At 44.9% G+C, this 69,126-nt stretch overlaps 1 protein-coding gene and 1 long non-coding RNA gene across 4 annotated transcripts; one reads left to right on the plus strand and one right to left on the minus strand.

Annotated features, from left to right (window-relative positions):
• Window positions 1-8,665: 8,665 nt before the first annotated feature.
• Window positions 8,666-44,440, minus strand: PTP4A2 (protein tyrosine phosphatase 4A2). Of its 2 annotated transcripts, XM_084816043.1 has the most exons (7): window positions 44,265-44,440; window positions 40,416-40,521; window positions 22,899-23,572; window positions 19,382-19,474; window positions 13,096-13,226; window positions 11,945-12,019; window positions 8,666-8,945 (listed from the first exon to the last, which is right to left on the minus strand). In XM_084816043.1, exons 3-7 carry the CDS (start codon window positions 22,992-22,994, stop codon window positions 8,837-8,839), a joined length of 504 nt encoding a protein of 167 aa, XP_084672169.1. In that variant the 5' UTR covers window positions 22,995-23,572; window positions 40,416-40,521; window positions 44,265-44,440; the 3' UTR covers window positions 8,666-8,836. The 2 variants fall into 2 exon arrangements, with proteins under 2 accessions (XP_084672169.1, XP_084672168.1); XM_084816042.1 differs by lacking the exon at window positions 40,416-40,521.
• A 249-nt stretch (window positions 44,441-44,689) lies between these two features.
• On the plus strand, window positions 44,690-60,329 carry LOC146338178 (uncharacterized). 2 transcript variants are annotated; one of them, XR_014785176.1, is made up of 3 exons: window positions 44,690-49,154; window positions 55,464-56,957; window positions 60,206-60,329. It is a non-coding gene; the product is annotated as an uncharacterized LOC146338178 (long non-coding RNA). The 2 variants fall into 2 exon arrangements; XR_014785177.1 differs by lacking the exon at window positions 60,206-60,329 and having other exon boundaries at window positions 55,464-55,720; window positions 56,507-59,654.
• The last annotated feature ends 8,797 nt before the right edge of the window (window positions 60,330-69,126 follow it).

The following is a 69,126-nucleotide window of genomic DNA, read 5'->3' on the forward strand; positions in this document are numbered from 1 at the left end:
CAGCACCGGAGTGATGTGATCATGCTGGCGGCTGCCTTTAATCAGGTGAGCCGCTGCGTTCTGCACCAGCTGCAGCTTCCGATCCATCTTCAAGGGTAACCCCACGTAGAGCACATTACAGTAGTCTAGACAAGAGGCGACGAGGGCATGTACTACTGATGGGAGCTGATGGTCAGGAAAGTAGGGGCGCAGCCACCGTATCAGATGGAGTTGGTACAACGCTGTCCAGCTCACGGCTGACAACTGAGCCTCCATGGACAGCTGGTAGTCTAAAATGACCCCCAGGCTGCGGACCTGGTCTTTCAAGGGTAGCCGTACCCCATTCAACACTAGGTCAACATCCCCCAACCTACTCTTGTCTCCCACCAAAAGTACCTCGGTCTTGTCTGGGTTGAGCTTATTCCTCCCCATCCAGCCACTCACCGTCTCCAGACATAGAATCATAGAATAGTAGGGTTGGAAGGGGCCTACAAGGCCATCGAGTCCAACCCCCTGCGCAATGCAGGAATGCAAGTCAGAGCATCCCTGACAGATGGCTGTCCAGCCTTGTCTTGAACGCCTCCAGTGTGGGAGAGCCCACCACCTCCTTAGGGAATTGGTTCCATTGTCATATTGCTCTAACCGTCAGGAAGTTTCTCCTGATGTTCAGCTGGAATCTGGCTTCCTGTAACTTGAGCCCATTATTCCGTGTCCTGCACTCTGGGATGATCAAGAAGAGATCCTGACCTTCTCTGTGACAACCTTTCAAGTACCTGAAGAGTGCTATCATATCTCCCCTCAGTCTTCTCTTCTCAAGGCTAAACATGCCCAGTTCTTTCAGTCTCTCTTCATAAGGCTTTGTTTCCAGTCCCCTGATCATCTTTGTTGCCCTCCTCTGAACCCTCTCCGGTTTGTATGCATTCTTCTTAAAGTGTGGTGCCCAGAACTGGACACAGTACTCCAGATGAGGCCTAACCAGTGCTGAATATTTAGACAGGGATTCCACGGCCAACCCTGGTGAAGACTTGAACGAGAGGTAGAGCTGCATGTCATCTGCATATTGATGACACCGCACCCCAAACCTCCTGATGATAGCCCCCAGCGGCTTCACATAGATGTTAAATAGCATTGGGGAGAGGATGGAACCCTGTGGCACCCTGCACGTGAGCGGCCACGGGTCCAACACCTCCTCTCCCAGTGCTACTCTCTGGGACCTGCTGGAGAGGAAGGACTGGAACCACTGTAATACGATGTCTCCAATGTCCATCCTCTCCAGGCGGTCCAAGAGGATACCATGGTCAACGGTATCGAAAGCCGCTGAGAGGTCGAGGAGAACAAGGAAGGAGCATTCACCCCTATCCAGAGCCCTCCTCATATCATCTATCAAGGCGACCAAGGCCGTTTCTGTCCCATGCCCAGGCCTGAAGCCAGATTGAAATGGATCTAGATAATTGGCTTCTTCCAAGTCCAAGTGTGCCTTCAACTGCATCGCCACCACCCGCTCAATGATCTGGCCAAAAAATGGCAGATTTGAGACTAGGTGAAAGTTGTTCAAAACTTGGGGATCCAAGGAGGGCTTCTTTAAGAGTGGTCTTATCACTGCCTCCCTGAGGGCTGATGGCATCACTCCCTCCTCAAGGGAGGCATTCACCACCGCCCTGATCCCCTCACCTAATCTCTCTCTGCAGCTTATAATGAGCCAAGATGGGCAAGGATCAAGTATGAAGGTGGTCAGCTTTACAGATGAAAGCACTTTGTCCACTTCATCAGAAGGAGGAAGCTGGAATCGATCCCACAAAACTGGTTTGCCACAGGCTGCCTTTCGCTTGCTAACTGTATCCATGGTGCACGGAATAACACTCCTGATCCAATCAATTTTATCCACAAAGTGCCTGCCAAGGCCTCACAGGAGGCCTTAGAATGCTCCAGCAGTTCTGGAGCAACTGAACCAACCAGGCTCTGGCCACTTGGAACAGCCTCCTGGGACAGCACTCTGCGGACACGATAAAGACAGCATAGTATTCCTTTTTTGCTGCCTTCATCACCACGTGATAGGCTGAAGATACAGCTCTAGCCCGTGTCCGATCATCTTTGGAGTGAGACTTCTTCCACCGGCGCTCTAGCCATCTCACCTCCTGTTTCAGGGCTTGTAACTGGATTGCACCATGGTGCAGTTAAGGGGAGAGGGCATTTCGGAGCCACCCAATCTAATGCCCCAGTGATTGCAGCATTCCAGCCACCCACCAGGGTCTCGACCGAGTGGCCATTTGCGTGCTCTAGAGAATCCCCAAGTGCGTTCAGGAATCCATTCAGATCCATAAGATGCCTGGGGCGGACCATTGTAATGCGTCCTCCACCCCTGCGGAGCAGTTGTGGAACCGAGATAGTCCAACATCACCAGATAGTGATCTGACCATTACAAGGGGGTGGTGGATATACCCCCGACTTCCAGATCACTCCCCACTTCTCCAGAAACAAACACAAGGTCTAGTGCATGACCGGCTACATGGGTGGGCCCAGTTAGAATAAGGTACAGCTCCCAGGAAGGCATGGTCTCCATGAAGTCCCAAGGTGAGGATGGCCTCTGAATGTACATTGAAGTCCCCCAACACCAATTAGTTAGGGGACTGCACGTGCACATCAGAGACCACCTCAAGCACCTCGGCCAGGGACTCAGTTGTGCAGCAGGGTGGACGGTACACAAGCAGAATCCCCAGACTGCCCTTCAGGTTCAACCTCCAGTACATGCACTCAGCAACCTTGGTCTCCCAGAGAGGGGGTTTGCTGAAGACCAAGGACTCCAGGTACAGCCACTCCCCCTCCCCGATCCCCAGCCCTCGGCTGCTGTGCATATGAAAATCCAGCTGGGCACACGGCCGCCGGAGCTGGAACAGCGGCCTCAGCCAACCAGGTCTCCGTAATACATGCCAGGTCTGTACCCTCATCCATGATCATGTCATGGATGAGGGATGTTTTCTAGGTAACAGACCTGGCATTGCAGAGCAGCAAACAAAGGTCAGAAGATGGAGTCATGCCTCCTCCAGCCATCCTTTGGCCCTGGACAGGCCCAGAACAGGGGACAGATATTACACATCTCTCCCTCATTCCCCTTACCTGGCATGGCCTGCCACTAGCGCTCCGCCAATACCTGCCGCCCAGCCTCGGTATGTTCTGGCCCCCAACATTCCCCCCACTGCCTCCGTCAGGTGGACACATGCCCCCTTGCTTCTGCCTATCTGGCAGGCTACCCACCCCTAAAAACACAACACCCCTGCCCAACAGTTAAATAAAAATCAAAACAAAACATCCCCTTTACCAATACCGGCTCTCCCAGGCCACCTCAGCCAGCCAGCTTATATGGTCCCTCCAGGAGGAACAGGTGGCGACAGCAGCAGCTGGCTCAGTACCTGGGGGCCTGGCAGGGAGTGGCAGTCTGCCAGGCAGAAGCCCACAGGAACAGCGGTGGTGGTGGCAGCAGCCGCAGCAAGCAGCAGGCACTCTTCCTGGATGGTGGCTCTCCTACAGGGACTGGCTCAGGTACATTTAAGTTCTAATTGAGTTTTCATAGGGAGTATTTTTGCATTCCATTGTCATTTAACTCCAGCTTCACTTCCCTGCCCCTTTACAGCCATACCTGACAACTGATGCACACTGATACAACTCCCCCCAGCTCCAGCCAGCATGGCCAGTAGTCAAGGCTTGTGGTGGTCCAAAACACTTGGAGGGCACTGGGTTTGTTCCTTATGCCATAATAAAATGTTAGTATTTAAGGTGACACTCTGTTTTTGCTGCAAGAGTGACATGACCATCCCTCTGGAAAAACTGAAAACACTGCCATTAGTTTACTGAGAAAGCTTCCAATGTTTGATTTCATGTTTGTATATTATGGAGTGCATTTTTCCCTTTTCTCATTTTAATTTTGGTATATCATCCAACATTTCACAGGATTTAGTGATCCTCTTGGCAGATGATCGAATGGGTGGGCTTATGGGAAGAGGGAGTAAAAGGGGGATTTGAGGTGGAGTGTGGGTGAAGGAGGAATGTGAAGCTATTATGGCTTGTCTTGAAACTTTAGTGTTTATGGCACTTGTGTACGATCATGCTTCATATACCGAAGTGTGTTTTTTTTTTTTTTTTAAGGTACTCATATATTGAGGGCACAACTGGAAACAGACAGTAGCTATGCAGATTCGCTGCTCCTTTGTAACATTACAAGAGGAACTGGTGGATTTTGAAAAGGCTGTTCTAAATGAATATTAGCCCTTACCTTCTATGCTGATGAGCTGCTACACACAGGCAGGCTCCAGCAATGGAGTATGCCTGCAAATACTTCCTTGTTGATCCTTACAGGAGATTGAATACCAAATTGCTTCAGAGTTTCCTGCTTATTGATTGGTAGTATTCTGAGCAGAAAAAAAAAAAGCAATTGGGTACTTCCTCCACCTAAAGATAAGGTTGTATAAGTCAACCTCTATGGAGTATGGAAGGAAGAGTTCTGAAAAGCCACTTACAGAGTTCAGCTGCCAGCTGTTTTCAGACAGCAGGTGATATTTATCCACTTCAATATTTACCTAGGGAGGTGGTGGGCTCCCCCACACTGGGGGCATTCAAGGCAAGGCTCGACGGCCATCTGTCAGGGATGCTCTGACTTGGATTCCTGCATTGAGCAGGGGGTTGGACTCGATGGCCTTGTAGGCCCCTTCGAACCCTACTATTCTATGACTATTCTATGATTTGAATGACTGTGGCTTGCTTAAACTATTAAATTAGTAGGAGTAAGCCAGGACCAAACTAGCTTGTTCTCACTAACTGTAGTTTAAAACACAGTTCTGAGTTTGAACATCTTGAGACTGTGGTTTGTTTAGAAGTGGATACTTCCAATCTTTTCTAGTATGCAAACAAGAGAGAGAGTATGAGCCTAAGGGTCATTGCACATCATTCACATAGTGGGACATAAGGATTTCCTGTTCCATCTGAGTTGGGCCCAGGAGTCACCAGGCCAACAGATGCCCAAGTTTTCTAATAGAAATGTAGAGAGAGCTAGCCAAGGATTCCTTGTAAACATAATGGCTACAGTTCACTATACCTTTGAAAAATTATGATTCTACAGTCCAATGGACAGCAGACCTAATCACATTTGTACACTGCATAGAGCTCAGTAAAGCATACATTAGGTTCTCATATCTGGATAAGCCTCATAAATAGATTAGACTGACAGCTTTACCTAGGCCACCTTATCACATTGGCTCTGTCTCACTAAGCTCCTAGTACAAGGGACCTTTGGTCCCCTTTTCCTACCAGTTCCTGCATTGGATCTAAGCTTGGCAGCAGAAAAAAAACTAAACTCGCGTTGATCAAGCTGACTTGATTCTGGTTTGCCAGATACCTCAAGGCAGGATGGAGCAGAATATGAGTACCTCTTATGGGATCAATTTTTGTTGATGTTTGACACAGCTGTTGTCCAAAGAGAGTGCTTTATCCACTGGAAATAAAACTAATAATTAAGAATGTCTATTAGTCCAGTAAAGATAGTGAAAAATACATGCAGACTTTAAAAAAATTACCAAAAAAATTCCCCTTGAGAATGATCAGACCAGCATGAGGAGGAGCTTTGTAAAAGTTGCAGTGCCCGCCTCAATGCAAAGTGGTTTTTCTTTTTCATCCTCAGACTGGCTTTATTACAGGGCACATAGAGGCAACCAATCCAGGCACTGCAGGCCATGCTCCTGTGGAACCTTGAAAGGCCCAATGTGGTTGCTTAGACCTCTTCCCAGGCTCAGAGAAGGGGAGGGGGCATGCGTCAACCAAACAAGAAGTGACCTCTTCCCACTTCCTGCTGGATCAGAGCCTGGGAACTTTTGAAGGTCTCACCCAGTGCAATCTTATGTTTGTCTGTTCAGAAGAGAGTTTTATTTTATGGGTTCAATTGTGAACTGCCCAGAGAGCCTTGGCTATTGGGCAGTACAAAAATGTAAAAAATAAAACCATGTACAATTTGGATGTATTTTTTCTGAAGCAGCTACCACAACCTTCTGGTCCTTTTACAGGACAGTCTTCATATTCTTGCCCTGACAAAGTGGTTGTAATAAATTCAGAAAACCATAGAAGAGACTTTATACAGTAAGAACTTTATTGCACTATGTTCCAAGTGCTGAACCAGAAAGTGTGCCCGTTGAGCCCCACTCACAAGGAAGCTCTAGCATTTCTACTCTATGACAGAATGTGCATCACTGTGCACTTAACCTTCTCTGTTCTGTTAAGGTTGCAATACAAGCAAATATACTATAATACAGCAGAATGAAATTAATCCGTTGGGGAGGGGTCAAAAGAAAAATCCAGTTTGGGCTGGTCTTTGTTTGGCTACAGTATCTTACATTGTAGCTATTGTTTCTGGCAAAAATACCCTTACATCTTTGTAGAAATTAAACTAGTTACAAAAACAATTTGTGCCTTAATGTGAGCTTTGCGGGGGGGGGGGGGGGACACGAGTCTGATATTTCCAGCATTTTTTAACCTAGAATCTTATTTCCAGATAGGCATCCACTACCTAACATGCAAGTCATATTGTGTTGAACACTTGCATGTTTAACTACAATGCCAAAATCCCACATATACATTCCATATTTAGAGGGAAGGTGGCATTGTAGCAGCTAACACTTTTACAGACTTAAATCTGTTAAGGCTGCAACCCTACACAGACTTTCCTATGTGCAAGTCCCATTGAACTCAATAGGGCTTATGTCTGAGTAGATATGCATAGGATTGTGCTGCAAGGAAGGGCCTTATGTCTGAGGGGCTATAGGTTACTCAGGATTTCCTCACTCCAACTTTGGAAGGGGGACTCAGGAGATCTCACCCCCTCATAGTTGGTACAGAAAGAACTGTGCTGGCTGCCTTCCCAAGTTTGGAAAAGCAACCTCAGACAGGGGGAAAAGGGGGTGTTTGGGTGGGTAGGGAGGTAAGGAGTCTGGAGAGGCCAGGAGGCAAGCTATCCTGAGGCCTCTCCAGGCTCCTTCCCTCCCTCTCCAAACTGCTGTTGCTAGATGGGCAAAGAAATCATTCTAGCAAAAAATGCAGGGCAGGAGGACAAGGAGACAAGGATTGCCTCTGCCAATCTTCCTGCCCTGCACTGGAGGATCGGAAGCCTCCAAGTTTGGGGGCTTCTGATCATTGAGGGCACAATTGATAGGATCGTGCCCTCAAGTCACTCGACTCGATTCACTGGCACAGTACCATCGCAACGGGCTTTAAGTCTGTATGAAAGCTTTAAAGACTACAATCTGCTTTCTAAACTCAGAATGTTTAATGGGACTGTGTTAGGTGATTTTATAGAACCCAATAAGGTACCCTGTTCAGGAGTGCTGCAAGGCTTTGTCTATACCTACTGAAAGAACTGCTGGGAATGATTTACCAAAGCCTTTGACACTCTACAAGAAACTAAAAGGCAAGCTAACCCTAGACAGTGAATTCAAAATCTTTAGTAGCCAAACACATTTTTAAAATGCAAAGCTAGGTTGGAAAAAAGGACATAGCTTCTGTTGGCACCGCAACCGTGGATACAGCTTAGCTGAAGCAGTTTTGTAGAAAAGTCACCTAAAAGCTAGCTAACCCACAAGCAATGCCCTCCTATCCTTCCTAACCAAAATTCAGCAAATATCCCCATACATTACACCCTTAAGAAACATGCATATGAGGCATTGGCAGTGTGTAACCAGCAAGTTTCCCTTAAGAACCTGGTGAAAAGTCAAAAACAAGGCAATCAGTGGTTAAGGTGAGCTCTTCATAAGGCTCTGGAAAAAATGCCTACAGGTACTGAAGACCAAAGGGCACCAAAGCCCTATTGGAACTAGACTTCATTCAAGTTTATTCCTTTCAGAGAGGCAAGGATCAGAGAGGAAGCACACAGCCTTTCCATCCAGCCATTATGACAGGAGTTATTTTCATTACCTTAGTCAAACGTGTGTGCCTAGTCTCTTCCTACACTGAGTTTTTCTGCCCAAATTGCAGGAAGTTAACTCAATCCAAATTCTTTAGAGAAATGTATCTGTAGGAAAATGGTGGGCAACATTTCAGCACTGAGGACCATATCAAATAACTGCTGTCACATGATTTAGGCATCTGCACAACAAGGGCCAAAACATCACTCTTTGAAATGTATCATGGTCCTCAAAATTGTGGAGGGAGTCACAAAGTAACTCCACCCTTGTTTCAGATGACTAAATGCTTACACATAAATTGAATGATGCTTGAAGATGCCACCCAATTAAGAATAGGGCCCAAGATGTTATGTTTACCAAGAACACTCTCCCTGACATGAACATCCTGTCTACTGCGAACTGGACATACATATATACCACTATTTCAAAGAGCACCCAATTGGGACTTAAGGGTGTTGCCCACTCACCGCTACAAACACTCACTTCAATTCTGTCTGCCAGCTTTTAGCAAAAGAGAATAACTATTACAGGACTAAAAGAAATTTCTCGGCCAGGACCTAACTGAGGGGCCTGGTCCCACTCCAAGATTATAATTTTTGCACAGCCCAATACTCTGGTTTTCCTTGAAACATAGAATTGATTTTATTAATTTTTTTTTCCAAAAAGTTAAAAATACAGAAGGTTCAAGGAACTCCTGTCTCTTGGCAGGCGATCAGACTGCAACATGAGAAGACAATCCTTCACTGAAATGTTTTGTTTTAATTTTATTTTTTTATCACAATCATCATTAGGACAAAGGCTGAGGAGCACCGACTCCACTATGGTAAGGATGTTGTTCAATTCCAGAATTACATTTCCAGGTTCCACAAGTCCAGAAAGACAGCCATGATAGCATCAAGACTTCACAGAGGGTGCCCTGCTTACTGCACAATGCAGTGGCCATTGGCATCTCTGAAGCGTAATCGCATCTTCGGTCGGTATTTCTCAAGGTAGAGCAGCTGTTTGGAGTTGAATGCTCCCCTCCTCTTCCTGCAGAAACACAGCCAAAGCATTAGGTCTCCTACAAAAATACTGAGGAAACATCTACAATAAACTAGCTACCCCAGGCATGTGCAACAGACACCTACTCTCCTATCTAGCTCTACCACTCTACACCAAAGACAGCAGAACTCAAGACAAGCAAGTCTGAAGCACGCATGCACAGGCAATTGGATCTATGGGTTAAAATTAGGGTTCCAAGCATTTATTTAACTGGTAGATCAACTAAAGCTTTACTTGACGAGGACAGAGTTAGCTTACCTTGGTGGCATGGGAACCACACTCGCACCACTCCTTCCTGCATTGCTGGGGTGGCATGAAGTTCCCCTAACCACAAAGGAAAAGCCCATAGTGCAACTCCTCCCCATGCTAGTGTTAGCCTTTGGAAAACTGGGTTAAATGCTAGTATGTGGAGGCACAGGTCCACAACATGCTCGCCACTCAGGAGCGTGTTTTTTCTTCTGATGAGATTTCCCAGACCTTGTTCTGAGACCTTGGATGCCTTTCCACAGCTCAGCACTTACAAGGTCGAACTCCCACCCCCCATGACAAGCTTGGAGCTGAGAGGGAGGAGGGTGGGGACTTTCCCTTGCATGGTACTGGGCCTCCAAAGCTCAGCATATCATGAGCAAGACCTTGCTCCTTCCTGCTTGGTGGAAGGTTGCTGGCAACCACAAGTTTTGCCTAGCTGCCAAGGCTACCCCAAATTTGTGTTCCCCATTGGGGAAAAGTTGCAGCATGGGCTCCTCACATGGCCCAGGCTTCTCATGTTACCCGGAGGTATGACGAAAAGTGGTTCTCCTGTGGCTCCCATACTGCCTAGGTATCTGAAAACCCAGTTCACATAGTAGTAGCCTAACTCTAATATGCAGGGGCAAGGGGGGAAGTACCACTGCTCATTTTTGGAAGCTATTTTTCCTTCTGGTGTATTACTATAATAAGGACCAAAAAACATTAAAGCAACTTTCCCTTTAATAATGAGTGCTTGTGAAATTGTAAGTTCTCTTCCTTCAAATCTCAAAGGTGCACCTACACTGAGGTTTTCATAATATGCAAATTTAATAAAACAAGTATTCAGTAAAAGGATATGTGATTAGCAAAAGTATTTAATCTATTGATAGCCCCAGATACAGTAAAGGCTTTTCTTCCTCATTTAATGGATTGCACCAAAACTGCAATCCATTCAAAATCAGCACCTTTCCTGTCTCCATGAAACAAATGCCTGGAATGTTTGGGTGGCTCCTTTTAAGGGTCAACAACACAATAGGGTAGAGCTGGACACAGATGGGTTTGCTTCAGAACAGATTTAAGGTTTGCCTTATGATAAATTACATTTTCATCCCAGAATTCAGGGCGGCAAATATGGTCCCTGCACCCCTATTTTATCCTCACCACCATTTTGTAACACAGGTTAGGCCAAGAGGTATAAACTAGCCCAATATGACCCAGTGAGAGCTTTATGGCTGAGCAGGCATCAGAATCTTGATCCTCCCCTCCTGGCTCTTGGCTTTTTCCTTTCCCATTATACTCCCAGGCAATTGGAAAATCTAAGCGACATGAAATTTGGTTCAAGCTTCACCATTCATTAAAGCTTTGCTCTATTTGACTGTCACTCACCTGCTGATTTTCCAGTGTAGTGAAAAGGCAAATATACTAAACAGCTCTTTGACATGGTGCAGGGCTTGAGCCTTCTCATTGAAAAATAGGTTCAGAGGTTGAACCCCCCATGGGGGGTTGTGGCCCTTTCCTGGGAAGGTTGTTCCCAAATGCACATGGTTAATCTCTTACCAGAGTCTAGGTCTCAGTGTATTCAGCCAGCGGAGTGGAGAGAGCACTAGAATTGGACTGCAGATACACAGATTCGAAACATTCCTCACTCATGAAACTCACTACAGCTTTGGGCTAGTCACTTACATTGGTCATATTCAGACATAACAAACCATGGTTGAGACAAGAACACACCAAGGTCAACCACCGGGCCCATGCAGTCCCCTTCCCCCCATTCTTTGTGCACAAGGGGAGGATATTTAAAGCTCCCATGGTTAGTTAAACCACAACCATGGTTTGTTATTTTGATTTGTCAACTAGCTGTGGTTTGCACAAACCTGTTACCCTTATCTGGACAAAAAAGGGAAACTGTAGTTCATGCAAAAGCATAATCTGTAGCTTTAAATCTCCTCCTCTTGCATGCAGAAGGGAAGAGGGGGAGTGTATGAGCCCAAGGTTTAGCATTATTTCTGATATGGCCTCTCAGACCAGCCAACCCAACAGTGTAGTTATAGAATAAAATGGGGGGTGGAGAACCCATATATGCCACTCTGAGCTCCTTCCAGGAAGGGTGGGTAAATGTGTAAGTAGTAAATAAATACTGCACAGATAAGTCTGACTCTGCTCTAAGGTGACTCTCCACCAGACTACACAGCATGTAGCTTCTAAGAAAATATTAAAAGAAAAGCAGGTTGTGTCTACTTCCTCTGCTAAAAACAGAAGGATGCTGGCTCCATTAGGAAAAGACAGCTGTTTGCTCAACCATTCTGAATTCCTTTGGAAAGGCTGCCTCCTACCAACTGAGCCAGGAACAGCAAAGCAGTGCCTAAGATCAGCAGGGGAAAGCAACACTGCCAGGCAAGACAGGCTACATTTACTTCAGACTCCAGAGGAATTGGTCAGCTTCCCACTGAAGCGCAAAAAAAAAAAAAAAAAGCACCCCACCAAGTCAAGTTCTCTACCTAGAGCTTGCTTATTAAGGGGGTGTCATATCCTAGTGGCTTGTCACAAGCTGGGCTCTTTTCTTCTACTCATCACCTAAAAGGAAGGTAAGGGCCTTGGACCTTAAACAGCTGCACCCATTACAAATTCAGCAATGCTATGAGGAAACAGCAGCCTCTAACCAGCCTTGTGGAAAGCAGAGGATTGCTCAACACAAAGAATGCCATAGAGAAAGAGTGGAGGAGAGGCAACACAGTGGGGGACTAACCCCCTTCACTTACTGCCTTATAAACTGCACCGCGTCCTCATACTTCATTCCACATTCAATGAGTGCGAGAGCAACCAGAACTGGGGCTCTAGGAGAAAAAGAAAATTCAATACAGATTTAAACAAGGTCCAGCAAACCCTTCAAAAATAGATCCAAATCAGCGCAGCCATGGGCCCAAGAGTGCTTCTGTCTTCCAGCTACAGAACAACATTTGCTTGCTTGGTCTAATGCTGTCATCCCTGTATGCAGCACCAAATCAAGAGCTTGGTGGGTGCCTGATACAGAACAGCAGCACTGTAGTTTGCATATTTTGCTGAAAGATAGATCACAGATAAATGAGACTGGAAAGGGAATGCCTCTTTTAGAATGGTACCTAGCACCTCCAGGTTTGGAGGCTGTTGAAGAGATTTTTAAAAAGTTTCCCAATTAATCAGGGGCACTTTTTAAGTCAAAGGTTTTTTGATTAACTGATTTATCAACTAAACGTTAACAGCCCTGACTGTGAGCAGCACGAAGAGGCTCAGGACAACAGCTGCTGGCACCCCAATCACAACCAATCCATTTCCTTATGATGGAGAGAGGCAATGGCCAGTAGAGTTTTGAGTCATCCAAAGCCACAAGGTTCATGGCATCAATGCAAATCAGAGTTCCCACTTCATGTATAATAAACATGCATTGAAAGAAAAGTGAATATCTACCCTTTTACTGCTTTGCAGCTGCCCTTACTGGAAGCAGACAGGTTGCTTATAGGGGTACCTAAACTAAGCAAAGTGATTTTTCAGCATGTGGATTAATTGAGTCCCCTTGAGGATTACCACAGGGCCTGTTCTTTATCACACTGACATGGCCTTCATTGCAATGCTGTATAACATAAGAAGAGATTGGTGTTTGATACAGAATAAACTGGATAGAATAATAAAGACTTTTCATGACTGATCTTGAGTTATAAAAACAATCCCAATCAAATCAGGAGTCTTGGTGAGCAATTTCTGGGAAGAAGGGTGGCGGTGTATGAAACTGATGCATCAGCTTCCTAGCAGACAAATGTGCATTGATACACAGCTGGCACTGTTATGCTACAGACCTAAAGTCACAGCTTCAACTGGAAGAAACTGGACCACAACCCAGAAATCATCTCCTAAACTAAGAAAGCAGGAGGTTTACCTGCCCAGTCCTGCAACACAGTGTACAGCGACACAGCAGCCAGGTTCTTCACGGAATTTGGTTTTCAACAGGTTGAGCCAGTCCTCCACGATCTCACTTGGGGGGGGTGCTCCATCATCAAATGGCCAGTCCTTTGTAAAAGGGGAGAGAATGTTATTTCTGCTCAGTGCTCAAAGAGAGGTAACATGTCAGCACACGTCTTTTCAGACAGACCTATAGATATAATTGAATCTGGCCTAACCATCCCGCTTCCCTTTTCTCTCCCACTTTGGTCACTGCTTCCACTAAAAAATTCTACCTGAAAATCACAGGTAATTTCTTATTACAACAGTTGGGGGGGGGGGGTGCAGAGAGAGGAGAAATGCATGGGTTCCTGCTCCAAGGAGCGTACTGTCTAGAATGTCAACAGAGAGGTAGGGGAAAGGTAAACATGAACAAATGTTGTTAAATGTACTTAGGATTTGCTTCAAGCCAGGGAAGAGGACTGAGGTGGTAGGCCAACATTTAATGCAAAAGGGGGAGGGGATTTCCCCTTCCCCCATGTTGACAGACTTAAATCTCCCCATCTCTGCACTGTTGATAGCAATAGAAAAAAAAACTTGTATTGTGCTGCCTGAGGTCTCTTTTAGGAAAAAAGTTTCTGATCACAGTTCCTAGCACTAATAGAGGGGGTGGGGGGATTGTCAGGATCACAGCTGGGAAGGGTACAGTAAAACCTCCCCTTATTCTATGTTCCTAATGAAAGCTCCCCCCACTCCCATGTCCATCACATCTTTTAAAATTCCCCAATATGCTCTCTAGTGACACATTAAGCATCACATCTAGTTTGACTCATAGAGAGGAGATTTTGGAGTGGGCAAAAGGTCGCTGAGCTGAAGAAGCCAAGGTCATAGGCAAGGCTATGATGGAAAACAGGGCAGAAAGACAATAACGTGTCTTCTGTTGAGCAGCCTGAAGGAAGATCTATTGAGGGCTGAAAGGGAAAAGCACATGCCTCGTCTGCTGAGAATGTTCCTGCACAACAGAACACCATGTTATCAACATGAAACTGTCAGCTGCTGATCACAGTTCCTGGAACAGACCTCAAGCACCACAATAAAACTACCAGTGCTCAGACTGCAGAGCCTTGGGTTTTTCACAGGTAAACAGCCATATAAGGCTGGCACTGCAGCAGCTTATCAGGCCAGATGCCAGCACCAGGGGGGACTTCCAAACCTCAGATGAGGGGAAGTACAAGAGCCTATGTTCAACAGTAGAGCCACTGCAATGACGTTTCCACTGACATAAGTTCAGTTAAGTTTCACCTGATCCAGCAAAACATGGAGCGCTGTGCTTTTTTAAAAAAACAAAAAAAACAAGCCAACTGAAGCAGAAGAAATGTCATATCTCATAAGATAAACCCTTCAGATTAACAAACTTTGAAAGAGCCCAAGGGATAGAAGCTGTGCTCATTTCTACTAGCAATAATTTGTATGGCATGTTAAATTTGCTTTCTGTTTCCTTATTTGCTTTCACAACAAACCCATGAAACTGGTTGCTATTCTTATTTTACATATGAGGAAACCAAGGCTGAGCCAGAAAGGTTTGCTCTGAGCCACACAATGAGCTGGGCTTCCAGATCAAAGTCCAGCTCTTTCAATTAAATAATTTGGTTGTACTCTGCTCTCAGCTTGCAGTCACTCAGAACCCACCAACTACAATTTACACACATTTTGGACCAACCTGGAACCCACAGCAAATGAGAGGAAAGATATGTGTTTTTCCCAGACCCAGCTACTTCCCCACACTCCATAATGAACCCAAACATTTTTAGAAAATAACTCTCATTTCTCCTGCAGATTATCTTAAACCATGTCTGCTATGGTTTAGCAGACACAACCCATTTTTGAAAGCAGACACACAAACCTGTAAACTTTCAGCAGCTGACATGGATTAACACCGATACCATCTATCCCTGCCCCCTTGCCTTTTCCTTCATTTAGGGAGCAATCCTATGTTCCCTAGACAACGCATGATTTTTTGGTTTCTGGGCTCCAAGGTTGGAACCGTGGCTCCAACCTCGGAGCCCAGAATCCACACTCTCTGCCCCCTTGTAGCTGGCACAGTTCCCTCTACACCAGCTATGTCTCTGTGCTTGGAAATGGAGTGTGGGGAAAAGGGGGAGGTCCTGGGGGTGGGAAGGAGAGGAGAGCATGGAAGTTGCGTTATGCGGCCTCCCCCCGCCCCAGCTCCTGTTGCCTGTCTGGCTAAAAATCCAGGGCAGCTAGAACATGGAGGCAAGGATCACCTCCGTGCTCCAGCCGCCCTGCATTAGATAGCCTTTAGCCTCTGTGTTCAGAGCCTGACAACTATCTCCAAAGGACTGCACCCTTAATCTCTTTATTGCATATGCTTATTTACCAATACTACCAGCTCAAGTAGGCTATGTCTAATTCTGGTGCCCTTTTTTACCATCTGCCAAAGAAGGATGAGTGACTGTCATGTATGCATGTCCACCCCCATCATCCCAAACATTCCTACAAGAAAAGGACAAGCTATTATTTTGAAATGTTTTTAATTACATTTGTATCCTGCTGAAGGACATGTGTGTACATGGTTCTCCTCACCATTTTATCCTCACAACCACCCTGTAAGGTAGATTAGGCCGAGGGATAATGCAAATCCAGTGAGATTTATGACTGAGGGGGATTTGAATTGGGTCTCCCCAGTCTACTGTTGTGCTTTTCTAGGACTCAACAGATTTGTTCTCACCTTAAAATTCAACTACAAAAGGGCAAAACTAGGTTATAGGTAGAAGGTAGCCTCTGCCCTGCTCATATCATCAGGACTTTGCAACAAATAGTGAGCTTTAGATAGTGGCAATGTAAATTTATCAGCCAGATAGTCATTCAATTTCATTTCTGAATGTGACAAAATACCTGGAGTCTCTTTCAGAAGAAAAAACAGCAAAGGGGGAGTGGGGGGGGGAGAAGACGAGAGGAGAGAATGTGGAAGTGATATGTTAAATCAAGCTCTCTCAAAACAGTGCAACAGACTGGGAGAAAAGAACCGGGGGGGGGGGGATCAGTCTTACTTCTCTTTTGTTTAATTTTGTCCTTTTCTTCTAACAGGTGCAGAGCCAGAGGATAGTTGAGAAAACTCCTTATCCTGTGGAAGCTAGTTTACAGACTGAACTACCATGAGCAGCAAGCCTCCTGTCATACTAGGAAGAGCAAGCATATATTGCAGGAGTTGCTGCTTTGGATTCACTGAGCAGTCACTGACATGAGAAAACCCAGAGAGAAAGCAGAGGAAAAACAAGGACTAATCTGCAGTCACAAGGTGTCATTATTAACCTCAAGGTGAGAGTAGTCAGAGTACCACATAAACTCAGATTGCCCAGACCACCACCCCATCATACTGTGGCAGTGATCAGATGCTGGGCAACACACTGAACACATCTAACCTATGAATTAGTCACATGTCAGTTCATTGCTCAAATAGTCTGCCCATCATCTGACTAAAAATGTGCATGGGGAGAGAAGTGGAACTGTGTTGTTAACAGCTGCCAATGATGCTACCCTCATGGGCAAGAGGCTTGCCACAGCAGACCTAAAACCCACCAATGGTCCCTTTACTGCAGTGCTAAGCAAACATGATAACTAAGCATCAACATGCTCTGAGGACATGTTCAAATGAGCAGTTGCTTCAACTTAAAAGCCTTAAAAAGCTTTAATTCCAGTAATGATCTTACCAAGAGGTAAGTTAGTGAGAAGTTATCAGTTCCCTCTTCCACATACTCTTAAACTGGTTGTTCATGTAAATCAGCTTTCCCTAACCTAGTGCCCACCAGATGTGTTCGACTACAACTGCCAGCATACCCCAACCAGCCATCTGGAGGGCACAAGGCTGCAGAAGGCTGATGTAAATAACGCCAAAGGAGCCCAATCCATGCCTTCCTAGGATTATCCAAAGTGAACTTCCTCATCTCTCAAGAAGAAAGTGGAGAGGGAGGAGCGGAGATGGAAGACAGCAAATGTAGATCACTGGCTCTGTCTGCCACCTCCCCCAACCCCTTCATCATACTAAGCTACAGTTTTGGAACACCCAATCACCTGCTGGAGCTAGAGGGCAGAGACTGCAGCAGGAACAGATGAGGCATCTCCTTAAGTTTCACCGCCAGCCAAGGCAGTTGCACCAAGTGCATTTGTTAACTGCGCATTTAACAAACATACTTGGTGCACGGAACATTGCCAGTGATCAGGTGTAAGGCTGCCAGACGCTAATCGTGTTGATGTGTCAAAACAGAACACTTTAATCCTTTGTGGGATCAAGGCCACTGGGAACTGTGCATTATTCTAAGGCTGCTGTTAATGTACTGAGATAATAAAAGCAGAAAGGGGAATTTTAAATGTGAAAAGGCTGAAAGTGATCATTTGATTGCCTTTTTGGAGGATCTTTTTGCATTATTGGTAGGGAGAGAATCTGATAATGTATTGCTTGATTCTACTTATCAAATTAATTCAGCTAAATTTTCATAAACAAAAATTAGATAGTGATATTTTAATTTTACTCCGGAGGATGAGATGGCTAGATAGCATCACCGATGCAATGAATATGAACTTGAGCACACTCCGAGAGAGAGTGGAGGACAGGAAGGCCTGGCGTATTATGGTCCATGGGGTCACGAAGAGTCGGACACGACTTAACGACTGAACAACAAAGTTATCCACAGTTAGTCTTAAAAGCTGCTTGAAAGTAGATAGATGGTAAATGGACAAACATTTTGCTGAACGTTCAACTATCAGGATGAAACTTTGTTATTTATAGGAAATTTGGATTCAGATGAAGTACAAGCAGAGACATGGAACAATGTAATCAAGCACAGATGGTAGAGGGAGAAAAAACCTCCTCTCAAGCTAATGGTTGAAACAATGAAGATGAACAAAAATGTAAAACAGAATTTAGTACAACAAAGGAGAGAATTATTGCCTGTATGAGCTATAGGCCAATATATCCAGTTAAAGAGGATTTTTGTTTGACTGGTTTGATTATTTTCTTATTTCTTCTCTTTCGTTTTCTTTCCCCCCTCCCTTTTTAATTTTATAATAATTGGTTTATAATAAAGTTAGTTTTTTAAGTATTAATGATGAGGGTCTAAACAGAGTTAAGAGAAGAAGAGTTGCACAACTTTTAAAGGGTGAGATTATATACCTACAGGAAACCCATAGTAAGAAACAACATGAGCATTATTTTAAAGGACTGATAGCTGGGAAGGTATTTTTGTCTTGTGCAAAGGGAGTTTCACCATATATAAATATTCATCAATCCTGTTTGAAATATCAGATCAAGGAAGTGATACAGAAGACAGATATTTTTCATTAAACTAGAGGACCAGCTTTCCCTGGCAAGGGAAACCCAGAGATCAAAGAAGGGTTTCCTTGCTAGGGCTTCTCTCCAATTGCTGGGGAAGGGTCCCCACGGCCCTGCAGGCTGCACTAGGAACAGCCAAGGGCTTCATGAAGCCTGGGGGATATGCACCACTGATAAAAATCAACCTCTTAACTCACATTTGGGTATTATTGTTGGATACTCATTCTGTGTATTTTTTGTTTTTGTAGTTCATTTATTTATTGTGAAGTTCTGTTTATGTATGTATGCGATTTAAAAAAAAAGAAAAGAAAACCAGTGCAGAGGCTGTAAGAAAAAAAGAAACTGGAGAGAAATGAGATCTCATATAATCACTGATCAGAGTAGACCCACAACATTTTGATACCCGAAGCAGAAAATTCAAGTGACACCAAGACATACACATGAACGAACATGGGACACAGTGCACAGGAAGGCCTTCCTACACAGGTCTTATTGGAATTAACTTGGTTTCTGTTCTAGCCACAACATATAGTGCATCTCCACAATTTACCAATCACCTGGGGCAAGCAGTAATTGACCCTCGGCAACCATCTGAGTGAGAACCTGCACTTACCCCTCCCACCTCCATGATCACAGAGTGGATGGGTGTCCCTGAACAAATAACCAGCAAGGCTCACCTAGTTGATTCAACACTCAAACAATTCCATATCTAGAGAAATACACCACCAGCTGTATGGCTGAACACAGAGGATTACAAACTGCTCAGTGACCCAGAATCGAAGCCGGTGCTGCACAAGTACTGCACTGCTCCACAGCTGCAAGTCAGCTTCCAAGGTGCTTCTTAACGATATGGCAAGACAACCAGGTAGTTCAAAAAAGCACCCCCGTTCTGTGCTTAATTGAATTTCCCACTCAGAACTTGAAAAATACTCACTAGAACTTGGATTCCTTCTTTTTCAACTGGTGCTTTATCATAGGTAGCATCACAGACTCGCACCAAGGTTGTCACTCCATATTTCTTCAGCTCCTTTGAGAACAAACAATAAATATGTCAAATTGACTTCCCAGAGCAAGAGAAAAAAACCCTTTGCTTCCAGAGGCAATACAGGGCTTTATCAATAACTGGTGGTAGGTGGCAACCTAGGGCAGCCTTCCAAGAATTTGCATGTTTGTTGCAATAGTAACAAATGAGAGTTCTCCTTCCTCGAACTGCACTGGCACCTGTACTTCAACTGGCCAGGCACAGCAGAGCGTAAAGAGGGGTAAAGCGCTTTATACCGAAGAGGAGGATCTGCCAATGGAAGGGCGCACAATGGAGCGATGAGTGCAGATGAGCTCTACTCATTGATAGGTGTGGAGGGGACAAGCTTGATATTTGGGTTAGAGTACTCAAATGCTGACCGCCAGCTCTGAAAAAGCAGCCTTCCAGTACTGAACCATTCTGTCAAGAGGTAAAAGCAAAGCAAGAAGAAAAGAAGCAGAGTAGTTAAAAGATAAATTCACACCCACCCCATTTGTTTGTAAAATACAGATTTTGGGCACAACCACCAGGATCTGTTCTAGTACAAGCCACCAATAGGGATGGAGCACAAGCACATACGAGGCATGGGGCAGCTACTCATTGCCATGTCATTTTCATTAACCTGGCTGGTGGACATGCTGAACATGTTCTACAATGTTCTATTCTGAAATTGTTCCACCTAGGTGTAAGAGATGACCCAGGTCAACACAGAATTTGAAAACCCTTTGATTTGTATCTAATTCTAATCTGTTAGCACAAATTCTCCATGGCCTCCTATACCGCTATTTAACTTGCATTAGGCAGTTGTGTATTAGGGGCTGCACCGCACAAAAGGATTACCAAATTTGGAGGAAAGGCAGTACTTGACAAAACACAAGGATGGGATAAAGGATGATGAACTAGTAACATGGCAAACTGACGAGTCACAAATGCTTCCTTTTGGTCCATGGTTAAGAACTATCATGCAGGTCCCAGGTAAGAGGTGAAAACTCAAATTACCACAAGTTCCAATGAGAGCCACGCTGCCCACACAGTATCCAAGACTAGAATGCAGAAACTCAAGACAGGTAGAACAATATAAAATCATCTAAGACAAGGGTACAGTATGTTTAGTAGCACTCTTGTCCTTAAAGTGAAGGCAAGGTAATCAAAACAAGAAGGGAGAGGACAGGCTCCACTAGCTTTTCCTCCTGGGTGTGCAGGCTCTAATGGTCTGCAAAAATTGTTAAAGTAAGCCCCAGCAAAAATAACTGTCTTGCTTGCATTCAATTAGGCTTAACAGATGTTATCACTGCAGCAGTCTTGTTTTTCAATGTAATTTTTTTTTGCATCCTAAGCTATATTCATGGGGAAGGAAATGGACTGATGGAATCTATCAGTACCATACAGTAAATAACATTTAAGAATGAATTTGAAACTGCGGGGGGTGAGTGGGGAGGAGCAACTACTGTTAAGTGTTAACTGTTACGCTTCCCAGGCATGAAGAAGGTACACATAAGAAGCGTGAAATAGCAAAGTTAGCACTGTCTGGTCCCCAGCCTCCTTTAAATGGAAGCATGTGGTTGCCTGGTTTACACAGCCCTCAGACATTTCTGCTCTGAAGGACAGCTTTGTTTTCTGGCTTCCTGGTAATGCACTATAAGTAGAAATTACTGTTAGAGTAAGCAAACACTACTCCAGTTTAGCTGAAAAATGTGGAAAATAAGCAATATTTTTCCTCCCATTGGACCTGCATCCTCATGAGCTGAACTTCACAATCTCAGTTTACTTTTTAAATACACATTCTGCCCACAATATACATTGAGTTCTATAATCTATATAGTTATGACATGATCCTGACAAAGTCTAGAATGAGGGGCCACTCCAAATTAAGTATTAGTATTTGAACTGGCTGCCAGCAAGGCAATCCCTCAATGAACAATGAAGCCTTACATCTGATAAGCAGCAGTATCTGATGCAGAGGCCATCGTAGAAAGTATGAAAGGAAAGGGAGAACTTATTAGGTCTTTTGCAAGTGCAGGAACATTTGACACACAGAGGTCAGGTAAAAATGACCTTCATTATATTGTCATCCATACTCCTATATCACATAAGCTGTCTGCTGCAGTTTAGGTCATGTGGATCAATAATGGCCTTTGGCAGCAAATCAACACAAGGATGAGACAGCTCCATTAATTTCAAAGTTGAAAAATATTGAAAAAATTTATCATGGAACAGTTAAGTAACTAACCTGGATCTTTTGGAGTCTGACAGTGTCATTTAAATTCTCACCCTGAAAACTGTACTTGATCTCCAGTTTTTGAAAAGTGTAAGTACAATGCGACTTCAGAAATTCTCTCCCTTGGACCAGCATTCCAGAAATCCTCAGGCTTTAAGAAATTGGAACAGGTGGAGTATATGGCCATCTCCCTCAAGAAGCAGAAAGCGCTCAGGAGACTCACATTGTAGGAACATTCACAAAAGCCTTTAGGCTGGTGGAAAAACCATACATTTGCTGTATCTGGTCACCCAAGTGAAAGCAAAGAGGGAATAAAGAACTCTTCCCCAAGGGTTGTTTGCTCAGGCAACACACATACAGATCTGGCACATCACTTGCAGATCTATCCCTGTGGTAAGTTCCTTAGTGTGAACACTTTCTCTGCATTCTGGCATAGTTTCTCCCCCACTCACTTCCTGTATCTCAATGTGCTGATTTGTTTCAACCTACCATTATTGTGAACTCCAAGCAAGATGGCCTGCATTCAAGAGTGCCTTTTCCTGTGGGAAACCCCTGAAACCCCTGAGGGTGGGGAATGAGGAGGAGAAAGGATAGCAGATGGACCTAGGACAGGGGTGGGGGGACCCCACCCCACCCCAGGTCACATTCCCTTGGTTTTGCTAGAAGACTGAACTGATCACTTGTAGAGAGCTTTTGAAATTAGCACAAGGACTATGGGCTTCCACCCTTGGCCTAAGAAATACATGCAGATGCTAGAAAAAACCTAAGACAATGCAAAAATTTGAGTCACCACATTTCAGTGCTACAGAATCCCTGAGATTGCAGAGGATTCTGGGCCAATGTTTTAGAGCTCTCTTTCAATGAAGAGCACATGAACTGAGAGCATACTTTAGAATTCACCCAGTAATTTCCCATGTCTGCACATTGCCAGAGAAAATTGGCAGTGGTGGAATATCTGTTTTCTAGCTTATCATCTGCTGGAGTTACACTTCAGTCTCAATCACTGTGGGTGACAGCTGTCTGCCATTACTGATCTTTTCACTGAAGAATCCCTGATAAGGTTCTGAAGGGCCCCTTGGGCTTTCCAGAACACAGTTTTAAAAGTACTGCTCTCAGCAGACTGGGGCCTACATCAATCTGTGTGTTTTCCAGGCACTGTTTTCTGAGTGCTTGTTCAAACACTTTATGCCATGATATGGATAACCTTCTTACCTCTGTGAATTTGGTGAGGGTTGCATTGGTTGGATTGTGGGTGATCAGGAAGCGCATACTCTCATAAGTAATCTCCACTGGAGCAGGACGGTTCATAATGGCGGAGGGTAGGGGAGTGTATTGGGGGGAAAATTCAAACCTTGCAACGTTTCACAGCAGAAAACATTAAAAAAAAAAGACCACTGAAGTGTCCGGGAACTGATCAGAGCCTTCCTTGTTTACTTGGTTTGTTCTTCAAGATGATTCTTCACTTCAAGAAAAGCAGGTTTGCTTCAGCATCTGCTGGAATTCAGCCTCAATCACTGCAGATGGTGCTCCTTCAGATTCTGCAGTCTCCTACTACATGCAAAAAAATAGGCAGCCTTTACTACATTTAGGCACTGGTGTGGCACAAAGAAAACGTAAGGGCAAGTCTTCTATCCACTTGGGTTCAGCCAGGCTTTGCTTCTCTAGTGTCACTAAGAGGAAGAGGTTTCCAATGTGCAGAAGATAACCCCATATATTTGAGGCGTATGTCTCGGTGTCTGGAGTCTTCAAGGCAAAGTTTAGTTATGGCACGTAAGACCCTGGCCCCCAGCTCACTTCTCAGCCAGGGTGTGGTGCTGGGCCCGGCAGAAATCTGCCCTGACACGCAGAATCGCCATAAATGTGTGGCGTGGATTCGAACGGAAAACCTAACAGGAGAAAAAAATATCTACACTTAGAGCTATGAACAGACCTCTCAAAAAAGTACACAAGGAAGAGTCAAAACAGCTCCAGCATTAAGATTTCAAAAAGCAAACCTGCTTCTGGAACTGTTTGGGATATACAGTGATTACTGCCTGCAGAACATTCCTGTGCTATGAATTCTCTCATTTTGATTAAACAAGGCCTGCTCTCATGTTATCATTTGATGCTTATGGCCTTGTCTGTGGTTGAGATCTTTGGGTTTCCAGATCACACACGCTATCCCCCCTGCACGCACATTCAGGAGCAATTCCTGCTTCCATCAAAGCCTATCATGTGACCTAGGCCTTAGGGTTGCAAATGTGTCCCTTAACTCATTCGTATCCAGAAACAAACACTACCCCATAAAAATCTGTTACCTTTCATAACCTGATTATAGAAGTTTCAGTTTCAAGTCAAGCAAGGTGAGAGTTTCATCAAGTGCTCTGTTTGCCTCAACCGCATACACACAAGTCATGCCAGAAGGAAGCTGAAAGCCACGAACAGTCCAACTCACATTTTCACAAGGCAGAGTGTTCCATGACGCATAGCATAAAACAAATACCAGGAAATTCTAACCTGCATCACTTCTGTGTTGATCTTTACCAAGGTTATGACGTCCGCCAACTAAGACAATGAACTAAGGAAGGAATTGCACTTCAGTAGCCTGGCTACATATTCCAATTAAACATTGAAACAATATTGTCTACACAATCTTGAGTGGTTAATGCAAAGGAGCTTTATCCATAGGCAAGAGGCTGGACAGTGTCCCGGAAAGGGCCACCCAGAATCTGTGCGAAATTACACCATTTGCATGTAAAAATGCGAATTTATTTACAGAATGCATGTGAAAATGTTTTTAGCCCTTACAATTAAGGACTTCCAAATACAGAAATGTCTGCAACAGCCTGAAAGCAGCCTAATGTGAGAACAGACTACAAAGCTCTCATTTTCCCCAACAACCTTACAAAGTGACTGGTTTTTAAGGTTGAAAAGGAGATAGGCCCCAGTGGGCAGTTTCAGTACCACAGACTGCTGTAAGCCTTACACTGCTGATATGCAAGGAGCGAGATACTGCTGCTTATCTCTCTCCTTGCATATCAGCGGTCTAAGGCATACAGCTCCCCCCACGTGTGGCAGAACTGTCCAAAGACCACAGCATGTTTGATATGAGGTAAGGTGCAGCCAGTTGCTAGGCAAACTGATTTAAACAACATAGTATGTAAAGCAGGTACTTGTCTGTTAGGGCTGGGAATTCAATCATGCAATATAGATGCAAGAGAGAAGGGATTAGTATAACAGCTGCTACTCGCATAAAGGAACTGAAGCTTCCATGTAGATACCTTTGCTGTGATTACCCTCTGTAGTTCCTGCAGGGACGGTATTTCTCATGGGTAGCAACCAAGCCAAGCACTGACTATTAACCTCCTCTACTCTTCAGTTTCCTCTACTGTACAACTCCCACAAAAGTTAGCGAAACTTACATATGTGGAGTATCGAGCAAGATGCTCAACAAAGGGTGGGAGTGAGTGTGGTGCTCGACAATAACCAAATATGACAACAATAAATTTTTAAAAACTCAATTCAGTGCATAAACTATTAAATTTATACTTATATGTGAGGCCTTGTCAGGTAGCATGGAAGAGTATTATAAGCTAAGTAAGGAAAAGCACAAGTTGGAAACACTTTAGGAACTGAGGATGCATTATATGACTTCACGACTCTGAAATTGCACTCAGAAGAAAGGAAAACTGGGAATATCTAAACGGTCTATAATGTCTGGACCAGTTTTGTACTAACAGAAGTTACTACCCTACAAATTCTTTTAGTAGGCTGCCTAATTACACATTTGTTGTTCAGTCGTTCAGTCGTGTCCGACTCTTCGTGACCCCATGGACCATAGCATGCCAGGCCTTCCTGTCCTGCGCTCTCTCCCGGAGTGTGCTCAAGCCCACATTCACTGCATCAGTGATGCTATCTAGCCATCTCATCCTCTGCCGTCCCCTTCTCCTTTTGCCTTCAGTCTTTCCCAGCATCAGGGTCTTTTCCAGAGAGTTTTCTCTTCGCATTAGGTGGCCAAAATATTGGAGCTTCAGCTTCAGTATCTGTCCTTCCAATGAGCACTCAGGGTTGATTAACTTTAGGATGGACTGATTTGACCTCCTTGCAGTCCAGGGGACTCGTAAGAGTCTTCTCCAGCACCACAGTTCAAAAGCATCAATTCTTCGGTGCTCAGCCTTCCTTATAGCCCAGCTCTCACACCCATACATTACTACTGGGAAAACCATAGCTTTGATTAGACGAACCTTTGTCAGCATAGTATTGATATCGCTGCTTCTTACTATGCTGTCTAGGTTTACCATAGCTTTCCTCCCAAGGAGCAAGCGTCTTTTAATTTCATGGCTACAGTCACCGTCTGAGGTGATCTTGGAGCCCAAGAAAATAAAATCTGTCACTGCTTCCATTTCTTCCCCTTCCATATGCCAGGAAGGGATGGGGCCAGATGCCATGATCTTCGTTTTTTTAATGTTGGGTTTCAAACCAGCTTTTGCACTCTCCACTTTCACCCTCAACAAGAGGCTCTTTAGATCCTCTTCGCTTTTTGCCATTAGGGTGGTATCATCTGCGTATCGGAGGTTGTTGAGAATTCTCCCGGCAATCTTAATTCCGACCTGTGATTCATCCAACCTGGCGTTTCTCATGATGTACTCTGCATATAAATTAAATAAGCAGGGCAACAATATGCAGCCTTGTCGTACTCCTTTCCCAATTTTGAACCAATCGATTGTTCCATGTTTGGTTCTTACTGTTGCTTCTTGACCCTCGTACAGGTTTCTCAGGAGACAGGTAAGGTGGTCTGGTACTCCCATCTCTTTCAGAATTTGCCACAGTTTGTTGTGATCCACACAATCAAAGGCTTTAGCGTAGTCAATGAAGCAGAAATAGATGTTTTTCTGAAATTCTCTTGCTTTCTCCATGATCCAGCGAAAGTTGGCGATTTGATCTCTAGTTTGTCTGCCCCTTCGAAACCCAGCTTGTACTTCCAGTAGTTCTCGGCTCGCATACTGCTGAAGCCTAGCTTGTAGGATTTTGAGCATAACCTTGCTGGCATGTGAAATGAACGCAACTGTACAGTAGTTTGAACACTCTTTGGTGTTGCCCTTCTTTGGAATTGGAATGTAAACTCACCTTTTCCAGTCTTGTGGCCACTGTTGAGTGTTCCAAATGTGTTGGCATATTGAGTGCAGCACTTTAACAGCATCATCTTTTAGGATTTTAAATAGCTCAGCTGGAATACTGTCATCTCCACTAGCTTTGTTGTTACTAATGCTTCCTATGGCCCACTTGACTTCACTCTCTAGGATGTCTGGCTCAAGTTCAGTGACCGCACTATCATGGCTATCAGGGACATTAAGATCTTTCCTGTATAATTCTTCTGTGTATTCTTTCCACCTCTTCTTAATCTCATCTGCTTCTGTTAGGTCCCTGCCTTCTTTGTCCTTTATCATGCCTGTCTTTGCATAAAACGTTCCCTTGAGATCTCCGATTTTCTTGAAGAGATCTCTAGTCTTTCCCATTCTGTTGTTTTCCTCGATTACTTTGCATTGTTCATTTAAGAAGGCCTTCTTGTCTCTCCTTGCTATTTGGGGGGATTTCAAACTTTAGAAGGCAAGAGGTTGAAAACCCCTGCTGCTCTGGGATTATAGTATTTCTTTTAATTTGGGTTTTATTTTAAATACAATATGCCTTGGAATTCAAAGGAATAGAGAAAAATATAGCCACAGTTGCAGAGAAGCCTTTAATTACTATTTCCCTTTCACAGATCTTAACTGACCAGAATACTTTTATACTCAAACTTTTACCTATTTATTATAAAACTGTTCAGGACTTTGCATATGAACATTCATCTTATAGGCTGGCCTATAATGTCACAACCACTGCTGGAGAGTCTAGTAACACAGCGGCAAAGCAGGGTGAGGGACTGTTTCATCTCCCCACCCACCTCCAACACACACTCCTCTGACTTCGTTACACATGAGGAAGCCAGCTGACCTATATGGATCTACCTGGATCATTAAGTCTGATGAGTGGCTGAGACTGTTGTGCCCATCCCACAACCTGAAGGAAGTGAGGCATCAGGCACCTTGTGAGCATGCTCAAGCATGGGCTATAAAGTCACAACCACCACTAGAGTCTGTTTGGCATGAGTAATGTGTATACCTCCTTTTTTCTGCCTCTGTATTAACCTGTGGTAATAAAGGCAGGTTTGAAGGCTTTCAGGGTATGGAGGGCTGTTTGCATTCTATGCTATTACTATGTTAATTCGTCTTGCTTAGTTCTTTTCTTGGCTTCTGCTGGCTGTAGGGTAGCATTGTCTCCTTTAACATGGCATGCCCACATGGCTAGTACATTGGCTGTTCAAGTGAAGATATAAGAGTATATACATGTGGCTATAATATGGTTTGTATTACCTTTGCCCCTTGTTTACTAGAACATTGTTTATAAATGTTGTATTTACTTATGAAAATAGCAAGGAATGCTACAATAAACTTATATTGTTGGGTAATTGTTCATATTGTTTATATTTTGAAATTATTGTATTGTGTTTATCATGTTAGCCATTTGGGGATTACTTTTGGAGGAAAAAGCTGGTACAAATAAAATGAATTAATATCTTAACTTTCCTCCTCCCCTTTGAATTTAAGCTAGGGTTTGCTAGAACTCAGGCTAGAACTTGTTTTTACTAGTGGAGGTCAGTCAAAAAAACATGAGAAGTAAAGATGGTCTCTGAGCATTAGTCAAGTAACTATAAGCAGTCTTGCTTGCAGAGCCCTCAAAACTACACAAAAAAGCATTTTCCAGGCCATTTTTCTCTTATGGCAGCTGGAGCAATTAGAGTTCACACCTTCCTCTCCAACAGCCTTAAGGCAAGCAAAATGTACACAGAAAGAGTTAAGAGCTCATCCAAAGATCTTGGATCTTGATCTGACCAAAAAGTACTAGGTTCAATAACTGATCAGAATTCAGTCAGCAAAGAACTGAACATATCCAATAGATTATTTTTAAGGGCTAGACTCAAGTGAGCAGCATGCAGCAAATTTCAGGCTTGAATTACCAACTGGTCTTCTGATGCAGGTTTCTAATCACCAATGGTGACCAGAAAACATGTTACCAAGCAGAAGAATTCTAATTCTATGCAATGAAAACCATGAGGGTAATTCACACCTAGGATCCCTCCTATTGCCACTGTGAGCCTTTGTTCATTGTTCTTAGAATTTTAGGTCCCTGACTCTAACCTTAAACTGACACCCCTGGTGCACTTTTCATGGCAAGATTTACACAGAGATAGACCTACAATATAGCCCTTCTAGGGCACTGTTTACTACTGTGCAGATGATGTCCCCAAATTTCACCCACTTATGATTTAGCGTGTTCTTTATGTAGAAAACACATACCCAAATAAATGTTTAGATTTTTACCCCTGAGGGCAAAAATGTGCAATTTGGAGAAGAAAAACATCTACAAAAATTGCTGGGGGGGTTGTTTTTTTTAATTGGTCTGGGTGTTAATAAATGTCATCTTTAAAATAACACAATTAAGCAGAAGGGAACTATCCTGGCCATCACCCACTTGCAAGCCCTTAATGGCTTCCATGAAGTAATGCTCCAAGGTAAGACAGCATTTTAATTAAGTTGCCAAAGGCAAAGATGGGGATGCATTCAGTAACCTAAATCAAGCCTGATATAATTCCTAATCTAAGGGCGCAATCCTATGGCTGCTATACAGTGACTAGACAGCCATCGAATTGTTCAGTTTTCAGGAACCACGTCCCCACTCCCTCTGCCTTGTAGGAGGTGCAGATCGTCCCCAGGCTCTGCACTAGGAAGAGCAGCATGAAACAGGGCAAAAGAGGGCATTCCCCGGGGCAGGGAGTGGGGAAGTGCTGGTACAATGCTTCCTATGCATTGTCTGGCCTCCCTCCCGCTCCAAAGTCCCGCCATTAGACAGCTGAAATCAGCTGTCCAGCTGCTAACGCAGGGCAGCTGGAGCACAGAGAAGATCCCCTCCATGCCCCGCCCACTCTGCATTGGATAGGCGGTCACCACAGAGTTCAGAGGCAGCCGCCTATCCCCATAGGATTGCACCCTTCGTGACTGAAACCCAAATGTGCAAGTGAACACTGGAATATTAACTGAGTTCATTTGTGGATTTTCACCCACAAAAGTAGAATACTACTAAAATACCACCCACTTGTCTTTGCACATTATCAATACTTGAAAAGATCTACATTTCAGTTGTTTCACAGCAAGTCCCCCTTCATGGATCACTGCCTTGTTGTGGCGAAGGGGCTTGCGTAACTCAGTGAAGCCATAAGCTATGCCGTGCAGGGCCACCCAAGATGGACAGGTCATGGCAGAGAGTTCTGACAAAATGTGGTCCACTGGAGAAGGAAATGGCAACCCACTCCAGTATTCTTGCCAAGAAAACCCATGGAACGTATCACAAGGCTAAAAGATATGATGCCAGAAGATGAGCCCCTCAGGTCGGAAGGTGTCCAATATACTACTGGGGAAGAGCAGAGGGTATTTCCAAGTAGCGCCAGAAAGAGTGAAGCGGCTGGGCCAAAGCCGAAAGGACACTCAGCTGTGGATGTGTCTGGTGGTGAAAAGAAAATCCAATGCTGTAAAGAACAATATTGTTTAGGAACCTGGAATGTCAGATCAATGAATCAAGGTAAGCTGGAGGTGGTCAAACATGAGATGGCAAGATTAACCATAGACATCTTGGGAATCAGTGAACTAAAATGGACAAGCATGGGCGAATTCAATTCAGGTGACCATTATATCTACTACTGTGGGCAAGAATCCCTTAGAAGAAATGGTGTAGCACTCATAGTCAACAAAAGGGTGGGAAAAGCAGCTCTGGGGTACGGTCTCAAAAACAACAGAATGATCTCAGTACGAATCCAAGGCATAGAATCATAGAATAGTAGGGTTGGAAGGGGCCAACAAGGCCATCGAGTCCAACGCCCTGCTCAATGCAGGAATCCAAGTCAGAGCATCCCTGACAAATGGCTGTCCAGCCTCGTCTTGAAGGCCTCCAGTGTGGGAGAGCCCACCACCTCCCCAGGTAATTGGTTCCACTGTCGTATTGCTCTTACAGTCAGGATGTTTTTCCTGATGTTCAGACGGAATCTGGCTTCCTGTCACTTGAGCCCATGATTCCGTGTCCTGCACTCTGGGATGATCAAGAAGAGATCCTGGCCTTCTTCTCTGTGACAACCTTTCAAGTACTTGAAGAGTGCTATCATATCTCCCCACAATCTTCTCTTCTCAAGGCTAAACATGCCCAGTTCTTTCAGTCTCTCTTCATAGGGCTTTGTTTCCAGTCCCCTGATCATCTTTGTTGCCCTCCTCTGAACCCTCTCCAGTTTGTCTGCATCCTTCTTAAAGTGCAGCGCCCAGAACTGGACACAGTACTCCAGATGAGGCCTAACCAGTGCTGAGTAGAGGGGAACTAGTACTTCCCAGGATTTGGAAGCTATGCTTCTATGAATGCAGCCCAAAATACCATTTGCCTTTTTTTGCAGCCACATCACTTTGTTGGATCATATTCAGGTTGTGATATACAACAACTCCAAGATCCTTCTCGCTTGTAGTGTGGTTGAGCCACGTATCCCCCAACTTGTAACTGTGCATTTGGTTTCTTTTTCCTAGGTGCAGAACTTGGCATTTATCCCTATTAAATGTCATTCTGTTGTTTTCTGCCCAGCGCTCCAGTCTATCCAGATCACTTTGAATTTTGGTTCTGTCTTCCAAAATATTTGCTATCCCGCCCAATTTTGTGTCATTGCAAATTTGATCTCTGCAAATTTGACCAGCATTCCCTGCACCTCCTCCTCCAAGTCATTAATACAAATGTTGAAGAGCACTGGGCCCAGAACTGAGCCCTGTGGTACCCCACTCGTTACCTCTCCCCAGTTTGAGAAGGTCCCATTGATAAGCACTCTTGGAGTCCGATTCTGTAGCCAACTGTGGATCCACCAGATCGTTGTTTCATCTGGCCCACTTTGAGCTAGTTTGCTCATCAGGATATCATGGGGCACTTTGTCGAAAGCTTTGCTGAAGTCCAGGTATATTATGTCTACAGCATTCCCACGGTCTACAAGGGAGGTTACTTGATCAAAAAATGAGATCAGATTTGTCTGGTAGGACTTGTTTTTGACAAATCTATGTTGGCTTCGAGTAATCACGGCATTGTTGTCAAGGTGCTTCCAGATGGATTGCTTTATGATCTGCTCCAGAATTTTCCCAGGGATTGATGTCAGACTGACTGGTCTGTAGTTCCCAGGTTCCTCCTTTTTACCCTTTTTGAAGATAGGGACAACATTAGCCCTCCTCCAGTCATCTGGCACTTCCCCCGTACTCCATGATTTCTCAAAGAGAATAGACAGCGGTTCTGAGAGTTCTTCTGCCAGTTCCTTTATGACTCTAGGATGCAGTTCATCTGGCCCTGGAGATTTGAACTCATTCAAAGTAATTAGGTGTTCCTTGACCATATGCCTATCGATCTCAAGCTGCAATCCTGCCCCTTCAGCCTGTACTTCGCCTTTGCCAGGGGGGTCATAGACCTTATTTTGGGAGAAGACTGAGCAAAGTAGGAATTGAGCACCTCTGCCTTTTCTTTGTCATCTGTTATCATTTTGCCATCCTTATTTAATAGCTGAACCACCATTTCTTTCCTCTGCCTTTTACTATGCACGTAGCTAAAGAAAGCCTTTTTGTTGCTTTTAGCATCCCTCGCTAACTTCAGCTCGTTCTCAGCTTTAGCCTTCCTGATGCCATCCCTGCAATTCTGTGCGATCTGCCTGTACTCTTCCTTTGTTACTTGGCCTTCTTTCCACTTCCTATATATGTCCTTTTTTGTTTTCAGGTCATCCCTAAGCTTTTTGTGAAGCCACATTGGCTTCTTCTGTTGTCTTCCACCTTTTCTTCTTGTTGGAATGGTTTGTGATTGTGCCTTGAGAATTTCCTTTTTTAAAAGCTCCCACCCATCTTGGACTCCTTTTCTCGTTAGCGTCACTTGCCATGGGACCTTACTGATCATTGTTCTGAGTTTATTAAAATCAGCTTTCCTAAAATCCAGGGTATGCGTTTGACTACACTCAGCTTTTGCTTCCCTTAGAACCAAGAACTCAAGTACAACATGGTCGCTTTCCCCCAGAGTTCCCGTAACTGCTACTTTATCCACTAAGTCATCTCTGTTGGTTAGGATCAAGTCAAGGATAGCCGATCCTCTGGTTCCTTCCTCTACTTTCTGTAGGAGGAAGTTATCCAACACACAAGTCAGGAATTTCCTGGAGGGGCCATGTTTTGCAGAATTTGTCTCCAACAAATATCGGGGAAATTGAAGTCCCCCATTACTACTACATCATGCTTCCTTAAAACATTGGCTATTTGCTTTTCAAAAGTTTCATCCTGGTCTTCTCCTTGATTGGGTGGCCGGTAGAAGACTCCGACCACCAGGTTCCTTTTATTCTTTGCTCCATTTATTTCAATGGCAAACCATTCAACATCACAGTAATTCAAGTCATTGCCCCAACCACTGATGCCGAAGAAGCTGAGGTTGATCGGTTCTATGAAGACCTACAACACCTTCTAGAACTAACACCAAAAAAAGATGTCCTCTTCATCATAGGGGATTGGAATGCTAAAGTAGGAAGTCAAGAAATCACCGGGATAACAGGCAAGCATGGCCGTGGTGTACAAAATGAACCAGGTCAAAGGCTAATAGAGTTTTGCCAAGAGAACACACTGATCATAGCAAACACTCTTTTCCAACAGCACAAGAGGCGACTCTACACATGGGCATCACCAGATGGTCAATATCGAAATCAGATTGATTATGTCCTTTGCAGCCAAAGATGGAGAAGCTCTATACAGTCAGTAAAAACAAGACCTGGAGCTGACTGTGGCTCAGATCATACGCTGCTTCTTGCAAAATTTTGGCTTAAATTGAAGAATGTAGGGAAAACCACTAAACCATTCAGGTATGACCTATATCATATCCCTTATGAATATACAGTGGAGGTGTGGAATAGATTTATGGGATTAAACCTGATAGACAGAGTGCCTGAGGAACTACGGACGGAGGTCCGTAACACTGTTCAGGAGGCAGCAACGAAATCCATCCCAAAGAAAAAGAAATGCAAGAAAGCCAAGTGGCTGTCTGAGGAGGCTTTACAAGTAGCTAAGGAAAGAAGGGAAGCGAAAAGCAAGGGGAAAAGAGGAAGATATATCCAACTGAATGCAGAGTTCCAGAGAACAGCAAGGAGAGACAAGGCCTTCTTAAATGAACAATAAGTTCATTGTTCACAAGAGTGCTATCATATCTCCCCTCAGTCTTCTCTTCTCAAGGCTAAACATGCCCAGTTCTTTCAGTCTCTCTTCATAGGGCTTTGTTTCCAGTCCTCTGACCATCTTTGTTGCCCTACTCTGAATCCTCTCCAGTTTGTCTGCATCCTTCTTAAAGTGTGGTGCCCAGAACTGGACACAGTACTCCAGATGAGGCCTAACCAGTGCAGAGTAGAGGGGAACTAGTACTCTACTCTGCACTGGTTAGGCCTCATCTGGAGTACTGTGTCCAGTTCTGGGCACCACACTTTAAGAAGGATGCTGTCTACGAGCTCATAGCTGGGAAACCTAAAAATCCTATCTATACACTGTCTACGGGACATAGGAGTGCTCTCTAAGACATTGAATAAAAGCCTAAATGCAGCTCTCTTACATAAAGGCACAGCTACCAAACCTGTTTCTTTACTTCTGCACCACAGACAATGCTCCCACAAATAAATGGGAATTCACTCCTGAGGTCTAGCAATTACGTGATTACAATACTCAAATATGACGATCCCAAGCCCCTGCCATGAAGGTATTATGAGTACCGTGATTTCTTCTGAAAAAGTGTTTCTTGACTATCATCCCAAAGTTTTCAGATCATCAAGGCAGTTTTGAAAGCAAGAGGATGGACAAGACTACTCATCCAGAAATACATTTTGCAGTTACTTAGAGCGTCTCAAATTCTTTCTCATTCCTGCCAACAGTATAAAAACCTTAAAGTGACATAAAAAACAATCCCCACGTAGGCAGCAATGCTGAAAAGTTGACTCTGATGTTTTTCATGAAAACCCATAAGACCAGGACAGGTGGAAAATGAGCCAAGAATTAAGAATTCTAGATTTTTCAATACAGTGATCAGTTTCAATTCACCACCTATAAAATGGGAATATTAACCAACCTCTTACAAGAGCATTGGAAAGACCTGTATGTGTCACGTGATAGGGAGGTATGCATTTTATTGTTATCAAATTTATCAAAGAATTGGTTAATTCTGCCTATTTAATAAATGTACATATTATCACAATCTCAGTATGTGTGCCTTTGGGATATTAAAGTTTAACTATTCATCTGTATTTTCTTTTCATTCTCTATTAAAATAATATACTAGAACACTCTCAAAATAAACTCATAATACTCTTAGGGTGCAATCCTATCAACTGCACCCTCTATGATCAGAAGCCCCTGAACACAGAGGGCTTCCAACTATGCAGTGCAGGACAGAAGGAGCAACAGAGGTGATCTTGGCTTCCTTGTCCTCCTGCCCTGCATTTTTTTTTGCTAGACAGGGTTTTTTGCCCATCTAGCAATGGCACTTCAGAAGGGGAGGGAAGGAGGCTGGAGAAACCTCAGGATACCTCGTCCCTCTGGTCTCTTCACCTCCCACTGAACTGTCCCCCTTTCCCCCTCTCCAAGGTCACTTTTCCGAACCTTGGAGGGCTGTTGGCACAGTTCTTTCCGTGCAGGTTGAGAGGCAGCAGGGGAGGGGAGTTGGATCTCCAACTCCCCCTTCTGAGATCAGAGTGCTGTCTCCAACCTTGGAGGGGGGAATCCCCACTATCCTAAGGCCCCTCAGACACTGTCTAAGGGGTCACAGGATTGCTCCATCTATTTGTCCACCAGTTAAAATTTGCCAATACATATTAATTAGCTGAAGCTTTCGCTGATCAACCTACTAGTTAAACAGAAGAGACTTGGAAACCCTACCTATAACATGGGTTGCGGCACATGCTGATGGCCATGTTGAATAATCAAACTCCAGCAGGGGATTGCCATGGTTTGCCATGTCAGACTGAGGGGAGGTTAAAACTCTGGACTCAGCTCTTGTATTAAATTCTGGGTTGAATCCTGGGAGAGAACAAAATATTGTGTTTGCTTGGTTGGGGACAAAGAATAAATTTGGTGAGGGGCTCTAAAAAGGGAATAGGACAAAACCAGGAGTTGATTTTTGTGGGAAAGGTTCTCCAATTGCACATTATTTTGGCAAAGGAAATGGGGTAGCATTTAATTTCTAAAGAAAGGCTACTGAGGTTTAGGCTTATGTGATAGTCATGCCATATACCTCCAAGTGTGTGAGGTATGGGGAAAAACAAATAAGCTGCAGAGTTAAGTAAATGTATTCTTCACATGCTCAGAGGTACCTTTTTCAGTCTAGGACTCAGCCCTACTGAGCCCTAGCACAAATGGAGCGCAGGAAAAATCACCATATGAGAGTCTTTTGCTTTCTGAGAGCAGGGACCTAATAGGAGCATTTAATGAAAGATCATAGCAATATATAGACAGTAAGAACATGGGGGTAAAGTAAGATGTCCTACAGTTTGGAGACAGCTGTGGTATTCTGTGGTATTGTCATCACTGGAGTGGGGATAGACACACAGGGAAGTTTTGGAAGCTGCAGATTAGGGAAGCAGGGGTGGGAATGGGGGTTGCATGAAATGTACATATGGACTGGAACATAGCCTAAACTTTACCTCACAGGCCAGTAATCTCAATACAGCCTTATCTCATTATTCTCACAGTTCTGTGGGGTATCTTAAGCTGACAGAAAGCAGTCTGCCAAAGGCCTGGCCCTGGCAGTAAGATTTACAGCTGACCAGGGGATTTGAACCAGTCACCATTAGCCAGCTCACAGATCCTTAAAAGCAGTTAATTCAGCTGCACCATTCACCTACATTTTTATCTATCAACTTTTAGTTCAGTCTCCTACTGAGAAGGGAACTATACCAAAAGGTTCTTCCTGCCTTTAAAAGGCCCCTTTGGAACCAGCATTTCAGCTTGTTGTCTTGATGGCTCCGAGACCCCAAGACAGATTGCAGCAGCTGCAGCTACCGAGGACTACACGGGACAAATACTTCTGAAAAGGTTATTTGGATCACATTTCAATATAATGAAGCAGAGCAGCAGGGTACAAAGCAAAACTTGCTAATTTGTCAGCCAGTCATTAAAGATCACCCTCCAATGCATGTAAGCAACACCTTGTAGTTTAGCTTATCTGAACTCATCTTAGTCCTAGCTGAATTCCACACCTCATTGTTTTTCATGTGGCTAGAATGAACTGCCATGAAGAGTGGAATAAAAGTCATTCAGAGGCTTTTTATTTTCTCAAGCCGACAAAAGATTCTTGAGGGACAAATCTCCAATAACTCCTTGCTTCTTGAACTTAAACTTGTGTAATAGTTTAGAAATGAGAAGAGGTTCTGGAATGTTGTTAGATATCATCTGATCATGATCAAATACTGGTACATCTCAGCAACTCAAGAATATGCTCCAGCATTTGTCAGGAGTTTAAGCAATAGCCAGCTTTTCATCAGTTTCACAATGCTGGTTAGCATGAATAGATGTGTTTGCTCTCTGTGCATACAACCACACACTCCCACTCTGCTCTTGCCAGATTTCCCTATACGCATGGGGGGAATGCAATAATGCCGCCCCCTCACATTCAGGAACAGGTAACCTTTGCTTTGCTCCCCTTTCCAGAAATCTGCCAAATTCTTGCCCTTTGTGGGGAAAGGCTCAAGTGCTACAAAGGTGCAGGCCTACTGCCTTCTTAGCACATGTTTCTTTGAGAAACTCAACCTATAGTGCTCATTAATTTCTCCATAACTTTGAACTTCTGGGCTTGATATAATACTGAACAACTTTTTTTCTTTTGTACCTGTGCACTCTACAGATATCTGTATATTACCCAAACCTTTATAAAGAAGCCCTTTACCAATAAATTGGAAGTTACTGTAACAGAAACTTCCATTCATTGCTAGACCACCTTTAAGGTGCTGGTTCATTCCCTTTTCTCACCTAGCCCAACCTGGTGGCCTCCAGATGTGTTTGATAACAACTCCTATCATTCACAGCCAGCAAACTCAATGGCATTGCCAGCTGAGATGATGGGAGTTGTAGTCCAACACATTTGGAGAACACCAGGCTGAGGAAGGCTGCATTTTATAATACCTCAGAACCAAAAGAGTATTTTTTTTAAAAAAAAAGTATGAATATCTCAGACTCAGTGATTAATATTGCCCCACAAAAGTATTTAGTTTACTGATTTGTTTATATAATTTTTCATAGAGTTGTACATTTCAATCTGGTCGACCTGAGTAGCAAATACCTAGTTTTAGACCTAGTGCTTCACAGATTTAAGTAGTTGCAGCCTGTAAGCAATTACGAAAAATATCACTGAAGTGCTGAAAATGGAAAACATCAATGCTGCAGCAAAACACATGATGTAAAGATGCATTTTCCAGCCCTGATCAATTCTGCTTGACATTTCTAGGTGCCAATATCCAATTTATAGGGCTCCTGACAACCAGATACCATGGATTTTTAAGGTCCTCCACCCAAGGCTATAGTAAACAACACAAAAGACACCACACAGAAACAGAACATTTGTGTGTGTGTGTGTGTGTGTATACACATATGTACGTGCGCGCACACGCACACACACACACACATACACACACACACACACACACACACCCCAGCCAGTCATCTGAGGTGAGTAGCAATTTGTTCTTGGGCAACTGCTCATTCCCAACCACTACCATAATCATCAACAAACCAAGCAGATGTCCACTTGATATGGAGTGGAGAAAGGTGTACACACGGAAGGACTTTTTCTGCCAGAGATTCATCTCACCTTAAATCTCCTATGCCACAGCATCCCACCCCCACCATTCCTCCCCAGCACACACTCTTTTCCAGTATCACCAGCTATTCATCCCTCTTTCCTTGGCATATTCTGTGCAACTCCACTTACTTCTGATACAGACTCAGTGTCTGGCACTAGCCAGGTCACTTTCCACCTCACCCACCACCCCCACCCCAAAAACCTTAAGTAGGTGTAATCTATAATGATGAGGACGAAACGTTATACAGATTGGGTGGACATGCGAATTCTACAAGATTCAGATTCTCTGACCACTAAAAGGCCAGCTCTGTTGCTGTCTTTGAGTTCACTCAAGTATACTGTATTATGTAAGGAACCTGCTTGTCTTTTGGGGAACTATTCCAGCACTTACATAGTAGTCACTGGTTAGAAAATAGTTTAGTTATACTTTCTGTTCATTTCTTACAAATAGGAGTATGGGTGCTGGAGTTGGGACAAGTGAGTAGGACTTGGAGGGCTTAGCCCAGAGCACAGCTTTGAGTACTGCCCCATTTGGGAGGAGCTTTCTGTCTCTAAATGGATGTTATTTTATTTTTAATGACACAGCCATTAAAAATTAGATAAGCCATCAAATTTTCAAATACAGAACTTTCTAAAGAGAATAGAAATTAAGTGTGCATAAACCAACTGACAGAAGTAGGTGATCATATGCTATACTCGTCTGAACTTCCAAATAAGGGGGTTTCACATGAATCATAAAAGCAAATACCAGCAGTTCCCAATTTATGTTCCACATCCCAAGCCAAATGTCAGCTTTAACAACCTGATGACCCACCACCCACAATCCTCTATGACCAATGTCAACAGTTCTATTTACCCAAATGACTAATTATTTGATGTCCCTTCAGATCACACATCTAGGTTAGTGCAATCTATTTTCAGAAAGCTTGTTTACTATAAAGAACTTAACTGGTAAAAGTCAAACCCAAAAGATAAAGGTCAAACGCACAACATGATTTTACAAGATTACATATTGTTATAGAAGAGGCAAGTTATTTAGCATTAATTCCATGTTAGACCAAACTGAATCCACCACACAGAATAAAGTCCATTTTGATTATAAGAAGCAGCCAGCCTGATCCCCTTGTGCAACCAATACCCACTCTATTAGTCCCAGGCATCTGGTAATTTGAACGTTAAGAGTTTGCACTTCGGGTTCTCAGAATCAGTGCCCTGATGGATATTATGAACATGGACACACCACAAATGTCTATGCCATTATTTCCATTTAGAAACTATAAAACTGTTTTTGCTTCAGGAGGCAACTTAGCCACTTGCTAATATACAAGGTTTTTCTCTTCACCTTTAAAAAAAAAAAAAGATCAATTTTTCTACCTACATAGATTTGTGCTGCCTGATCCTATGTTACTTTAGTTTCAAAGTTACATCCCACAGGTTATGTGCTGCATGATGCCTAAAGGTGTTTTCCCCACAGTTCATTCTTTACAGAGAAAAGCAGCCTTTCATAAGTGGGTCAAGAGTGCAATTTTGAGATAGGTTTGCATTAAGATTTCATTTTGAACCAGATTTTTAAAAGATCTATAACTGAAGCTTAAATTTTAAAAACGAACAAGAATCAGATTTTAAAAATTAAAATTAGATTAGATATGAGGGAGGATAAAGCATCACTTAATCAAGTGTTTACATATCAAATAAATTAGTTCTTAATAAAACCATACCACAGAACCTAAAAAAAGACTTGGCACCTTGCTCACATAAACATTTTACTTCAGACAGAATCAGGAAGCTTACCTGCATTTTTTTTTTAAATTAGCAACATTACAACCATGTCATCTGTCTTCCCTCTTGAGGCCCCTCAACAGTTAAGCAGCACAGCATTCCACAGCAGGGCAAAGTACTAAGGCAGGAACAGCAGAGCACATTCACAGTTTAACTTAATAGGAAGAAAGTTTTTGTTCAAATGTGGACATCAGACTGAGAACAATCTTCCACAAAGCATTAGAGACAAGTGTCCCCATTTACCCATACCTAGACATTGCTTAAACCAGCAGTTCTCAGGGTTTTTCTCATGGACCATTTAAAAATTGCTGTGGGTCTCCCTAGACAACTGAGGGAGCAATCCTATGTCCCCCAGACAGCATATGCAGGACATAGGATTTTTCGGATTCTAGGCAGGAAACCGTGCTTCCCCCCGCCCCATAGCCGGTGTGGAGAGAACCTTGCCGGCTACCTCTCTGTGCTCAGTAAACAGAGTGCGGAGACGGGGGAAAGAAGGCATTCCTGGGGACGGGAGGAGCCCAGGGCTGCTGGCTTACACCTTATCCTATTGCCACCCCAGCCTCTTTCCCTCCCTGAAGTCTCCGCTAGCCAGGCAAAATCGCCCGTCTAGTTAAAATGCAGTGCAAAGGATACTCGTAAGACTCCAAGTTCAGATTGCACCCTTAATAAACTTTTTTTTTGTTCTACAAATCAAAGCACATAAGTAAGTGATAATGTCCTTTGAATGCAACGGATGAAAATAAAAAGAACTCTTTTTCTTCAGTGCTGGCATGGGCCCCTTTAACTACTAAATTTAAAGGGAAAAATTAGGAGACTGTACCAGTGTTGTATTATGAATGCCAGGCCCTAGCCCAAGGCCACATTAACCTGTTCAATAACCTAGAGCCGGTCAAAACGGCTTCAATCTCAGTCATCAGAAAAAGTAAACCACAGAGCTAAGAACAGATATTCTTGACTGTTCCTCAGCCTTCCCACAGAACACCTGAACATAGCACACGTACTACAGTTTGAGAACCTCTGGCTTAAAATACTGCATTCTAAAGAGAACCCTCCTCTACTACCACAAAGAAAGCCATCCATGAGTTTTGCAGGCATCTACTCCCACCTCTTGTAAACCTTCCAGCCCCACAGAAGCAAGCTCTTCCCATCAAGTGGTGACCAAAGATAACATTTCTGCACTTTGAGTCACAGTGGGAGGTGCCTCATTTTCTTTACTACTGCAGTTCTGAGTCACAACCTGCCCTGCTCATTCAACAAGAAGGGGGTGGGTGTGCTTTTCATTTTCAATTTACACAAGCACTTGTGAAAGTCCCAGCATTGTTCATGGGTACTGAAATTGAAACACAGACAATTACACATGAGAAAAAGCAGTTTGTGGCAAACCAACCCTGTGAAATATGAGACCTGCCAACAGGGTTCAAACATCAAGGGCTGGCCTGTGCTCTTATCTCATAAGCCCCCTATACCAAATTCATTTCCAGGATAGAGACTCTTCTATCAAGGAATGATTTAGCCATTCTAGGCTTCCTTACACTTTATCACCTGACCCTTCCCTGCCATCTTCTTTTCCCCAGCTTGCTACCTAGGTTCGACAGTTCAATGCAACTTCCCTCATTTATTTACCTGGTGACCTCTATGTGTTTCTTTCCTTCAAGATCTGCTCCAGCCATCCCTTTCTAGGCCTCTTAACTACTCTGGGGCATACACATGGCCTACCCCTGCATTCCAGTGTGTTATGCTCCAGGTCTGACCTTCTGTTACACCACCCGACCTCTTGCTACATACATTTGCTCCTTTCTTTGGTCCTCCAGCACTGTCACTTCCTTGTCAATCCTTATAGATACCTACATGTTAGCTCCTCCTGTCCTGATCTTCATTTGCATCAACCTTCTTCCTAGAGACCCTACCTGTAGGTTTCCCTGTAGGACATCCTTCAGCACAAACCCACTTCCTCCTTGCTTCCCTTGGTCTGACCTCTGCATATAGGTGCCAATAATATTTGGTCAGCCTTACTCTAGTTCTATGGTGTTACCATCCCATTATTGCTCCTAAGTCTGCTACTTTTCTTGCAACGTTTCCCCATCTTCACTTTTCTTCTTTCCTTCTGGTGTAGCAGCCCCAACTTTCCTAAACCTAGCAACCCTTCCTTGAGCACACACTTTTGTCTCTACCCCAAAGCCTTTGTCAACAAGCCCCCTCCCCACAGCACCATGGCCATTCTTTACCAGATCTGTCAGTTTCTTTGGACTATTCAAAACGAAGATTATCCCACAAGAACCAAGAGACAAAACGCAGCCATTATAGGGTTAACACAGCAACGATGGAATTATTTGTCCTCAGTGTATATAAACTTCCACTATTGATATATCATCAATTAAGTGGTTTGCTCTTTGCCTCATAGATTCCCTGGCCTTCTACCACTTTTCCAACTCCATCCAAGTCCTTGTTCCTTCAGGCCTCCTGCTCTCCTATGTTGCTACAACCCTGCCCAACTCCACAATCTTTCCTTCCCAAACTTAGCAACACTCTCCTTAAGCCCCCACCAATAACTTCCTAATCCAAGTTACATGTGTTTACCATTCACATTCATACTCACCCAGCCACCCAAGTCTTGCAGGAGTCCTTGTCCCCTGCCCTCAAATGCCACCTCTATGCTAGGCCAAGCCAGCTCTACTAATGCAACAGCTGGATCCATCTCCAGGCTTCAGAACTCCAGAACAAGGTTTCCCCTAAACTTACCATCCCCTGTTAGTAAGTGCTCCCCCATCTCACAAAAGCACATGAGGAAATGAAAACCTGAAAATGCCATTCTTCTTGTTCTCCTAAGAATGTTCCACCCACCAAGCCAAGCTTTCCCTTTTATTTGGCCTCTCCCTGATTTCTACAACTCTACCTCTACCCCAGTTTCTTCCCACTACAGCTCCTTAGCAACCCCCCTTAACTATCCACTGTATTTCACACTGCAAATTATAAAACCCCATCCTCACAAAGTCTCACAACCACAAGAGGAAATTGGTGTCTCTGTAGCTGACATTCCTCCTCTCCACACCCCTGCAAATTAGGTTATCTCCCTCATTCAGTTCAGCTTCACACACACAGCCCCAACCACCACCCTGCCAGCTGTCAATGCCTTTCCCCCCTCCTGTCTTAAGCTTAGCAACTCTTCCCTTTACCATCCCAAGTGTCAAGTCTGTCTCCCCCCACCCCAGGAAAAAAATCTCACAGGCAGAGGAGTCTGAATAAGGTGAGTCCCCACCCCTTCGTGTTGCCCAACTCTAAAAAAAAATCCCTTTTCAATTCTACCTGTTCCACCCGCAGCACATCTTGACCTGGGATGGGTGTCCCTCAGTAGTACACTGCTCCCCGCATTTAGCAAGCGTCCCCCTTAAACCCACCCTCACTTCCTACCCCAGGCTCACACGTGGGTCCTCCCCCCCCAACCTAAAAATCTTAGTCATCAAAAGGAACCAAGGGCGCTGAAAAGAGGACATGCGCCCCGGCGCTACGGGAAAAGAAGAAGTTCTGTCCCTCCTGCGGCTGCCTCAAGCTCCCCCCTCCGCCGTCGCGGAGCAGCTCTAACCCTTAATCCCACCCCACCCGTCCTACCACAAGCGTGGCTTCCCCCACTGCAAAGCTCAGAGACAACTGACGGGCCTGGAAATGGGGCTTTCTTTCTCCCCTCCCCACCTTCTTAGTTCCGCGTGTGCCGCGCCGTGCGCCCACCCCACCCCACCCCACCCCACCCCACCCCCCGGCCTCCCGCGGGTGCCTCAGGCCTCCCCTCCTCCCCCGCCACTTCCCAAGCGCGCCTCCCGCGAAGGCCGGGCCCGAGCAGCGCGCCCGCCTCTCCCTCTCACCCACCGGGAGCATGGAGCGTCCAGGCGCGAAGCGGAGCGGGCGCCTCCCGCACGGCCCGGGCGGGGAGGGCCCCTCTCCCTGCGTCAAGGCGCGGAACCGGGCCAGAGCCACGGAGCAAGAGCGGGAGCGCCCGCCGCCGCCGCCGCCGCCGCCTCGTAGAAGCCTCCCAAACCGGACCTGACCGGCAGCCGACGCGACGCGCGAGTCCCCTCAGCCAGCCGCACAAGACAGACAGGCGGCCGCCCACCAACCACAAGGCCCGCCGGGAAACGGCGCCGCCCGCCTCTCTCGCGCAGGCGCACGCGGCGCGCCCCACCTTCCGCCCGCCTAATGGTACGGCCCACTCGCCTCGTTGCCTCCCCTGCACCGCGGCCGGCGATGGAATAGGCCCAGGCGCCGTCGGCGCCGTCGGCGCCGCCCCTCCCCCCCCCCCCAGCGCTGTTTGCGACGGCCCGCCCTTCCCCGGGAGAATGGTCTGCGCCGCCCGTGCTGAATGGTTCCGCCCAGCCGTTCGTTTTATGACGCACCGACTCCCCACCACCGCAGGCGCACCCGTAACGAAGAGTGGGACATCCCGCGCCCAAGCAGCAGCGCCCCCTTATCCAACAGTGGTATGGCCCTACTGCTCTGTTGATAAGCGGATGGGTAGAGTTGCCTCTGCGCGGCGCAGAGCGCGATCCTGTGCCTATGTGGGCAGAAAAAAGCCCTACCGTTCCCTGCCAGCTATGGCCGTATGGGAGTCGTAGGGCTTTTTTCTGGGGCTGGCTGGGGCACGCTGGGCGTTGTAGGACTTTTCTTGCTGAACGTGTTTAGGATTGCACAGTTTGTTAGAATAATCCATTACGCATTGACTGAAAGGCTACACACGCGCACCCCGATTAATGGGTGAGCAGACTTTCCAAAAGAAAATGTTTTTAATGCAAGAAATTACCAACATCCCAGCTCAAAACCCACACGTTCCTTGAAGCCTTTGGCACAACCCTATTCTAATGGTCCCCTTTCTGCAGCCCTCTCTAACCCGGTGCCCTCCGGCCCTATCGGATTGCAACTCCCAGCATCCCCCAGCTAGCATGGCCAGTGGGAGTTGCAGTTCAACACATCTGGAGGGCATCAGGTTGGGAAAGGCAACAAAGCCAAAGCACGTGCCAGCAATAAAAGCACATCTTCCCCTGTTCACCCTTGCCTGCTTTTCTATCTCTTTGTGCTATTGTTCCCTGTTTGCTAGATGAGGCCCTTGGAGCAGAGAACTGTCCCATCTTTCTTTGAAAAAGCCGCCGGTACTTGAATGGTATGGTAACAATAACGAGCGGGGGGCAGGACAGTGAAACAACTGTGGGTGACAGGTACCCTCTTAGAAGAAGCATTCCCCTTGTTTTGCTCATATGCAAATTTAATTCGGGATAGCTAATACTTTGGAAGACAAAAACAAAATTCAAAGTGATTTTGATAGACTGGAGCTCTGGGCAGTAAACAACAGAATGACATTTAATAGGGATAAATGCCAAGTTCTGCAACTAAGAAAAAGAAACCAAATGCACAGTTACAAGATGGGGGATACGTGGCTCAACAACACTACAAGCAAAAAGGATCTTGGCATTGTTGTCGATCACAAGCTGAATATGAGCCAACAATGTGATGTGGCTGCAAAAACGGCCAATGTTCTTTTGGGCTGCATTAATAGAAGCATAGCTTCCAAATCCTGGGAAGTACTAGTTCCCCTCTACTCAGCACTGGGTAGGCCTCATCTGGAGTACTGTGTCCAGTTCTGGGCACCACACCACACTTTAAGAAGGATGCAGATGAACTGGAGAGGGTTCAGAGGAGGGCAACAAAGATGGTCAGGGGACTGGAAACAAAGCCCTATGAAGAGAGACTGAAAGAACTGGGCATGTTTAGCCTTGAGAAGACTGAGGGGAGATAGGATAGCGCTCTTCAAGTACGTGAAAGGTTGTCACAGAGAGGAAGGCCAGCATCTCTTCTCGATCATCCCGGGGTGCAGGACATGGAATAATGGGCTGAAGTGACAGGAAGCCAGATTCCGGCTGAACATCAGGAAAAACTTCCTGACTGTTAGAGCAATACGACAATGGAACCAATTCCCTAAGGAGGTGGTGGGCTCTCCCACACTGGAGCCGTTCAAGATAAGGCTGGACAGCCCTCTGTCAGGGATGCTCTGACTTGGATTCCTGCATTGAGCAGGGGGTTGGACTCGATGGCCTTGCCGGCCCCTTCCAACCCTACTACTACTCTGTTCTAATTGATGAATCAGTTGCCCTGGGACAGCAGGCCAGAAGGGAAGCCCACTCTGACCCAGCCTTCCTGAACCTGTTGGACTGCAACTCCCAGCCAGCATGGCCATTGGCCCTGCTGGCTGGGAATGATGGGAGTTGCAGTCCAGCACATCTGGAGGCCGCCAGGTTGGGGAAGGCTGCTCTGGCCTGCTTGTTCACTTGCCTCTCACTGGCCCAGACAGCAGTGGATGCCATGGCCCTACTTGCTCACTGACAAGCAAGCCAGCCGTAGCAGTGATGAGAAAGGATGAGGAGCAAGAACAGCTAGTGGGGATGGCGGTGGTGCTAAGGTCGGCTCGCTGGGGGAGGGGGCTCACGGAGGGCGTCTTGCCCAAGGGCCCTGAAAAGCTTGGAGCCGGCACTGCTAGGACTCTCCCTGGGGAAGTTTGTACAGCGCCTGTTCTGATGTGTTTCAAGACCAAAGAAAGAGCTTTTTAAAATTTTCCAGGGCCCTTGAACATCTGATGAAACTATTTTAATGCTGCCATTTGTTACGCCTGACCCAGGAGGTTTCCTCGGATGAAGATTCTGAGACCAAAAGCCCCGTGAGACCCCTCCCCAACCCAGCACTTCAGTAGCTGCCAACCCCCACCCCTAGAGAAACTAGACTAGGGCCTTTGGCAACAATGAACCTATGATAGGTACCTCCCCTGAAGAGTCAGAGGAGGAGACCAAGGGGCCATCCAGCCCGAGAGGGTGCCAGCACCAGAAGATACAGGGCCAGGCGGCCTCCTGTCGATGAAATCCATGCCTGAGGACCCAGAAAACTAGGCTCCTCAGAAGTAAGAGGGCCCCTCTCCTCAACAGTAGGGGACTTCTCAGGATCCTCGAGGGCTGTGCTATTTGCTGCTGGCTGTATGTGGGGCTCTGAAAACCAGGTTATATAAGCCTTCCATTCTGGTCTACCCGGCGCTGGAACAGCACAGGTTCTATGTATCATCTGCCCAATGAACCTCCCATGCTTCTGACTCCGTAGCTTTTCCTTGTTCCTGAGGTTGCATCTGTGCCTTGGCTTTCTCTACTGTGTTGAACCTTGGCTTTGCACAACAGCTCTGCTATTGGAGCATGCCTTTCTGGGTTTGATCTCAGCCTCTGTTTTGAACTTGGGATTTGGGGATGGCCCTGCCACCCAAGGCTGCCTTTGACCCCTAGGACCTGACTAGTCTTGTGCTGTGCTCTGACTTCGCTTTCCACTGCATGCGGGTCAGGGACCAAGCTCAAGGAGGACACCATGTTACTTGCTGTTGTATTGATGGTTGTTGTGTTTTTATTATTTTGTTGTTAATTTACTTTTGTGAAAACCATCCTGGAAACATTTATATAGAAAAGTGTTTTAAACATTTGTAAAATAAATGTTACAAATGCATCTAGAAACTTGGGGGTGGAGGGAGCACCTTGAAAAATGTTGTGTTCCACCTGTCCTTATGCGTGCCCTCCCCGCATTACGTACCTGCTTTGCTTTGAGAAATAGGAAAGCCTCTTTTTTTCACTTAAAACAAACCTACTCTCTACATATTGACACAGGCAGGCCTCCAGTAATTTTCCACTAATGTCAGCTGGGAAACTACCTGCCTCTAGATCATAAAGTCAAGATTTGTGGCAGCAAGAAGAGGGAGAAGATGTTCTGTGCCATATGACAATAACAAAATGGTTGCTGTTCGCTTCCATGAGCGTAATAAAAGTGTTTACTTGGTGATATGAATGGGGGGGCAAATCTGCATGCCCTTGTCTTGGCATTGTCATCATACCTGAGCTAGTTTTAGGTCTGTAATATAAATCGGAAGGACAGGAAGTTTCCTTTGTATACCATGGTTTCCTGGAGCTAGTTTGAAAACACACAGGTTTTTGAAATGTAGTCTGAAAAATGTGGTAGATCAAAGTCCTTAAGCTCTGATGTATTAAGGAACACTGGTCTTGTTTTCTTCTTTGTGGCAAACCATATTTTCCTACCCTGTCTACAGTGTAGTTTCACCATGTGGAAAGACTTTTGAATTAAAACTTATTACTATATTTATATGGCTGCCCAACAATACATGTTCCTTGGTTGGCTTACAAAATAAGTAAATTACAATATTAAATACAAGGTAATTAAAAAGCAACACTAAAATGCAGAATAAAAAAATCCTTCTGCCAGAAGAAAAGTTAGAAGATCCAGTTACAAAATACAGCTTATGCACTAATATCCCAGATCTTGTTTGTTTAAAATCCTAGTTCTGAGGAACCATTTTGCTCTGAGGGGATGGTAGAGGAAGCAGAGTAAGACTGAACTCGTGTACAGAAAGCAAAAGGAGAAGAGGAGAAAGAAGAGAGGAATGCGCCAACCGAGAAGGAAAATAGATGCAGTGCAAACCTGAGTACAATCAGATCCAAAACAGGCATATTCCCATTTATCTGGGCAACTGAAGCAGCCACGACCATCACCGCCATCATCTTTCTTCCCTCCTCCTTCCCGTCCCTTTCCTTGTGCCTTTTAGATTGTACACCTGAAAGTAGGGACTATCTGATGATTGATGTTTGAAAGCTGTTCTGGGAGCCGTTTTTAGCTGAAGAGCAGAGTAAACATGCTTTGAATAATAAAGAGACAGATGTTTAAAAGCCTTAGGTGAGTATCTCCCCCATGGTTGCAAACCATCATGGTTAACAACATCATACATATGTATGTATGTATGTATGTATGTAGAATCGAGCACATCATCTAGTTGGGGAATTCTTTGAACTTTTCCTTAGCACCCATTTGCACCGCTGAAGAGGCAAGCCTATTTGCAGTTTAAACTTCAGTTTAATCTGAATAGTGGGTTGCCTGTTTGGCGTGTGATTGGAACTTCAAAGAAACAGCTGCCTCTCTTGCATTTTCCTGTATTAAATTCATTTTGATATCCAAAGAACTACCTGCAAGTGCAGTATTGAGAATTTAAGAACAATTGGGCTGAATCGAAAGGCCCCATTAATGTAGGTGATTACCACCAGTCCTCTGAATACCAGTTGCTGGGGGAGTGAGGTCTGTTGTCTTCATGCCTGGCTTGTGAGCTTCTCAGAGGCGCCTGCCTGGCCATAATCCTTGTCGGATACAGCAAGGACATTTTTCTCTGTTGTTTGTGTATATTGTCTGTGTGCTTTTATGTAAATAGCTTTTAAACTTTGTATATTGTATTTTAATGTTTTAACTTCTGCAAACCGCCCAGAGAGCTTCAGCTATGGGGCGGTATAGAAATGCAATAAATAATAATAATTTATTGGAGAATGCAATGTACAAATGCAAAGCAGTTTTTAAAGTGCTAAATCAATGACAGCTTATTAATTGTTGTTCAGTCGTTCAGTCATGTCCGACTCTTCGTGACCCCATGGACCATAGCATGCCAGGCCTTCCTGTCCTGCGCTTTCTCCCGGAGTGTGCTCAAGTTCATATTCATTGCATCGGTGATGCTATCTAGCCATCTCATCCTCTGTCGTCCCCTTCTCCTTTTGCCTTCAGTCCTTCCCAGCATCGGGGTCTTTTCCAGTGACTTTTCTCTTCGCATTAGGTGGCCAAAATATTTGAGCTTCAGCTTCGGTATCTGTCCTTCCAATGAGCACTCAGGGTTGATTTCCTTTAGGATGGACTGATTTGACCTCCTTGCAGTCCAGGGGACTCGTAAGAGTCTTCTCCAGCACCACAGTTCGAAAGCATCGATTCTTCGGCGCTCAGCCTTCCTTACAGTCCAGCTCTCACAGCCATACGTTACAACTGGGAAAACCATAGCTTTGATTAGACGGACCTTTGTCGGCAAGGTGATATCTCTGCTTCTTACTATGCTGTCTAGGTTTGCCATAGCTTTCCTCCCAAGGAGCAAGCGTCTTTTAATTTCATGGCTACAGTCACCGTCTGCGGTGATCTTGGAGCCCAAGAAAGTAAAATCTGTCACTGCTTCCATTTCTTCCCCTTCTATATGCCAGGAAGTGATGGGGCCACATGCCATGATCTTCATTTTTTTAATGTTGAGTTTCAAACCAGCTTTTGCACTCTCCTCTTTCACCCTCAACAAGAGGCTCTTGAGATCCTCTTCGCTTTCTGCCATTAGGGTGGTATCGTCTGCATATCGGAGGTTGTTGATAATTCTCCCAGCAATCTTAATTCCGACCTGTGATTCATCCAACCCAGCGTTTCTCATGATGTACTCTGCATATAAGTCAAATAAGCAGGGTGACAGGATGCAGCCTTGTCGTACTCCTTTCCCAATTTTGAACCACTCGGTTGTTCCATGTCTGGTTCTTACTGTTGCTTCTTGACCCTCGTACAGGTTTCTCAGGAGACAGGTAAGGTGGTCTGGTACTCCCATCACTTTAAGAATTTGCCACAGTTTGTTGTGATCCACACAATCAAAGGCTTTAGTGTAGTCAATGAAGCAGAAATAGACATTTTTCTGGAATTCTCTTGCTTTCTCCATGATCCAGCGAACGTTGGATCCCTTCATGGATCACTGCCTTGTTGTGGCGAAGGGGCTTGCATAACTCAGTGAAGCCATAAGCTATGCCGTGCAGGGCCACCCAAGACAGACAGGTCATGGCAGAGTTCTGACAAAATATGGTCCACTGGAGAAGGAAATGGCAACCCACTCCAGTATCCTTGCCAAGAAAACCCCATGGAACGTATCACAAGGCTAAAAGATATGACGCTGGAAGATGAGCCCCTCAGGTCAGAAGGTGTCCAATATACTACTGGGGAAGAGCAGAGGGTATTTCCAAGTAGCGCCAGAAAGAGTGAAGCGGCTGGGCCAAAGCCGAAAGGACACTCAGCTGTGGATGTGTCTGGCGGTGAAAAGAAAATCCGATGCTGTAAAGAACAATATTGTTTAGGAACCTGGTATGTCAGATCAATGAATCAAGGTAAGCTAAAGGTGGTCAAACATGAGATGGCAAGATTGAACATCGACATCTTGGGAATCAGCGAACGGGCGAATTTAATTCAGGTGACCATCATATCTACTACTGTGGGCAAGAATCCCTTAGAAGAAATGGAGTAGCACTCATAGTCAACAAAAGGGTGGGAAAAGCAGTACTGGGGTACAATCTTAAAAACGATAGAATGATCTCAGTACGAATCCAAGGCAAACCATTCAACATCACAGTAATTCAAGTCTATGCCCCAACCACTGATGCCGAAGAAGCTGAGGTTGATCGGTTCTATGAAGACCTACAACACCTTCTAGAACTAACACCAAAAAAAGATGTCCTCTTCATCATAGGGGATTGGAATGCTAAAGTAGGAAGTCAAGAAATCACCGGGATAACAGGCAGGCATGGCCTTGGTGCACAAAATTAAGCAGGACAAAAGCTAATAGAGTTTTGCCAGGAGAACACGCTGATCATAGCAAACACTCTTTTCCAACAGCACAAGAGGCGACTCTACACATGGACATCACCAGATGGTCAATATCGAAATCAGATTGATTATGTCCTTTGCAGCCAAAGATGGAGAAGCTCTATACAGTCAGTAAAAACAAGCCCTGGAGCTGACTGTGGCTCAGATCATGAGCTTCTTGTTGCAAAATTTCGGCTTAAATTGAAGAACGTAGGGAAAACCACTAAACCATTCAGGTATGACCTAAATCATATCCCTTATGAATATACAGTAGAGGTGAGGAATAGATTTCAGGGATTAGACCTGATAGACAGAGTGCCTGAGGAACTATGGACAGAGGTCCGTAACATTGTTCAGGAGGCAGCAACGAAATCCATCCCAAAGAAAAAGAAATGCAAGAAAGCCAAGTGGCTGTCTGATGAGGCTTTACAAGTAGCTGAAGAAAGAAGGGAAGCGAAAAGCAAGGGAGAAAGGGGAAGATATATCCAACTGAATGCAGAGTTCCAGAGAATAGCAAGGAGAGACAAGAAGGCCTTCTTAAATGAACAATGCAAAGAAATCAAGGAAAACAATAGAATGGGAAAGACTAGAGATCTCTTCAAGAAAATTGGAGATCTCAAGGGAACGTTTTGTGCAAAGACGGGCATGATAAAGGACAAAGAAGGCAGGGACCTAACAGAAGCAGATGAGATTAAGAAGAGGTGGCAAGAATACACAGAAGAACTATACAGGAAAGATCTTAATGTCCCTGATAGCCATGATAGTGCGGCCACTGAACTTGAGCCGGACATCCTAGAGAGTGAAGTCAAGTGGGCCTTAGGAAGCATTACTAACAACAAAGCTAGCGGAGATGACAGTATTCCAGCTGAGCTATTTAAAATCCTAAAAGATGATGCTGTTCAAGTGCTGCACTCAATATGCCAACACATTTGGAACACTCAACAATGGCCGCAAGACTGGAAAAGGTCAGTTTACATTCCAATTCCAAAGAAGGGCAATGCCAAAGAGTGTTCAAACTACCGTACAATTGCGCTCATTTCACATGCCAGCAAGGTGATGCTCAAAATCCTACAAGCTAGGCTTCAGCAGTATGCGAACCGAGAACTACCGGAAGTACAAGCTGGGTTTCGAAGAGGCAGAGCTTATGAATAAAACACATTAATGTCACTAATGACAGATAACAAAGCGTTTTCCTTGTTGTATGATCGAAGGCATAGTCTGACCTTATGCATGTTTACTTAGAAGGAAGTCCCATTGACTTTACTAGAGCTTTCTCCCAAGTAAGTGACCATATTATTGCAGGCTCACTCTTCTCTTCCTCTTTTCCTATTCCCTGGCAGAAAAATGATCTCCTTCCCCCGAAACTTGGCAATGAATAACCCATGTATCAACATATGTTGTAGGGCTGTCATGTAATCTATTACTCATATGAGTTATTTATTTATAAGATTAATATCCCACTGAATGATCCTGCTGTGAAAACAAAGAGTCTTGTGGCACCTTAAGATTAACAAATTTATTCTGGCTAAGCTTTCACGGAGTATAGTCTACTTCATCAGATGAAGAATATATTGTGAGCTGCCTTGAGGATCGTTTCATCGAAAAGTGGGATAGAAATCCTATATAAATCTAAATAATATACACACATGCTGGGGAACACAGCAACCCTTCATCCTCCGGCTGACGTCAGAGGCCAGCATGCACATCCCCTCACTTTTGCAGTAACAGGCACTTGCACCTGAGTGCTCGGTCTGGCAGGGGGGAGGAATGCTGGCTCCCTGCAGCTGCTCCTCCTCTAGCAGATGGATGAGGCCAGGCTGGTCTCCCCCTTGCCACAATGTCCTGCCAAGGGGGAGCAGCCTCCTAGTGGCCTGTGGCTCCCTGTCCGATGGCTGAGCTCAGAGCAGCTCTCCCCAACCTGTGCCCTCCAGATGTGTTGGACTTGAACACCCATCATCCCCAGTCAGTAGGGCCAATGGCTGCCCTGGCCAGGGGATGCAGCTAAACACATCTGGAGAGTACCAGGTTGGAGAAGGGTGGCTCAGAACAGGCTTCCTTTCTGGTCTGCTCTTCCAGGGCAATTCCATTTAGTTGGTTTGTCAATTAAATTTGCTTCAAGAGAAGGATTAATTGTGGAACCTCCATGGCCCCTTCACTCACATTTTATGGGGGTCCAGGTTACGTCATCATCCTGTGTTTTCCCACCGCTTCTTCCATCTTTTTCCTTCCACACAAACACCTGTTAAGGAGAAAAACATGGAACAGCTTCACAGTGTCTTTTGACTGGTCCTGCTAGGAGCTGTTTGTCTAGAAGCATCCATGCTGGTGGTGGTGATGGTTTTGTCCTTGGTACCATTTAGCTGACGGAATGGCTTATGTTGTAAAAGTTTCATCCTGGTTTTTGTGAGTGATGGGCAAAGTTACTTCTTCTCCCCATCCTTGTCCCCAATAATTGTGATTTTCAAAGAATCATCATTAAAAAATATATCCATTACTTTCTGAAAAATTAGAATCTGTGTCAGAAAACCCACTTATTTTTCATTCATTGCATACTGACTACCTTGAGATACCTCCTGCCCACCATAACAATATTTCTGGAGGCCCTATTCATTTTTATTTATTGCGGGATTTATACCATGCCTTTCCACTTTTGAAATAAAAGTCTTCATTTATTACTAGTGGCAGCCTTTCCACCAGAATACAGAGCAGAGGGAAAGAAGAGAAGCAGGGTTATTCCGCAGTGGAGGCTGGTGGCTCCAATGTCAGTGGGGTGGTGAATCTGCTCCGGGTTTCAGTCAGAACTCTAAAGGAGATCTCTAGGGTGACTGAAACCTGGAGTGGATTCACCACCCCACTGACATCGGAGCCACCAGCCTCCAATGCTATTGCATTGCTATAGCTGCCTTTGGCTCTCCCCATGGTTACCTAGCCAGCAGCCATTCCATCGGGCCACCTGAACGGTTTCTATCCCAGCTGGTCATTACAAGAGCTGTAACTTTAAAAACTGGTGCCTGAGCATTTTTTTCCCTCCTCACATCCTTTTCCTTACATGCCATGTCTTTTAGGTTATAATCCAGAGAGCAGAGACTGTATTACTGCTGATATTTGTATGCTGTATTGAGTGAAGTAGAAATGCTTTAAATAAATAAATAAAATGCATGGCCATAGGAAAAAGCAAATGGCAGGCACTAGACTATTGCCCTCATGTCCTGCTTATGGGCTTCCCATAGTTGGCCATTGTGGGAGGAAGAGTGTAGGACTCTAGGCCTTGGGTCAGACCTAGCACCGCTTATGTTCTTACATGGACTTTATATGGTGCCTGCTTGGACCCTCTATATGTGACTGAGAGATCAGGAACTGAATACTGGGCATGCTCACTGGGATATTAACTACGGACGCAATCCTGTGCATGTTTAGACAGAGAAAAGTCCTAAAACTCCAGCATGGGAGTGCTTGGAATTGTGGGCCTTTTTTTTCCGTCTAAGCATGCACAGCACTTCACCTTATGAGCATAAGGAGAGCCCTTTTCACTCAGACCTAAGGCCCATCTAGTCCATTATTCTTTCCCTACAGTGGGCAACCGGATACCTATGGTAACCTGCAAGCAGGACGTGAGCTCAACAGCACCTTCTCACTCACCTTCCTGAGCAACTGGTATTCAGAGGCACTGATACTGGAAGTAATATATAGCCGTCACGACTAGTCAAAAGCTTTTTGAAAGTCCACATCAGCAATGCTGACCAGATCACCCCTATCCACATGTAACTGCACCTTCCCTACCAAGAGCCTTGTGAGGTGGCGGAAACCGTGGGACCTGGATTCACACAGCGGTGAGTGAGGGAGAGAGATGGTGACCCCAGACTACCCCGCAGTGCCACCAGGCCTCCAGGGCCCCTGTTCCCTGAAAGCAGGTGGGGGAAACCAGTGAACAACTTATCAAACAAGAACGGGGATTTATTTAATGAAGGAGGAAGAGGCAGGAGAGGAAGCCAAACAAACATTCAGATGAATAAATGATTTAATGTAAGTCCCTGAAACAATAAAATGGAAGAGAAGCCAATAGTTATGCAGTCCACAAAGGTAGGTGATTTCTTAAGACCTGCCTCAAGTTGTGCAGCCCAGAACTCATGGCCCTTGAGATGTTTTGGCCTTCAGCTCCCATCAGTCTATGCTGGCTAGGGCTGATGGGAGTTGTAGGCCAAAACATCTGGAGGGCCACAAGTTGCCCACCCCTGCTTTAAAGTCTCTGACTCCTCTGTCCCCTCAGAATCCCCCTCCATCAGGGTCATAACGGGCTGAACTCGAGACCTCCAGAGGGCTTCAAGGTCCTGCAGGACCCTCCATCGAGTGGCAGGAACTGGGCCATGGGCAGGGCAGGGCAGGGCAGGGCAGGAGGGAAGCAGTGTTGTGGCTGCATGGAGACATGGCCTTAGGCTGGGGGGTGTCAAAGCTAAAGTCATTCCATTGGGCTGTAGAGTCAAGGGCTTTCTTCACATGGAGCTTTTATCCTGCGATTGAGATTGCTCCCTCACGGACGTTTTCAGGCTCTTTACATGACGCTGTGATCCTCCAGGGCATCTCGTGCACTAAATGCCCTTTGTTCTGTTTTCAAATAGATCACAGATAATGAGCTATCAAATTACCCCACTGTGTTCCGCTTGAGGAAAAGCAGCAAGAAGAGGAGCAAGATCAGTAGAAGACAATGGAAGACTCAGATACAGGGAGAAGGAGGGTGGGGGAAAAGGAAGCACGTGAAAAAGGGAGTCGAAAGGAAGCAGAAAGCCCCATTTTAAATGCAGGATTTTAGGCCGATGTACAGATGCCTAAGGAATCCAGCAGGGCTTGATCAGCGGGTTCTCGCCTCACCCCAAGGCCATGGGTATATAGCCCAGACAGAGGCCCCTCCCTGCCCCCCTCTGATCACCATGACCTTCCCTCTTGTTTGCTGTGAAGCTCTGCAGGACTAGGAACACAGGAAGCTGCCTTGTATCGAGTCAGACCCTTGGTCCCCCTGGCCCAGTACTGTTGACAGTGACCAGCAGCAGCAGCAACTCTCCAGGGTTTCAGGTAGGATTTTTCCCAGACCTACTTGGAGATGTGGGGATTGAACTTGGGACCTTCTGCCTGCAAAGCAGAGGCTCTACAACGGGGCCACGACCCACCCCCAGGCTGCCAAGGGTGCTCAAGAGCTGCTCAGTGATGGTCCTGACCCAGTGTTGGATATGACCGCTGGTCATGTGGTTGTCCATTTCCACCTCACTTGCCACTGGCGCCCTGTTGTGGCTGCTTCAACCAGGTCCCATCCCAGGGCCCCTCCCATCCCTACGGGCACTGCCCTTCTTTCCCTCTCCTTTGCTGCCATCCAGCAGTCACTGACCACTTCGCTCCAGTTCACATTCCATATGTGCTTGGTCAAAGTTGCAGATACAGCCCAAAGGGGAGGGATTTATCTGTTTCGGAGCCTGTTTCTGCAACGATTCCTGACCCAACCCCTTGTCTGAATAGCTGGTCCTGCATGTGGAATAGGTAACATTTCAGAGAAAATTAGTCTGGAGGTCCTGGATAACAAGCTCCTACCTTGCAACCTAAATTGGCTTCCAGGACCACAATCTGTATGTCCAAACTACATGCTTGACAACTGTATCTTTAATAATGCTTTCCACCAATTTACTTGGAACAGATGTTAGAGAACATGTACAGCAGTCCGAACTCCTTGCAGGAAGGGCAAGTAAAAATTTAATGATAATAAACGTAACAAGAGTCCTGCTGGATTAGACCAAGGATCCATCTAATTCAGCATTCTTTTCCCAACAGTGGTAAACCAGATGCTTCTGGAAAGCCCACAAGCAGGGCATGGGCAGGAAGGCAGTGGCCTTCCCCCTGATGATTCCCGACCTCCACCAACTGGTATTCAAAGGAATATCACCTCTGAATCTCAAGATTCCATTTAGCTATCCTGGCCAGCACCCACTATCGCAGGGATGGGGAAAATCCAGACCACAGGCCAAGTATGGCCCATTGGGATGGCCCATCTGCCCTGCTGGCTCCTTCCCCAGGGCGCACACTATCTCCCCATAGGGAAAAGTTGTTAAATCAAGGGCTGATCAGAGCCTTTCCCTGCTGAGCACGGAAAAGGTTCCCTTTCTCAGCATTCAGCAGGGTCTCCAATCAGCTGCTGATTGGAGATGAGCTTTTCCCAGTCAGGAGAAAGGGGAGTGATTCAGTCCCGCTTCCTTCTGTGGCCCATCCAGCAGAGGCTTGTCCTGCTTACTTCTGAGTAGAGGTGTGAAGGCCTAAGCTAAAAACTGGAAACATCTGGGGCAAAAATGCTTTTGCCCCTGATTATGGTTTGTTTTTTCTGCAAAACTGAAGAAATTTGGATTATGAAATATTTTCTTTTAGAATGATTAATAAAATCTTTAAAGTGAAGTGTTCATATATTGCTACCCAGCCTTTACTCCTCCAAAATGATTTCATCGTAATAGGAAAACTTTTATGTAAGCCTAGAGATATAACATTTCTGGAAATTTTGAAGCCATGGTGGAAAATGGTTTTTAAATAATCTCGATTCCCAGCGGTTATTTCTTCCATTCCTTATACCAATTATTGATCAAATGTAACTTTTACTGTTAAATATTTTAGGGATGCTCCAAGTCAGGCTCAGTTTCCCACCATGTGACTAGAATCACCGTATCATAGTATGTGAAAAAAATGTGCATTCTTGACAGCTTGGGATTTGTTCTATAGAGTCTTGTGTTTCTGGGCTTGTTCTAGTTAGATACTGTAGCAGTCAATGAATGTATTTTTAAAACCCACATGTGAGAAAAACATGGTAGGTTATCCTGCCCCTGCCACCACATACAATGGAACAACATGTGGGTTATCCCACCTACGTTTCTTTTGAAAAAACACACCAAAGACCGTCAAGGCTTGGGTCTATGGGGCTCACTGCCAGTTTTTAATAATGTTCCCAGTTAGACTCACTGTTAGGGAATGCTGCCTCAGCTATAAAACCTTGAACCGCTGCCACCTAAAAGAAACTCAATACTCTGTTCCTATGGCATAAGTATGGGATCAGCAGCAATGTTAGAGATGTTTCAAAATGAACAAGAATTAAGACGTACATTAAGGTGAATTATTTACAAGAGGGAATAAAATGTCACTCTTCAAATAGATGGCTTAATATTTCTTAAATTAAATACGCTTAGGGCGCAATCCTATGGCCTTTAGTAAACGGCTAGACGGCCATAGGATAGGTCTGTTTCTGGGAACCAACCTCGGAGCCCTTGCTCTGAGGTTGGTTCCCTGAGAACTGACCTCCACTCCCTCCCACACCACCTTGTAGGCAGAGTGGAATGGCCCTGCACTCCGTGCTCAGAAGAGCAGCAAAAACAGGGCGTTCCTGAGGGCATACCAGAACGGGGAAGTCGGAAATGCTGGCACGACCCATCCTATGTGTCGAAATCAGCTGTCTAGCTGTGAAAGCCGGGTGGCGGGAGTGAGGAGGAGAGCTGCCCCTCACCACTCCTCCCACCCTGCACTGGATAGGTGGTTGCCCCCGGGCTCAGAGGCAACTGTCGACCCAAATAAGATTGCTGCTTCTGTTACCATTCCTAATAGGTAAGAGAAACTTCCCCAGCTAAATAAGCCCTCGATAGCTGTTTCTTCAGACCATATTTCAGTAAACTCCACCTCAACCAATTCCTCACAAACAGGAACAGATACTGTCTTCCTCTGGCTCCAGCTCTTCCTGCTTCTTCTAGCTTTTAGGATAATTCAGATGTTTCAGGGACTACTTGCTGAAGTTTCCTCCAGCCAGACATAAAATATAGAGATGTAAAATTTCTGGAAATGTTGAGGCCATGGGGAAAAATGTTTTTTTCCTGAGGGGATTCAGAAAAATTGGAAATTTTGTAAAAATTGAAAAATAAGCAATACTTGTTTTTTTAGCACTCTTTACAGATCTAAAGTCACTTTGTTACTTCCAGACAGCCCTCCCCAACTGGTGCCCTCCAGGTATTTTGGACTTCAGCTCCCCTCAGCTTCAGCCAGCATGGCTAATGCTCAGGAAAGCTGGGCACTGTAGTCCAAAACATCCAGAGGTCACCAGGTTAGGGAGGGCTGCTTTCAGAACATAAAGCAGCCTTTCTGTTCCTAAAGATATGTTATGTATGACTTCATTTGTTCATAAAATTATCATTATATTTTAAAACTTTAAAAAGTAAACTCAGTTTGTAAATTTGTAATTATTGCCTGAATTGATGAGAGCTACATTAAATGACTGTTATTATGTACTTTTATTATGTACTTTGCAGCCAAAGATGGAAAAGCTCTATACAGTCAGTCAAAACAAGACCTGGAGCTGACTGTGGCTCAGATCATGAGCTGCTTCTTGCAAAATTCCGGCTTAAATTGAAGAACGTAGGGAAAACCATTCCGGTATGACCTAAATCATATCCCTTATGAATATACAGTGGAGGTGAGGAATAGATTTCAGGGATTAGACCTGATAGACAGAGTGCCTGAGGAACTATGGATGGAGGTCCATAACATTGTTCAGGAGGCAGCAACTCAATCCATCCCAAAGAAAAAGAAATGCAAGAAAGCCAAGTGGCTGTCTGAGGAGGCTTTACAAGTAGCTGAGGAAAGAAGGGAAGCGAAAAGCAAGGGAGAAAGGGGAAGATATACCCAACTGAATGCAGAGTTCCAGAGAATAGCAAGGAGAGACAAGAAGGCCTTCTTAAATGAACAATGCAAAGAAATCGAGGAAAACATTAGAATGGGAAAGACTAGAGAGCTCTTCCAAGAAAATCGGAGATCTGAAGGGAACATTTTGTGCAAAGACGGGCATGATAAAGGACAAAGAAGGCAGGGACCTAACAGAAGCAGATGAGATTAAGAAGAGGTGGAAAGAATACACAGAAGAACTATACAGGAAAGATCTTAATGTCCCTGATAGCCATGATATCTGAACTTGAGCCGGACATCCTAGAGAGTGAAGTCAAGTGGGCCTTAGGAAGCATTACGAACAACAAACCTAGCGGAGATGATAGTATTCCAGCTGAGCTATTTAAGATCCTAAAAGATGATGCTGTTAAAGTGCTGCACTCGATATGCCAACAAATTTGGAACACTCAACAATGGCCACAAGACTGGAAAAGGTCAGTTTACATTCCAATTCCAAAGAAGGGCAATGCCAAAGAGTGTTCAAACTACTGTACAATTGCGCTCATTTCACATGCCAGCAAGGTGATGCTCAAAATCCTACAAGCTAGGCTTCAGCAGTATGTGAACCGAGAACTACCAGAAGTACAAGCTGGGTTTCGAAGAGGCAGAGGAACTAGAGATCAAATCGCCAACATTCGCTGGACCATGGAGAAAGCAAGAGAATTCCAGAAAAACGTCTATTTCTGCTTCATTGACTACGCTAAAGCCTTTGATTGTGTGGATCACAACAAACTGTGGCAAATTCTGAAAGAGATGGGAGTACCAGACCACCTCACCTGTCTCCTGAGAAACCTGTATAAGGGTCAAGAAGCAACAGTAAAAACCAGACATGGAACAACCGATTGGTTCAAAATTGGGAAAGGAGTACGACAAGGCTGTATATTGTCGCTCTGCTTATTTAATTTATATGCAGAGTACATCATGAGAAACGCCGGGTTGGATGAATCACAGGTCGGAATTAAGGTTGCCAGGAGAATTATCAACAACCTCAGATACGCAGACGATACCACCCTAATGGCAGAAAGCGAAGAGGATCTAAAGAGCCTCTTGTTGAGGGTGAAAGAGGAGAGTGCAAAAGCTGGTTTGAAACTGCACATTAAAAAAACGAAGATCATGGCATGTGGCCCCATCACTTCCTGGCATATAGAAGGGGAAGAAATGGAAGCAGTGACAGATTTTACTTTCTTGGGCTCCAAGATCACCGAAGACGGTGTCTGTAGCCATGAAATTAAAAGACGCTTGCTCCTTGGGAGGAAAGCTATGGCAAACCTAGACAGCATAGTAAGAAGCAGAGACATCACCTTGCCGAGAAAGGTTCGTATAATCAAAGCTATGGTTTTCCCAGTAGCAACGTATGGCTGTGGGAGCTGGACTATAAGGAAGGCTGAGCGCTGAAGAATTGATGCTTTCGAACTGTGTTGCTGGAGAAGACTCTTACGAGTTCCCTGGACTGCAAGGAGGTCAAATCAGTCAATCCTAAAGGAAATCAACCCTGACTGCTCATTGGAAGGACAGGTACTGAAGCTGAAGCTCAAAAATTTTGGCCACCTAATGCGAAAACTCTCTGGAAAAGACCCTGATGCTGGGAAAGATTGAAGGCAAAAGGAGAACGGGACGGCAGAGGATGAGATGGCTAGATAGCATCACTGATGCAATGAATATGGACTTGAGCACACTCCAGGAGAGAGCGCAGGACAGGAAGGCCTGGCATGCTATGGTCCATGGGGTCACGAAGGGTCAGAAACGACTGAACAACAACAGAGCATCAGAAACACAGGACTCTACAGAACAAAACCCAAGCTGTCAAGAATGCACAGTGGTGACTCTACTCACATTTTGGGAAACTGAGCATCTATGTCTAGCAGTAAAATATAGTTTAGATCAATTCTTTCAATTAGGAATGAAACAACTAACAATGCTGGGAATCTTACGGAGTCGATTTAAAAAAATCCCCATTGCTTCATTATTTCCAGACATTTTACATCTCTAATCTTTCTATAAAAGAGTTCTTATTACATACTTTTTAGAAATCATTGGGGGGGGGGGGAAGGCTGGCTAACAATATATACATACCTTGTCTTAAATTCTAAAAGAAATTATTTCATAATCCAAAACTGTTCAGCTTTTCCAGTTTTGGGGGAAAGAACATTTTTTCCTGTTTTTTCCAGGCCTTCACATCTCTAATAAAGTAAGAACCTAAAATGTATAATGTATCACTTCATCTGCTCATATAATTATCTTGTCTGGTATATTGAAAGTATAGTTTATGAAGACAATAATTGCAAGTTCACTGAGTTCACTTTTACATGTTTTCCATTTTAATAATTTTATGAACAAACCGAGTTATACATAGTACATTTTATGTTCCTAAAGTAACAAAGTGACTTCAGATCTGTAGACAGTGCTCAAAAACTTAGTACTGACTATTTTGTAATTGTTCCCAAAATGTTATTTTTCGCAGAAAAAAAAATATAAAAAGCCATCTTTTCACCATGACTTCAGAATTTCCAGAAAGATTACATCACTGTGTCCAAGTAAATACGCAGAGTCTTGGCCTGCTTACTTGTGAATAGACATGTTACTCATGTTTACTTCTGAGTAGACATGCCAAGGCTTGGTATTTGGCATGCCATTTGAAAGTGCTACTGAGTGATTTAGGCAGCAGTCCTATGGCTGCTAGTCAGCAGTTACACGGACATAGGATATGTGGTTTTCCGGGAACCGACCTTCCCCCCATTCCGCGGAATGGCCCTGTGTTCCGCGCTCCGAAGAGGAGCATGGAGTGGCCAAAATGGGACGTTCCAGGGCGGGGAAGACGGAAATGCCGGTATGACACATCCTATGTGTCGTCCGTCAGCCTCCTCCCCCGGTCTGCCTCCCCACGGCTAGACAGCTGAAATCAGCTATCTAGCCACAAATGCAAGGCAGGAGAAGTGCGGAGAGAACAGTCCCCTCCATACTTCTCTGCCCTGCATTGGATAGGCAGTCGCCTATCCCCATAGGACTGTGCCCTTAGTCCTGCTTACTTCTGAGTAGACATGCAGAAGCCTTGTCATGCTTACTTCTGAGGCAGTTTAAAATGGTAAGAAACACATTTTGGGCCCACCCACTCTGCCTTTTGCCCCATACACAGATGGAATGCGCCCCATAAGGCCTTTCTCAGATTGGAATTCTGCCTTTGGGCTGAAAACAGTTTCTCCACTCCTGCACTAATAGATCAGTCCTCCATAAACTTGTCTAATCACATCGTTTAATAATGTAACAATGAAATGCTATGCATTTTTACTTAGAAATCCCACTGTCAGGTCCACCTCAGTACCTGCCCTGGTCCCTCCAATCAGCAGAGGGGCCAGGGAGCTGCCACATTAACTTCCTACAATGTCCTCAATGCAGCATTGCCCCAGGGTATTGTGGGAAATTAACAAGGCAGTTCCCAGACCCCACTGTGGCTGCCATTTAAATTTCCCACAGTGCCTTGGAGTGATGCTATATTGGGGGAAGTTTAAATGGTGGCTTGCTATCCAATATTTATTAGACCGCTGTTGCTGCCAGGGGGCACTCTGGCATAGGAGCGTGGGTCGCACCAGAAGCATTTTGCCAAGGGCCCCCACAAGCCTGGAGCTGGCCCTGCTCAGTGGAGCTTAGTCCTATGTAAGTGCATAGGATTGCACCCTAAGCCAGTGGACACCTTAAGTAGTAAGCAGTAGTATTCCAGAAAAGGCTTTGGAAAAAGAGGAGAGGGTGAGATACATGTCTTTCTAACTGTCTTCTTACTTCTTATCCCATCCTTCCTCCAGGAAATAATGACAATGGAGAAGCCCTCACAGCAGTGAGGTCACTGTGTGGTCTGCTTGAATTGCTGCTTTTCCATTTCAGCAGCACCATGTTTCTGTTTCTGCCACTAGAGAGCAATCAAAAGCAGCATTTCCACTGTAGGGAAAGCCAACTCTCCAAATATTGTGAGAAAATTACCAAGTACCAATAGAGTGGACCCCAGGTGCCTTTGTGAACACTGCCAAAGGCTGCAACCCTGTGCGCTCCTATCTGAGAGTAAGCCCCATTGAACCCAGTGGGACTTCTGTCTTGAGTGACCATGCATAGGATGGCACCATCAGTTATAGACACATGTTTGCTCGTATTTAGCATTCTACTTACTGCTTTCTTTGTAGTCCAGTTCATAACCATCTATTTTTAAATATGGACAGTGGTATATACATCTGTTTGTTAAATAAATCGACTGTCATGACCTTCAAATTGCTTTGTTAATGGAGGCATAGTTAAAACAAGGAGGGTGAGGCAGTGTAAATCTTTGGATCCCTATTGGGTTAGAACACATTTATAAGGAGAAGCTCTGGAAAGATCTAGCCATATTCAGCCCTGGGTTCATTCCATCTCATGCAGCCTAGTGGTCTAGGTCACACAAAAAGCTCAGGTAGCCATGTTGGACAAAAGGGAAATGCAAAAATATTTTTTTCCTAAAGTCCATATCACCACAATACTTTTATCAGCCCATCTCAAAGGACACAAAATACTGTGTACAGAATTTTGCTTTCACACAGTATTTTGTGACCATTGAGTTGGCCTAATAAAGGTATTACGGTGATATGGACTTCAGAAATTTTCAACAGCCCAGAGAGCTTCGGCTATTGGGCGGTATAGAAATGAAATAAATAAATAAATTTTATTTTGGAATATTCCTAATTATTTAGTACAGACCTTCAGGACCAATGTCTTCATTGTATCCACATAATCTCCCACAATAAATGTGTTAGTCTTTAAGGTGCCATAAAACTATCTGTAGTTTTTCTGCAACTAACATGGCTGTCTTTCTGCAATATGTATATATATGTACACACATATATATATATACACACACACACATGCACATATATACACACACACACACTGCCCTAACTAACCATTTCTATACCTAAGGTGGACTTCTGATTCCATGTCCCCTTTGGAGGAGTTACCCTTGGGCTGACTCCTTTGGACCATTGGACCATACAGATTTGTAAAATCTGGGGAGAAGCATGCATATCTCTGGTTTTCTTCCTGACCACCACCAAAAAAAGAGAGTATTCAGTGGCTGAATAAGCTCTCCAGGGGTAGGCTGCAGGCACAAAGCACAATCCTAGTTACACTACTGTTTGTCGGAGGGAAGGAAATGTGTTCATCATTTCTCTCATATCTACTGATCTAAATTTATCATCCCTCCATAACTTGCCATCACACATGACATTGTTCGGGAGGGCTGTTGTATCTTCAACAACTGCATAACAAGCAGAAATCATCTGAGAAGCTTTTCACAACTCAGCATCTGCGTGCCAGAGAAAACAGCACCTGTTACTGAAAAACGGTGTAATATAATCAATATAATGCTGCTACTGATTGTAAGGTTCACAATAAATTATGATAACAAGTGTACATACACATGGTAAATTCAATAGATACATGTACCTTTTCAACAGATCAGAATGCTGATGAGCCAACACAAATGGTCTAAGGTGAATAAATGAAATGTATATATACACATGATACTAACCCTGAATGGTGGTATTTAACAATAGTGAACAAACTCATACATTAATGGATTCATGTATATATACACATCACTCTATCTCTGAATGGTCATGTTTAACAATAGAAAAACGCTCATGCATTAATAAGAACATAAGAAGACCCATGCTAGATCAGACCAAGGGTCAAAAGGAAGCTTTTCCGAGTGGTTCGCGGCCTGTTACATTCTGGGCCAGGGAGAGAGAGGGTGGAACCCTCGGTAGCACGCTGTGACAAGTTTGCACGGCACTTTGAGGATAAAGTCGCTCAGATTCGTCATGAATTGGACACCACCATTAATGCAGTTCCATTGGTAGAGGCGTTCAGAGCACCGTCTGGTCCAGTTTTATTGGATGAGTTTCAGTTACTGAGGCCTGAGGATGCGGACAAGGTGCTTGGCCAAGTCCGATCAACCACTTGTGTGCTTGACCCTTGCCCTTCATGGCTTATTAAATCAAACAAGGAGGGGTTGTCCGGCTGGGTCCAGGAGGTTGTAAATTCCTCCTTGAAAGAGGGAGTGGTGCCTGCCGCTTTAAAAGAGGCAGTAATTAGACCACTCCTGAAAAAGCCTAACCTGGACCCAGAGGATGTTAACAATTATAAGCCAGTGGCCAACATCCCCTTCCTGGGCAAGGTGCTTGAGCGGGTGGTTGTAGGACAGCTCCAGGCACTGTTGAATGAAACGGATTATCTAGATCCATTTCAATCGGGCTTCAGGCCTGGTTTTGGAACGGAAACTGCCTTGGTCACCCTGTGGGATGACCTCTGCCGGGAGAGGGACAGGGGGAGTGCGACCCTGTTGATTCTCCTGGACCTCTCAGTGGCTTTCGATACCATCGACCATGGTATCCTTCTGGATAGGTTGTCTGGGTTAGGAGTTGGAGGCACTGCACTACAGTGGTTCCGATCCTACTTGGATGGCCGACTCCAGAAGGTGGTGCTGGGGGATTATTACTCTGTGCCATGGGGTTCCACAGGGCTCTATTCTATCCCCCATGCTGTTTAACATCTACATGAAACCGCTGGGGGAGGTTATCCGGAGGTGTGGGCTGAGGTGCCATCAATATGCAGATGACACCCAGCTCTACCTCTCTTTCTCATCAAAACCAGGTGAGGCAGTGGCTGTTCTGAATCAGTGCCTGGGCACGGTAATGGACTGGATGAGGGCCAATAAACTGAAACTCAATCCAGACAAGATGGAGGTACTGTTAGTGGGTGGTTCGTCTGCCTGGCTAGGTGATATTCAACCTGTTCTGGAGGGGGTTGCACTCCCCCTAAAGGATCAGGTTCGTAGTTTGGGGGTGCTCTTGGATCCAGAACTGTCACTTGAGGCACAGGTGAACTCAGTGGCACGGAGCACTTTTTATCAGCTTAGGCTGGTATACCAACTACGCCCTTATCTGGACAGAGATAGCCTAGCTACAGTTATCCATGCTCTGATAACTTCTCGTCTGGACTACTGCAATGCGTTATACGTGGGGCTGCCTTTGAAAACGGTCCGGAAACTTCAGCTGGTCCAAAATAGGGCAGCAAGATTGTTAACAGGGACTGGCCTGCGAGCTCATATTATGCCAGTACTTTTCCAGCTGCACTGGCTGCCAGTCCATTTCCGGGCCTGATTCAAATTGCTGGTGTTAACATTCAAAGCCCTTAATGGCTTGGGGCCAGGTTACCTGAAGGATCGCCTCCTCCCATATGTGCCTGCCCGGACCTTAAGATCATCATCAGCGGCCCTTCTCCGTGAGCCCCTGCCAAAGGAAGTGAGGCGGGTGGCTACTAGGAGGAGGGCTTTTTCTGCTGTGGCACCCCGGCTCTGGAATGACCTCCCTAGTGAGGTTCGCCTGGCGCCTACATTGTATTCCTTTCGGCGCCAGGTGAAGACCTTTTTATTTTCCCAGGCATTTTAGCTTTCTAAATTTTTAGCTTTGCTGTTTTAAATCTGTATTTTAAACTCCTGCACTGCTGCTAGATTTTATTGTGGCTGTATTGTTATATTGTGGTTTTAATGTTCTATATATTTTAAATTGTTTTATTGTGTGTTTGGTTTTAATTTTTGTGAACCGCCCAGAGAGCTTCGGCTATTGGGCGGTATATAAATGAAATAAATAAATAAAATCTAGTCCAGCATTCTGTTCACACAGCGGCCAACCAGTTGTCAACCAGGAACCAAGCAAGGCATAAGCGCAACAGCACCCTCCCACTCATATTCCCCAGCAACTGGTTTACATAAACTCACTAGCTCTGGTACTGGAGGTAGCAATGGCTATTGATAGTTTTATCTTCGATGGATTTGTCCAATCCCCTTTTAAAGCCATCCAAATTGGTGGCCATGACTACATCCTGTAGTAGCGAATTCCATAGTTTAACTATGCATTGCGTGAAGAACAACTTCCTTTAATCTGTCCTGAATCTCCCACCAATCAGCTTCATGGGATGACGCCTGGGTTCTAGTATTTGGGGAGAGGGAGAAAAATGTCTCACTATCCACATTCTCCACACCATGAACCATTCTATCATGTCTCCCCTTACCCTCCTTTTTTCCAAGCTAAACAATCCCAGCTGTTGTCACCTTCTCTCATAGGGGAGATGCTCCAGTCCCTTGATCATTTTAGTTGCCATTTTCTGCACTGTTTCCAACTCTACAATATCATTTTTAGGTGTGGTTACTAGAACTGTACATGGTATTCCAAGCGTGCTCGCACCATAGATTTGTATCGGGGCAGTATGATATTGGCAGTTTTATTCTCAGTTCCTTTTCTAATTATGCCTAACATGGAGTTTGCCTTTTTTACGGCGGCCACACACCAGGTTGACATCTTCATTGAGCTGTCTACCACAACCCCAAGATCTCTTTCCTGGTCCATCACCCCTAGCTCAGATCCCATCAGGCTATACTTGAAGTTGGGATTTTTTGCTCCAACTTGTGTCACTTTACACGTGCTTACATTGA

This window comes from Heloderma suspectum, chromosome 10, assembly GCF_057233095.1.
Source record: "Heloderma suspectum isolate Gila_16-S chromosome 10, 16-S_ref, whole genome shotgun sequence".
Taxonomy (NCBI): Eukaryota; Metazoa; Chordata; class Lepidosauria; order Squamata; family Helodermatidae; genus Heloderma; species Heloderma suspectum.

What these genes read in the sequence shown, in the direction of transcription:
- PTP4A2 (XM_084816042.1), bottom strand. Translation starts at nt 22,994, where the DNA reads ATGAACCGTCCTGCTCCAGTGGAGATTACTTATGAGAGTATGCGCTTC. An exon ending in AAGAAGGAATCCAAGTTCTA is followed by an intron (nt 13,227 to 19,381) that starts GTGAGTATTTTT and finishes CCTTTTACAAAG; the next exon opens with GACTGGCCATTTGATGATGG. An exon ending in TGTGTTGCAGGACTGGGCAG is followed by an intron (nt 12,020 to 13,095) that starts GTAAACCTCCTG and finishes TTTTTCTCCTAG; the next exon opens with AGCCCCAGTTCTGGTTGCTC.